We start from the raw sequence: 72089 nt of genomic DNA on the forward strand, positions 1-72089 counted from the left end.
TGAAATTCAGCACATTCTTTATACTCTAATAAAAGTTCATCTGAATACTGAGTTGCCCGACTAAGCATTTATCATGGGCTGGGTATAAAAAGATTCTCCTTAAACGTAAATAAGAATTGTCCCGGACTAAGATGCAGAGGTTTTGAGCGGCACCTTGTTTTTCTACTGTGGCTGAGCAGGAATTCTGTATGTATTCAAGTTTCTTGCCACTCTGTACTCTCTCATTTTCTCCTTTCAAAATTGAATCACTCACACCATTTTCACTCATCTGCACGCTGCTCATTGAAATGAAATCCAGGTTCAATAGAAGGAAGTGGCTTACGGACATGTCCTCCATACAATTTCCTTTACCGGAGCAGCTTAGGCCTTTAGATGGGCAGTAGGACACTATCTCATATGGCCCCCTATACCATACTGTTGGAGCCCCACAATCTTTAATGTATTTATCCTCAACACCCCTCTGAGGTAAGGAAATGCATTATCATCTCCCTTTACAGGTGGGGAACTGAAATACAATCAGGAGATCTGGGCTCAATTCCTGACTCTGACAATAATTTTGACAAGCAACCTCAGACAGCCATTTAATCTGTCTCTGCCTTGGTTTCCCAGCTGTATAGGATACTTCAATTGTCCCAGCCTGTAGGGCTTTAGATTTTAAGTTCATCAGGGCAGTGACTATCTCCTACCAAATTTATGTACAGAACATTGCCCAAGAGAGGTTAGGGGCTCTAGGTAAGTGATTTCTACACTGGCCAGGGAAAGTCCAGAGAACAGTGCTTGTTAAGAATGCTAGTGTCTTTAGTTTGTGTACATACGGCCTAACCATGCCAAATACCCCTGTACAAAACCACACTTTGACTAGTCAAAGCTTGGAGACTGTTTATTGCACAATCAGTCCCGGTCTACAAAGGCCAAGGCCTAACAGGATTTATGTTTAAATATAGTCCACAAAAGCCTGTTGCAGTATTGTGCACCTGCTCTTGCTCAACCCCTTTAAATGACTGCAATGAATGGGGGGCAGGGCAGAGGGAGGGTTACTGAAAAGGTTTTCCTCCCTGGCTGGCAAAATGGCTAGAGCCGATCCTGTACCCCACCCTAAGCACACAACTAAATGACCCTTGTGTAAAAAGAGGTAGAATCAAGGTAGGAGGAAAGGCATATACTCTGGGGGGATGGCCACATCAACTACAGTCAACAAGCCAAAGGCTGGAGGCCATGGCAGAGGTTCCTAGGCTTACGTTAAATGTTGCTACCTCTTTATTAAGAGTGAGCTAGTTTTCAAGGGTGTTAGGTTCACCCTTTCAAAACTCTGCTCCCTTTAAAATCAATGGGAGTTTGGGTAAGGCCAACACTGAGCTTTTAAAAATGCCACCATAAAACATCTTGTGCCTACACCAAACAAAAGAGCAACCCTCTGAAGAGTTCTTGAAACCAACGTTTTGGCAGCAAGATGCTGTCACGCTGCTGTTCAGCCGTGTAAGCAAGAGTACCGGGGAGGCAGATTCTAAATTGGAATGCAAAAAAAATAAGTCACACTATAAAGCTGTGAGAATATGTTCCTATACCACATATGTCTCTCTCTCTCTCTCTCTCTCTCTCTCCTTCCCCATCTTATAGGGACCTCATGTAGAGAGATGAATTTAGAAGCCAGTGGCAAACTGCACAGCTTGGTGAGTCAACACATACACAAGCAATTGTTCTGGCCCCACTGAAAAGGTCTTGCTTCCTCCTGTTTAAGCATACCTACCTCACAGAAAACAATCTGTGAATGGAGGGCTACCAAAAGGTAAAATAAAGAGGCTTTCATGTTTCTTGGGCAGACACATGCATGAACTGATAGAGACAATTGAACTCTGATGAGCAAACCAAGTTCTATATGTCAGACAGCCTGTATCCATGGACTATTTAGTGCTTTGAGGTTTAAAAGTACTACACAGATGCCAAATAGCAACCCACAATTTAGTTTCTGTAACAGGCAAAAAGGACAAAGTTCTTCTGACTCAAATGGCAGTACTCCACTTTCCCATTTGCTCTCACTACACATATGGACCTCCATTGGCATCAACTCTTGTCTCTGGCATACAAAAAGCAACTAAGTAGTAAAGCAAGCATGTGAAAAGAATATTGTCTTAGTTTACTGCCATAAATTTTCCCATTTAAAAAAAGTAAAAAGAGGCAATATGTCAGACATTAGATAGCTTTAAAGTGAACAATAGAAGAGAGAAATACCATCTCTAAACCAGCAAATTTGAAGAGACAGATGAGGGGGAGGAAAGGGGGAACCACAGAACTGCAGCCTTTTTGCACCAATTCTTTAATTAGGAATACAGATTAAAAGTTAGATATAAAACCACACCTGCTATGTGCATAAACCTCCATGAAGAGTAAAATGGTGTGTGTGACATGTATTATTTAGAGATAGACTACTGAGTCTCAGAGTTAAAATACTCAAACCAGATATATAATCTTAGGCCATGACAAAATCTCCATATATTTGTTGACTAGCAGAAATGCAAGGCTCTGTGCCTAATGAATTAAGATAACTGGAGTGCAATTGGGATCTGTGTGGCATTCAATTCTCAGTAACAATCAATGGAAATTAAATATTAATTTGCGTGTTTTAAGTGGAAAAGCATGCAAAAGGTGGGATAGGAAAGCAGGAAACAGCAATAAGTTTTCTACAGTTCTATTAACAGTGCAGATTACAGTAAGCAAAACAGAATGCTGACAAAAATCTATAAAGTTTTCCTTTTTCCTTGGCACCAACAACTAATTGCAGAAAACAGATTAAGGTATTCAATCACTACTTGATTGAGGTTGGAGCGAAGAGTGTTAAATAGTCAAACCCACATCAATTTTTCAACACGCTATGCATTTCATTTCTTGTTTTACATTGTGTTAAGCTATCTTCTGAAATTTTCTGCAGCCTAACATTGAGAATACTTGAGGATCCCTTTATCAGCCAGCTGTGTTATTTTACACCTTACAGGACTTCCAGGTCCTCGGTCTCCTTGCTAGTATTCCATTACACGCATTCTAAATTACAAAAAAGCAAATCTGTAGATCTTAAAGGACAACACGATAAAGAATGTTAAGTTACACCAGAAAGATGCTATAGCAGTTATGGGACTAAATTCTCACTCAGGCAGTCACTGCAAGTTTTTCTTCAAGTTAGGACCAAGTAAGAACTTGGGAGCTGACCCTGTGTCTTCCATTAACCTTGTGGAGCACAGAGGTGACTGCCTGGCAGGATTAGATCTGATATGCTTTGCCTTTGTTTTATTGATAAAAATTTCCATGGGCTGGAGAAAAAATTCCAGTTGAAAACTACATTTGTGATAATACTCCATTCCTTTCTAAGAGTATGGTCTGATGCCACAAGTAACAGGTTTTATTACTTAAAAAGCATTGTTACACATCTAAAAATATAACAAATACTTTAATTCCTTTTCATTTAGAAATTGTTGCAATTCAGAACACTACTATGGCTAAAGAAAAGGGTACACTGATTTTTAGCACTAGGCAGTACAAGTTACATGCACATACACATTGTTTTGAGCAATATAATTTCAGATGTTCAATAGGTTTCCTAATAAATCCTGTAACTATAATACTGGTAGCCCCCAATTTCTTAACAATAAATAAGTGATTGAGTAATACCCTAATTATAAAAAAGCCTTTATTAACATTCTAATGAAGTACCATGCCAGTATTAAATGGAAGTCAACCACTTCGGGCACGGTTAAGAAATAGCATGGAGGGAGCTATATCGCTGCAGCTGTTGTCCACCCTCCCCTCTGATGCCTAGGTTTTTTTTTTAAAAAGTGTTTTACATTTAGTAGTTAAATAAATACTATAATAAAAGTGAAGTACATGGCTGGTAAAGGAAGAGCTTGTGGATCAGCAATGTCCACGTTGGAGTTCTGTTTTCTACATTTGCTGCAAGGAAGCAACTTCACACGTGCAACATGCACACTGTTAAAAAGAATATTCTTGAATTTCATCACATTCTAGCACCATAATGGAAAGCAGATGAGTCCGATTAACTTCTCTGAAAGTAGCAGTGAACATAACAGCTTGGGCAAATCGTCTACATGAATGGCACTGCAAGTCAGGACAGTCAAAAGAGGAACGTGCCAAAACTTCCTTTCCCATTTCGTTTGAACTGATTGCCCACGATAGAAACAAACATTTCCTGAGACATTAAGTTGTCATCAGCCTCCGTGATTCCCAGTTCACTCAGCCTTTTCTTGTGCATCTGGCTCTTCTTTACAGAGGTAGCAACAAGTTCATTTGCAATTTCATAATTGCCTTCAGTTTGTTCAGAAATCTCAGCTCTCTCATGGAGCTCCAAGTCATCAGTTGCACATTCATGTAGCTCTTCATGTCCCAAATCTTCTACATTGTCTGTCTCGCCATTTGACTGGATAGTCTGTATATTTCCTAAATCCGAAAACAGTGATGAGGTTATTACAGACTGTGCAGATGCCTGGAGGAGCTGAAGTAATTAAAGTGTCAGACTTGGAATACTTTGAAATTTAGGGGTTTTCTTTAAGTCTTATTAAACAATGAAAATATTCCCCATATTGCAATAACTGTTTCAAGTATTACATAGTTCAGCTACATCAGCTATTGCCAATAAGAGCTAATTCTTCCGGTGCAAACACAAAGGTTCAGTACATATAGCACAAAGAACAAAGTCAAGTGGCAACTGGGATATCCAATGACAATCCAGCACGAAGAGTTAAAATGCAAGAATAAGCTTTCAAGGTGATTGCCACTGGAAACAGAAAAGCGGCAGTGAATATTTTATGAAAGGTTCAGGGGGAAAATTCATCAGCTTCCTCTTATCACCCCTTCCGGGTGCATTTTTAACGATCGCCCCATATATTCCAAGTATACGAGTGTGATGCTTAAGAAAGAATCTGGAGACTTAAATAAATTACTCAGAGACAGTCAAGTATTTTAGAGACAGCCAGCTGAGTGGGGATTAGACATTGCAACGGAGAGCTTAGTATCTTTCTTTGAAATAAAACATGGAAAGTACAGTTGTCAAGTGATATTTATGGTGGAGAACAACTACTCTGGGAGGAATAAGCTAGATCCAACAAGTCTCATTTCTGTTGCATGGTGGAACAGGAGAGCAGAGGATTAATATGGGTAGGAAAGGGTTGTGGGAGGAATATGCCCACTTTCTCCCTGACAACATGTCACTTTGTGTGTGTGTGACCAAGTAGTTAGTTCCAGTCCTGCAGGATCTGCATAGTGGAGCAGATGGGTCCAGTAGACAAGACTCAACTGGAAAGCTCCTTTTCCTCACTGAATAGCTACACACCATTTAAGATAGACTCAGACACACTGACCCAGCCACTCGTTTAGAGGGGAGCCAGATGGAAAGCCTCAAGCACAACTAGATGGAACAGAAATTAAAACTCCTTTTATTGCAGAAAGTGTCATATTTTAAATGGCTAAGTAGTCAGGATGTTCTGAAAGACCATCATGCCAGCTGCCTGATACGGGCTTCCAGTGCCCAGAATAAATTTTTACAAGTGCTTTGATGTCATTGGATAAAAAAGTGAAATTGAAGTGCAAGTAATTACACACATGCAACCTGCAGCTACTCCTAAACTTTCCTTTGCAGTAGCTGTGCTCTGGGAAATCTCAGTCCTCTGATAATTAGAGGGAAGTCAGACCTAGACTCATTTTTCTCCTTATTAGAATGTTTAAGACTTTCTTTCTGCCAAGTTATATGATGTGCATTTTCTAAATCAGGGGTAGGCAACCTGCGGCACGCGTGCCGAAGGCGGCACACGAACTGATTTTCAGTGGCGCTCACACTGCCCGGGTCCTGGCCACCGGTCCGGGGGGGGGGGGGGGGGGGGGGCTCTGCATTTTAATTTAATTTTAAATGAAGCTTCTTAAACATTTTAAAAACCTTATTTACTTTACATACAACAATAGTTTGGTTATATATTATAGACTTATAGAAAGAGACCTTCTAAAGATGTTAAATGTATTACTGGCACACGAAACCTTAAATTAGAGTGAATAAATAAAGACTCAGCGCACCACTTCTGAAAGGTTGCTGACCCCTGTTCTAAATATTTTAGAGAAACAGTAGATTCACCACTACATTTAGACTCCTATTAAGTCACTAGAGTTAAAAAAATACCTTCTGAATTTTTGGCAGCAATGTCTTTTACATCAGAGGAAACTGTAGGTTTAACCAGGACGACTCCATACCCTTCATTATTATGGATCACATTGTTCACCATGGTTATCTTGGGACTGTCATAATGGTCATCTAAGAAATCCTATAGCAGAAGACAAATGTAAAAAAAGATTTATGTAGCAAATTCTCAGAAAGGTAATTTCAACCCAGCTAGAGTGTCTTCTCTAAAAAACAAAAATACAAAAGAACTAGAACTATTTTTGTATTTAAGGGACATAATTAAATATAGTCACCATTTTCCTTGTTGCAGCCATGAAATAGAAGGAATATTTTGCTGTAATAGACAAGGATTTAAGTCCACTGCTATCAGTGTTATCATACCTTGTCTTTCAAACAAGTTAAAATCAAAAAGTAGTGACATCATGAGAGAACTAACTAGAATAGTTACTGGCAGGTACCAATCTGAAGAGGTATGATCTTGATAACTGATCAGAGCACATTCCATCTGGAACTCACTTTTATGAGGATTCCCTCCTTGCAGTGGTGTATGCCATTGCCCAGCAGGGTACATGTGCTACCCGGATATATTTCAACACCAGCACCCTGTAAATTAAAGAGACATATCATAAATGAGTCAGCAAGTTCCCAGTGTAACCCATTACCCCAAAGTGGATCTTTGTCTCTAGCTAGTGGCTACATGATAAGAGTCTTCTATTTCCTCCTGTTATAGGGCTTAGTAAACTAAGTCAGGCAGCAGATGCTCATGGTTCACTGGCAATGCTGCTATCATCAGACCACAAAAGTTCTGCTGGGAAGAGATTGCATGACACATGCACAGAGATGTAGTTGATCTTTAATACACCACACCCAGCCCTAGGAAAACCAGTGGGTTTTTTTGTGATGTAACAGTGTTAGATTTTGATCATCTCTTTGTAAGAATCAATAGGTAACATGTTCAAAAAAAAAAAAAAAAAAAAAAAAAAAAAAGGCAGTTCAGCTGGAGAAAGAATATTAGTTTAATGAGAGACAAGAACATTTAAGGGGCACAAAACAGAGGCTCATTTTAAGAACAGCCTTATCCCATGAATCAGCTCCAAGAATGCACCTGGAGTTATTTCATAACGGACTCTTGTTATTGTTTCATTTTCACAGTGTCACATGCAAGTCAACATGAGTTTCCCCCCCCCATAGAGACATACTACATAAGAGGTTAAGAGAATTCTCTGATTTCTTAAACACCAACTATATTTAGCCATCTAATGGAAAATACTGGTGGTTTTCTAAAGGATCAAGGAAGTCATCCTCTTTTCTGATTATGATTCCTTATTTGCCTGCAGGGAGCTTCATTTTATTCAAGTTGTAGTTTTGTTTCAAAAAAATATTTAAAAGTTAGTTCACACCTTAGCACCATACAGATCAGAGTTCTTCATTAATAGCTCTGCTGATGTCCGCACTGTAACACCTGTAGTTTCACACTGTAGCACACAGTTCTCCAGTGTGGTTTTCCCATGGTGAACACCTGCAATCAAAGATACCCAGTGTCGACATTAGAAATCATTCTAAAAGAGAGAGTATAATGGATGATCTATAACGAGAGGAATTTTCTGTTCATCAGGCCAGATAGATACTGTAATGAGGCCATATTAGATTAATATCTGTTAAGGAAACATTTTTTTCAGTAAGATTTCAGTGGAGCCCAAGGTAGACACTACCATTCAGCCTTTTTAAGGAGCATGCTCTTGAAAGTATTTATTTTCTGGGTAACAAACCAACAAAAGTTAAATGGAAACAATTTCCATACACATTCTGGGACACACTGTTGCAGTGCAGTACTTTCCAGCACATCAGCAGCATAATCTGAGTCCAAAACCAGGGAGGATCAAGGCAATGTATGAATGATCCTCCAGTGGCAGATATTCAATGAAAAGGCTCTTCTGCCTTATACACCTCCCCACCCCACTGCTTGTTTCCACTGGGGAAAGGTGGACAGCCAAAGCAAATGGGGCACAGCGAGGACCATGCAGATTCTCAGTTGTGTTTTCAGCCCCCGCCCCATGGCCAGTGCAGCCCAACCAAAAGTCTGAGTACTCATCAGGCTGCTCAGTCAGGGGACATAGGGACCAGGACCAGCCCCACACAGAGCTGCAGCAGGATCAGAAGCGTGCGAAACAGCTTTAAAGTTAACACTCTTGAGTCTGACAATGGATAGTGACAGTCGGTCTGGCGCACATATACTGTGATTGGGACCACAAGCATGTTTGCTGTATACCTAGCCTGCAAGGTCAACTGTCCTCCTGACATACTTCAGAAAGTCTGAAATAAAAAAGTGGCCGAGTATATGCCCAGTGGCCGAGTATATGCCCAGATGGCCAAACCATGGCTCGTGAGCCACATGTGACTCTTTTATCATTAAAGTGTGGTTCACGGAGAGACTGGGGAGGTGTGGAGAGCTCAGGACTTCTGCCTTGCAGCAGGGTGATGGGGTAGGGGGTTCTGCTCAGCAGAGAGGGGGGATCTCGGGGCTTCAGCAGGAGTGGGGCTGAAGCCTCGAGCCCTGGCAGGTGCGCCCTGGCTACTGAACTTCTGAAGACTGTCACATGTGGCTCGGAGGGTCAGTAAGTTTGGCCACCCCCGGTACATGCGCACACATACCCCTAGACATGCGACATGACCCAAATTATCAGACAAGCAAAAATGTGTTAAACTTTTGCCTTTACACCTTAGTGGATAATTTTCAAGTTTAGAGTTTCAGAAGATTAAAGCAAATTCAAATAGAATTAGAACTAACCTAAATTTAAAGGAAACAATGCAATAAAGTCAAATGTTTTGATCTACAGGGGGCTTAAAGCCAAAGAGTTCACTTTCTGCATAACTGTTGCCAAATAACTCCAAGTATGTGTGATAATGAGCATGTGGGATGGTCATGTTAATACAATTATTGTGAACATTTACAAGTAGGCCAATACTTGGGAACAACAGTTATCTGATAAAGTGATTTATAAATTTGGCTTGGGCACATTCTCAGTCCATAGGAGGAGCGCCCAATATTACTGCCCACAGCTGACAGAACTAGACACCTGTTGGAAAAATTGTGGTGAAAATACAGGAATAGTCATTTCTTCCAGTCCTGTGGCTTTAATATCCAGCTCTGCAACAAAAGGAGGACTGGCCCCTCATTTCTTCATGTGTTACCACCTTTTAAAGTGTTCATCTGCTGCCACCCAAGCAGAGCTTCGTCAACGAACACTTTCATATGTTTGCCAGCATTGGCCCAGGAAAAACTGTCATATCGTAAACTGATTTTGTTCAGTGGCTAACTTGGAAAAGAGGGCAACTGTCTAGCTTTGCTGGATTTCTCTCATTAATTGCATGGTTTTTATAAGAGAAAATAATTCAGAGTAATGCACTGCCTTGGCTTAATCCCACAAAGAAAGTCAGGGATGCATGGAACACAGCAAAACAGGATAAATAGAAGTTCTTTTGCAATAAATATAAATATATCTGAGACCAAAGCAATTACACACATGGATGTTCTCACATGCTGTACATGTTGTAACCCTCTGGATGTGATCTGGATTACACACTTATTTTTGTAACTAAATCAATTCAGTTACACTGATGCAAAAACCTAATGTAGAGGCACTTGAACGAATGCAAACTGTGCTTATACCAGTTGCTTAATTTCATAAATTTCTGAATTAAGCTAAATCAGTTTAAATTTGCCTACAATAGTGGTTTGCACTGATATAACTAAAAACAAATAGTTACACCAGTGCATGCTTTCAAACATAATCCAGGCCCTTTGTTGCAAAGGAACCATTAAAAAGGAACATTAGCCTCAGATCTACCCTTACGAGTTATGATTTTTTTTTTAATGACAGCAGTAACCTCTCCATATCAACGTTGATTCCTTTTCTTTGTGAAGATGTTTTACCTAAGTTGATAAAATATGAAATACCTACATGAAGGTGCTAAGCACTTTAAAGTGATATTTATTCCAATCCACCTCTATTTAGTGAAGTGTTAATTAGCATCTTCCCCAAAGGCAGAAGGGCAGGCCCCAATAAGTTTATCTTCAGATGGAACTAATTTTTCCTTAGATGATCAAAAGAATTGTCTGAGTGATACTATATTCCAAGGACTGATGAAAATAACAGCATGTAACGTAGCTTGGTTTTGCTTACAAAAAATGCAGATTCTCAACTGAAGGGTTTACAGCATGAGAAAAATCTTATTAACCTGAGTCCAGGGCAGGCAGCAGTGCTTTCTGGGGAAGCAAAGGGATCAGGTTCTTGATTGCTGGACAAGAACAGGAGAGGCCAAGTGATGTGAGGCACAATAGCACAAAGCTGGCAGTCAGAGGGTAGGGAACAAAAGGAAAAGGTAGACGGCTTAGAGCTATAGAACTGACCTGCCAGCACGAAGAGTGGGGGATGGGCCTACTTGATAGCCACATAAATATTGTTTGAGGGAAGGGACAAAAGAAGTATCCTGCTGAGCCTCAATTTGAATGTGCTGTCAGCAAGCAGAGGGGTTTGTGGTGACTAAGGAGAGGAAAGGTTGGTTCAGCAATAGTCAGGTATTTCCCAGACAGGTCTCTTTGCCAGTAAGGCAAGCAGGTTTCATTCTCCGGCCAAACTGGAGTAGGCTATGTAGCAATTTTTAGAGGCAGGTAGACTTAGCAGCTAAATTCCCTCTAAACAGCATGGCCGCACCCCTCCCCGCCGGCCCCAGTACGGACCTGCCCTGGACTTGCCGCGGCCAGGGGAGAGGAGCCCCTCCCTCAGCCCTGCCCAGCCGAGCCCCTCCCTGGGCCCCGAGCTGCTGCAGCAAGAGAGGGCTGGGGGGAGTCCTCTCTCTCCACTGCAGCTCCAGGGCAGCCTGCACCCCAAACCTCTCATCCCCAGCCCCACCCCAGAGCCCACACCTCAACCCTCTGCCCCAGCCCTGAGCCCCCTCCCACTCACCAAACCCCTTGGCCCCAACCCCACATTATGAATTTTGTCATGTGCACCAACATGAAGGTGAGTGTAATATTGAATGCAAATGTACAGAGTAGCAAAGCTTTAATTCCACAGTAATTATTGTCCATAAAAATGGACAAACACTTTATTACTTACTTAAGATCCCCTCTACTGCATCATGCTGAACCAGCTTCAAACTGGAGATTCTTATATTCGCCCCTGTACAGTCAACAAAGTTGTCTCCTTTGCCCCTCTTTTCTATCACAACATCATCTGGCAGGCCATACCCTGAAAGGAAAAGTTTAGATAAGGAAAAAAAAAAAAAATCTTAGTGTTACTGTGGTTCACAGGTGGACACAGATGCTCCGTACACATCACAAGATATCAAAATTAGAGTTAAAGGACTGCAACTTGAGTTCTATCATGCTAACAGGTTTTAGTTTTCCAGACATCACTCCCTGCTACATCAGCCTTCTCTAAACTGGGAGGAATCGCACCCCTGAAGCATACAAGCAAGGTTAAAGTCTCCAAATGGCTGCTTCACTCAAACCACTACTGCCTCACTGCAAAGGTTTTGAGGTGGAGGGCCACACAAAAACAACAAATTTCATTCATTGCACTACTGACTTCTGTATTTAAATGAAGTGGGTCAAAACCCTTGACTGCTGCAGTTTCCAGGAGAATTCAAGTAAAACCACAAACTTTAAAGCAAATGAGAATACTGATTCACTAAACCATCCACTGATGTATCAGCATGTAAAGCCTTTATTACTTGCATAATAAAAAGATAAAGCATATTGAAAAAGTTTGCACCAAGTTTTAAAGAAGTCAGATATAAACTAATTAGGTCTCAGCACCTCTGAGGGTAGATGAGAAATATAGAATCACTTCCCCCACCACTGGTGTACAGACCCCTCCGAGGTGCCAGCTGATTCACAGTGCATGGCAAGAATACACAATTTGGCACAGAAAAGGAATACTGTATCCAGCTGAAACATACAACACTACAGAAACTGAAAGGAGAATTATTACCCAAATGCAAGGATATCATGGTTAACATGCCTAGAAGTGGCCTAGAGATCTCTAATGACCAGTCAGGTCACCAGCCCCAGGACAGACCCTTGCTGGACCCCACTAGATACACCTATACAGTTTGATAGCGAACCATTGATAACTACTCTTTGAATACTGTCTTTTAACCAATTTTGCACCACCTTATAGTAATGTCATCTAGACAACATTTCCCTAGTATGCTTAAGAGAATGATAGGTGGGACTGTGTCAAAAGCCTTACTAAAATTAAGCTACATCATCTACAGCTTCCACCCTATCCACTAGGCCAATAATCTTGTCAAAGAAGAAAATTAGGGTGGCTTGGCCTGATTTTTTCTTGATAAATTCATGCTGGGTACTCCTAGGTACTCAAACTGATTGTCTAATATTTTATCCCAGTATCTTTCCAAAGTTCGAGTGACTGGTCTATAATACCCTGGGTCTTCTCTGTTCCTCTTTTTAAATATTTGCTCTTCTCCAGTCCTCTGGAACCTTACCCATCCTCCATGAGTTATCGAAGATAATTGCTTCAGCTAATTCCTTAAGCACCCTCTGATGAATTTCATCAGGCCCTGCCAACTTAAATACACTGAATTTATCTAAATATGCTTTAATAATATCTTTCCCCATTTCCCTCCTTCCCCCTTGTTGTTAATATTAATTTATCTCAAGTACCTGGTCACCTTTAACCTTTTCAGTGAAGTCTGAAGTAAAATAGGCATGAAACACCTCAGCCTTCTCAATGCCAATTATTTGCTCTCCTTCCGTGGTAAGTAGGGGACCTAACACTTTCCTTCATCTTCTCTTGTTCCTAGTTTATTTATAGAACCTCTTTTCTTATTCCTTTTATTTCCCTTGCTAGCTGTACCTTATTTTGTGCCTCAGCCATTCCGATTTGTCTCTACAGGCTTATGCTATTCTTTTGTACTCTTCCTTGGCAACTGATCCATGTTTCCACTTTTTGTAGGATTGCTTTTTGATTTGCAGGTCATTAGAGAGCTCCTAATGGAGCTAATTGGCTGCTTCCTAGTCTACTATTTTTCAGTATGCTGTTTGTCTAGTCAAGATTCTGTAAAGTATGTCTGCCTGTGGACTGTACAACAGCTGGAGTTATTCAACCACTGTACAATGAAGAATTAAACACTTAGTATCTCTGATGGAAGGAAGCTTATGGAAGGGTAAAGACCATCATTGCAGCAAAGGCAAATTTATCTGGGTGCTCGAACTAGGAGCTTCATCACAAGTGGTAGGGTTTCTTCTAAATTTAGTCTAAACTCAATTCCCTAGTGCTTACTTTACTGATAACTATACATTCTTGAAAGTTTTTATTTACCCATAAATCACAGATCTTCACTCTCATTGTGTCTTGGAATAAATAAAGGAAGGCACCTATACAATTAAGTCGTGTTATTCCTTTGACAAATTTTCCCATCCCCTTGTGCCAAGAAAGCTACCAAAACAGTATTAACTACTCAGATTAGAGCCAGTGTGATTTTACTTGATGCCCCTCTTTAGGACATTTTCAGCAACTCCTACTACTAAACTTTCCCCCAACACAAGTCCATATACAAAGATTACTCATCCTGACACTTGCTCATTCAAGGAGTAGTCCCTATTAAAGTAAACTTACTTATATATTTTGTTCCATAAAGCAGAAAGGCTATTTCTATTCTATGACTCTAATAGGCCTGCTACTTCACCCCTTGTATTACCATTTTCTCAAAGACAGGACAACATCTGTCATAAATACCACCCACCAGGATTTCAGAACAATACTATTCTCACTGATAAATAAAGCAATTTATTGAGGCCCTTTATCCTGCAGATGTATTGCATATGGGCATGTATATCTATATAAATCAAACACATACAAGAGAGAAAGAAAATTATAGTCATAAAACAAAAAGAGGCAAGAAAATATAGTAGGCAACAGCAGGAAATTAAACTCCCAGCCTTTTTTCCATTAAGAAGTTTTGACAAGATAAAGATAAAGAATGCAGCTTAAGCAGTTTCTGAACAGCCCACAATGATGTATCGGTTACTATATAACGAACTGTATTCCTAAAGTTGTTTGGTAAACTGCTAACAGGTGTACATGCCTGTAGCTCAGGCATTACTGGGAGAGATACAAGGATGCAATGTATCCTAGACAAGGCAGGAGCATTTAATTTTAAAGTCATTCTCAAAAGCACAGAACCATTTGTTGAGAAAATATAAACACGTATACATTGCCTATTTGGTTCCGCAAAATAAACACAGAGCTCTGCACCCATAGCCAGTGACTCCCTTCTCTATTCTGGTCTATATGGTATAGCATCACCATTCACACTGCTAATTTGTGCACTACACACATTAAGCTTCACATTTCTCAACAAATATTTGAATGCAACATGCTATAAGGTCTTGACTTGTCCCTTACTTCAATAAGATTACACACAATCTGTGCTGTACAATCTTCAGAATACCCTTCTCAAGCAGACTAATAATCCCTATTTTATAAACAGGGAAAATGAGGCATAGAAGTGAAGTGGCTTGCCAAAGGGCACACAACTGGCAGAGACAAGAATAGAATTGAGGTCTTCATAGCCACCAGTTTAGTCCACTAGACGGAATTACCACTTATTAACAAAAGCTATAAATATAAAATGCAGAATATTTACTAGCATAGGATCAAGGATCATACCATGTTAAATCACATGGACCAAGTACATTTTGCAGTGCTTTCTCCTGGCAATGAAGAGGGAAAACTAGCTTCCTTGATGATTCACAAAATTCAACTAATGCACAGTGAGTCTTCCTGGTGAGTGTAATTAAATGAGGTTCTACTGGGAGGATAAAGAACCGAAGGCTTAGGTCTACTGTATACTCTTTATATTTTAGAACCAATGCTCTGCAATTTAAATACAGAAGTTACCTCAAGTGACCTTTGTGCTCGTTAAATTAAGTCAATTCTTCCTTATATACTCCTGCCAGAGTCTGTCCGCTAGCTAAACAATCAAGCAGTGACTGAATGATTTCATCCAAACAAATAGCATGAGAACACACTGAATTGGGGATAAATGTACTCTTCTGAAGTCCTATCCTGGCCCATTTGCAGCTGTAGCACTCACATCCTTCACGGGCACAGACAGCCGCACACACCACTCAATAGGTTTGAAACATACTCCTGGCTCTAGCAGCAGGGCCTCTGCAGGAATGTGAAGGCATTTAAGAAAAAAGAAAAAAGTTAATCAACTCCCAGTCAACAGATCCCTCCTGAAGTTAACAAGTCCCTTTGCACGGTTCAGTTTACTTTAAGAAAATGGACCAGTTAACATTAATTTTAGGCTCTTCCACACTTACAAGAACCTTCTACCTTATCTTAAATCTTAACTGAATCAAATTGTACCAGAGAATCGCTATGGATAGAAATTCCATACTTACACAATAAGAGCACGGAAGTGGAAATAGATTATCAACCCGCTGACCAGGATGATCACTGTGATTGTGAAATACTCAGCAAGATTAGAGAGGCGACAAAAGCAGAAAATGCAATAATGGGGGACTTCAGCTACTCTCATATTGACTGGTGTGGCAGAGCTCTGACCTTGTCCCCGTGGGTCCTGCGCTTCTAGGCGGTATATGCTAGCCTCAGTGGCTATCTGTGACCCTCCACGTAGCCCTTCTCGCTCTAGGGCCAGGGTTACAGTCTACTGAGCCCTTTTCATCATAAGCCAGCAAGGAGGTTGGTGAGAGAATTCTCCCAGTCTCTGTTGTCCCTAGGGCTTGTTTTAGAACAGTTTAGCCTCCTGTCCTGACAGGGGCCTGACTTCCCCTCCCAGGAGGTGTTCCTGTAGTGGTGGGTTGGGGGGAACCCGGGCCCGCCCTCTACTCCGGGTTCCGGCACAGGGACCCTAATGGTAGCAGCTGTTGGCAGCCAACCTTTCACTGCCAGAGTTGCTACATTTCCCTGGGCCACTTCCCCACAGCTCTCTTGCTTCTCTCTTCTTCACCCTTACCTTAGGGCTCCTTTACTGATGGTTTGAGGGTGTCTTCATTAACCAGCCCTTCAGCCGCACTTCCTCTCCTCTGGCTCCCTGGCTCTCCTCTGCCTGACTGGAGTGAGCCCTTTTTATAGTATCAGCGGGGCCTTAATTAGTCAGGTGGTCACATTAGCTTAATGGCCTCACCTGACTCTTTGCAGGTTAATTGGAGTCAGGTGTTCTCATTAGCCTGGAGCAGCCCCTGCTCTGGTCAGTCAGGGAACAGAAAACTGTTAATCCAGTGGCCAGTATATCTGCCTTCTGCTATACCCAACTGGCCTGGGTCTATCACACTGGATACAGGTCACCTCAGGAAGGGATGCAAAGATAACATTTCTAGACACCATAAATGACTGCTGCTTGGAGCAGCTTGTACTGGTACCCACAAGGGAAGGGCAATTCTTGATCTAGTCCTAAGTGGAGCACAGGATCTAGTCCAAGAGGTGAATATAGCTGAACTGCTCGGCAATAGGACTATAATAGAGTTTAATTTAACAGCCTGGGGAGACGGGGGTGGAATACCAAAGAAACCTACTGCCTTAGCATTTAACTTTGAAAAGGGGAACTACACAAAAATGAAGAAGCTGGTTAAACAGAAATTAAAAGGAACAATCACAAAGGCGAAATGCCTGTAAAATGCATGGAGTCTATTTTAAATAGTCTAGTTTAGAGAGGCCCAATCTAAACGTATACTTCAAATTTAAGGGAAAAAACAGTAAGAGGATACAAAAAATGCCATAATGGCTAAACAGCAGAGTAAAAGAGGCAGTTAGAGGCAAAAAGGCATCCTTTAAAAATTGGAAGTCAAATCCTAGCAAGTAAAAATAGAAAGGAGCATAAACTCTGGCAACTATAAAAGTTTATGGTAGGCCAAGAAAGAATTTGAAGAGCCCCTAGCTAAAGATAAAAACAACAGCAAAAAAAATTAAGTACATCTGAAGCAATAAGTCTACCAAACAGTGGAGCCACTGAACAATCAAGGTACTAAAAAAGGATTCATGGAAGACAAGGCTGTTGCAGAGAAACTAAATGAATTATTTGCATCAATCTTCACTGCACAACAGATGTGGGGGAGATCCTCACACCCAAGCTATTCTTTTTATGTGACAAATCTGAGGAACTGTCCCAGGCTGAGGTGCAGAGGAGGTTTTGGAACAAATTAATGGATTCAACAGCAATAAGTCACCAGGACCAGATGTTGTTCACCCAAGAGTTCTGAAGGAACTCAAATATGAAACTGCAGAACAACTAACCGTGGTATGTAACCTATCGCTTAAATCAGCCTCCGTACCAGAAGGGTAGCTAATGTAATGCCTATTTTTTAAAAAGGCTGCAGAGGCAATCCTAGCAATTACAGGACAGTGAGCCTAACTTCAATACCAGGTAAACTGACTGAAACTATAGTTAACAATTAACAGACACAACACGATATATTGGGGAAGAGTCAACATGGGAAATCATGCCTTGCCAATCTTCTAGAATGTTTTGAGGGTGTCAAGAAGCATATGGACAAAGGTGATCGGATGATATAGTGTACTTGTACTTTCAAAAAGCCTGTGACAAGGTCCCTCACCAAAGGCTCTTGAGCAAAGTAAGGAGTCATGGGATAAGAGGGAAGGTCTTCTCATGGATCAGTAACTGATTACAAGATGGGAAACAAAGGATAGGAATAAATGATCAGTTTTCACAATGGAGAGAGAGTAAATAGCAGGGTCCCTCAAGGAGACAAAAATAGTGAGGTAACAAAATTTGCAGATGATACCAAGTTACTCAAGACTGTTAAGTCCCAAGCAGACAGCAAAGAGTTACAAAGGGATCTCACTAAACTGGGTGATGGGGCAACAAAATGGCAGTTGAAATTCAATTTTGATAAGTGCAAATTAATGCACATTGGAAAAAATAACCACAGCTCTACTTACAAAATGATAGGGTCTGAATTAACTATTTTTTTTTTTTTTTGGAATGGTAAAAGCTCTTGGAGACACTGCAGATAGTTCTCTGAAAACATTTGCTCAATATGTGGCAGCAGTCAACAAAGGTAACAGAATGTTAGGAACTATTAGGAAAGGGAGAGATAATAAAACAGAAAATATCAAACATCTGTGGTACGCCGACACCTAGAATACCGTGTGCCATTCTGGTCACCCCCATCTCAAAAAAATGTATATTAGAATCGGAAAAGATGCAGAGAAGAGCAACAAAAATGATTAAGGGTATGGAACAGCTTCCATATGAGAAGAACTTAAAAGAATAAGGATCCTTCAGCTCAGACGAGAGACAACTAAGGGCGGGGGGACTTAGAAGTCTATAAAATCATGAATGATATGGAGAAAGCAAATAAGGAATTGTTATTTACCCCTTCATATAACACAAGAACTAGTGGTCACCCTATGAAGTAAACAGGCAGCAGGTTTAAAACAAACGAAAGCAGAGTGGCTATAAATCAATACTTTCTTTTTAAATCTAAAATATCAGATTTTTTATTTAAATTGGATTTTTTTATTTTGTTATTTTTTCTTTTAAAAATAACCCTGTTTAAAAGGAAATTTGAATTTACTACAAAATACTTTAAGGATCAAAATTATAATTTCTTAAAATATTTAAATAAAAAATATGATGAATACATGAGCCTCTAATCAAAAAACTGAGTTAAAGGCTGCTTTTCTAAATACAGAAAGAATAGAGGGCAAACATCTAACTTTTGAGTTCAAGCTTTATAAATATGACATAATACATCATGTACTAAGGGCTTGTTTTGCTTAATAAAAAAAATAAATTTTATATGCTATTTTGTGTGTTTAATTTAATTCCAGTTACCATCCTAATGCAGATTGACACAAATATCATTCACCATTCAACCTACTAAAAACGTACAATTAATAAGAATCTGAAAATATTAAGCTATATAATTGTTTAAATAAATGTAAATAGTTATAGTGTACCGCCCTAGGTAGCAAAGAGATGTACCAAATCTAAAGTAAAGGCTCTAATTAGCTGTAAATCAACATGTTTTAATGGTTATATCAGCCAATAAGAATACACCTGTCTTTAGAAAGTAACTGACATACAAATGGAAAAGTTGATTAAAATCAATTATTTAAATCGAGGCTTTCCACTTTGATTTAAATCGCTGATTTAAATCAGTCCACCCTGAAAGAAAATACTTCACCACAATGCACGATCAACATGTGGAACTCGTTGCAATGGGTTGTTTAGAAGGCCAAAAGTATTACTGAATTATATACGTTTATGAAGGACGCCCATCAATTGCTATTAGCCAAGATGGTCAGGGATGCATTGCCATGATCCAGATGTCCCTAAACTAGAGCCCTGCAGTGCACCTGGGATCCTGAGGGTCCTGCAGGACCCATTGCCATAATAGTGCATTTTACCTGGTCCTGCTATGTTGCGGGAGGAATTGGATGGGCAAAAAAAAAAAAAAAAAAAAAAAATATACCAGACTGCTGTAATTTGTAGGAAAACACTCTTATTTTTAAATAAAAGTTTAAATACTTAAATTTAAGCGAGGGATAGAAAGATTTAATGTCTATTATAACAGGAATTCAAGTACTTTTTTATGTGGTTTAAGCAAGATATGTTTTATTAACCAGCCTTCTGTTTTTTTTAAATAGTCTGGGGGGGGGAAATCTGTCTCTCTTGCAGGATCTAAGTTTTTGTGAGTGGGGGGGGGGGGGATCGTGCAAGAAACAATGTGGGAATGGGTGGGAGTGGGTATTGTGGTGCAGAACAGGAGCGGGATTAAATAAATCGTTCCGCATAGAGCTCTACCCTAAACCTCCAACTGCCAGAAGCTTGGACTGGACTCACTCAAAGTTGTCCTGTCCTGTTCATTTCCTTTGAAGCAACAGGCACGGATCATTGTCAGAAGATCGGGTACTGGGCTAGATGAACCACTGGTCTGACCCCATCTAGCTGGTCTTATGTACCTTCTAGTTCAATTGAGTCAGCAATGCAGAACATGCCATCTACAACATAATGGCCAGGACAGATGATGACAGTATCTCCTTCATAGCAGGCACTGACAGCTGTCAGTGGATCACTGTGGAACTGTAAAAGAGAAATAAACACTTAATCAGCTTCAGAAAATGCAAGAGAATAGCTTGAGTTTATACCAACAGAATTCCCTTTTCATTTGAATGTTGCTACATAGTCGAAATGCTACTGCTTCTGCTTAAAGGAAATCCATTTTAGTGGCATCTATAGAATACAATACTTTGTGTTCAAATAGTGCTTTGCATGCAAGTATCTCCACGTACTTTTAGAACAGTGAATCAGCCTCAAGATATCCCTGAGAGAACAGATGGGTAACTGAGGCAGGTAAAGATTAGTACCATGTTTTAAAGAGCCTAAATGCAAACCCCAATTTGCCTGTAAATGCAGTGTTGGAAGTTCTGCCTTAAGTGATTTACCCTAGGTCAGTGGTTCTCAACCAGGGGTACATGTACTCCTGGGGATACTCAGAGGTCTTCCAGGGGGTACATCAATTCATCTAGATATTTGCATACTTTTACAACAGACTACATAAAAAGCCCTAGCGAAGTCAGTACAAACTAAAATTTCATACAATTACTTACACACACACACACAGAGAAATGTAAATACAATATTTATATTTCAATTTATTTATTTTAGAATTATATGGTAAAAAATGAGGAAGTAAGCAATTTTTCAGTGAGTGTGCTGTGATGCTTACAAAATCAAACAAGAATTCAAAGGTAAGTAGTTTTTAAGTAAGATGAAACTTGGGGGTATGCAAGACAAATCAGACTCTTGAAAGGGGTACTGTCGTCTGGAAAGGTTGAGAGCCACCACTTAGGTCACAAAGGAAATATGAGGCAGAGACAGTAACAGCCAAGGGAACTAGGTAGGAGCTAGTCTAGACACTATCCTCTCACTCCTGGAGATCTCTTTTTTGATCCCTCCAAAAAAGAATTCAAGGACACTGCTGTTGCAGTGTGGGATCTGTCTGGCAGACATTTTGTGTTAGTCTCCAAAGTGGGCAGGCTGACACCTATCACAAGCATGACAACAGGATTCTACTCTGAACTGTGACTGAAAACGGCGTAATGGAATTCCACGGTTATTGCCTCAGTGACTTCCAGATTAAGCATGCTCAGTTTACAAGTATTAAAATCCTCTTCCAACTGCTCACCCTGCACACTCAACCCAGGATCTGAGAGTTAAACCCGGTTCTTTCCTTTTTGCACAACACCAGTAATAGCTGTTCTGAAGGCCAAATTAAGCTCTCAGGTATCTGGGCAATTAAATGACATATATATAACTACACCTCTACCTCGATATAACGCTGTCCTCGGGAGCCAAAAAATCTTACTGCGTTATAGGTGAAACCGCGTTATATTGAACTTGCTTTGATCCACCGGAGTGTGCAGCCCCGCCCCCCTGGAGCACTGCTTTACCACGTTATATCTGAATTCGTGTTATATCGGGTCGCGTTATATCGAGGTAGCAGTGTATATAGAAAGAGATAGATAAAATTATCAATTTTTACACAGCTGTAACTGGAATTGAGTAAATAATTCAGTTTATTCACAAGGAACAGAATGCAGATGACAACTCCTAACTGGCTTTAAAAGGCATGGAGAGCCAAAGCAGTAAAATCATATATCTGTCACTGAATTAAGGCAGGACTCAAACTCGAAAGGAACAGATGTGTTGAGACAGGTTCCCCTTCCTCCTGCCCTCCCCCTGACTATTTATCGGTAGAACCAGACCTGCTCAAAATTTAAAAGAAATACCTTTAAAAAGCATGCATCCAGGTACATTAAAACTCAAAGTAAATCTCATGCCTTACTTAGAATACTTCATTATGAAATTGTTACAGGAGTGCAGAGAGGAAAGTGCTTGTAAAGGAGTATTTAGCAGTTACAAGTTAGTTAGATACATTTACTGTTTCTTCCACCCTTATTACTCGCTATTTATATTACAGTTGTGGGATTACGGTCCCCTCATGGTAAGCTCTGTACATACAGAAGTGAATACTGTGAAAGAAGAAATTAATCTATTGAGGGAAGTTAGAAAATGGAGGACAGAGAATGAAGACAACTACTATTTTACCTGTATTTCTAGTTCTTCATCACAGGTCTCAGGACAAAGCTTCTCCCTGAGCAGAGACTGCAACAGACTTGCCATTATAGTAGAAGATACAACATGAGTGATCTTCGTACCCATTGGACGGGAGCCTTTGGCTTGGAGACCAGTGTGCTTCTGGTAACCAAATACATACCTGAAACATGAGCAATAAACCATCAGTTCTGTCCTGATGGAGAGCATTTCCTAGCTGGTTTTTACACACACACACACACACACACACACACACACACACACACACACTACCTCAAGAGAGGATTCTCAATGAGCTTTAGCTTTTGCTTCAGATGCTCTATCTCATCATACAGCTTTAAGCCTTCCACCATGGAGACATTTTCTGCCTCGGAGTCAGAGTCACTGCTTGATATGCCGCTCCTCAGGTTTATGAACTTTCTGTAGAGCGCCTCACATTGAGACAGCAGATTGTGATAATCAGCAATGAGTCCAGAAGGGACACGATCCTCAAGTATGTCATAATGCCTACAATTCAAAGGGTAGAAGAGTTAGTGTTCTTCACCTTTCCAAAGCAGAGAGAACCTGACCCAAAGCCTATTTTAATCCAGGGGAATCTTTCCACTGACTTAAATGGGCTTTGAGTCAGAAGTGCTGAGCTCCCTGCATCTATGACACCTCAATTCAAAGAGGCATGGCTGACAAAAAGCACATCTGTCTAAATATGCCCCCCCCCCCCCCCTTGTTACAATGCACACCCAAGATTATTAGAGTTTAAAGAGTACACACAGAAAAAGGGAGAGAAATATGTTTAAAAAAATACAAAGATATACTTTTAAAAAACACAAGAATTATCAGGAGGCTTCAGAGGCACGTATATTCCCAAGAACTATTTTTAAGTCACAACTTAAATACTGACTAGATGGTGTCCTTTTAAGGCACCATGAAAAGGTTGGCTTTGAAATAGCAAAAGCAGAAATTTGTCGAGCAAGAGAAAAAGAAACATAACTCAGGGAAAAGAGAGAGAGAGGGGCAACAATTAGAACTGGATGATAGATTTACTAGAAAATAAAATGTACCATCAGGGAGTCTCACACACAAGAGATGGAAACACTCCTGCAAAGTGGCTCTGCCTAAGTCAGACAGAGTCACATATCTGCCAGATAGAAGATGGCTTGCTGAAAATTCCAGAGTGGTGGTTCTACAGTGATCACTCCAGAAAAAGGTCAGACAGCAATGAAAAGATACTGAAAGCAAAAAGAAGAATCCTCTTTTGTCTTCAGTACAGTTGAAGGGGAAGGAAGTTAACCCAGTGTAAATAACTCCATGCCCAGTCACTGAGGAGGGTCTTACTGGGAAGAAGAAAACATCCAAGGAAACTAAGGGCCAAGACAATTCCCTAGAGCCAAGTTTCAATCATTCAGCTGTTCGCTAAAGGGCACTCAAGAATGTGCCATAAAGAACAAACAACTGGAGGCAGAATAATAAATATCTACTTGATTGCAACAGACAGACAGTAAAGTGGTACAAAAACCTCACAGCTAAAACAACTGTGTGGAGATAGTGTTATAAGATGCAGTATGCCTGGCGACAACACGTGAATATACTTTAGAGTAGGTGAGGAACTAAAGATAGTTGATTTTTTAATGTAATATAGAAAGGTACACTACTTAAAGAAAACAATGGAAACTGTACCTAAGTTGACCCTAAAATGTGTACTCTCAATTTTAAAACTGACCACTCTGTAGATTTACACAGTAGAACCTCAGAGTTACGAACACCAGATTTACGAACTGACTAGTCAATCACACACCTCATTGGGACCCAGAAGTATGCAGTCAGGCAGCAGAGACCAAAAAAAAGGAAAATACATTACAATACTGCGTTAAACATAAACTACTAAAAAAATAAAGGGAAAGTTAAAAGCAGCATTTTTCTTCTGCCATAGTAAAGTTTCAAAACTGTATTAAGTCTATGTTCAGTTGTAAACTTTTGAAAGAACCAACATAACATTTTGTTACGAACATTTCAGAGTTACGAACAACCTCAATTCCTGAGGTGTTTGTAACTCTGAGGTTTTGCTGTAAAACTAAATGATTTTTACCAAGCTTCAATAAAATACTTTACATAGAATTATTTACCTGTTTTACAAGACCAGAACTTATATTTAAAAATGAAATAAAATCATAGATAAAATTTGCAGTGCGAGGACTGTCTGCTTCAATTAATTTAAGCTCATGGAAAACCTTCTGAATAAGAATGTAAAAAATTGCTTGTCTACAGAGATAGAAGGATATGTTACTGCTACTTATCAATTGACACATCGGTGCTTATATCAGAGCAGAAGAGCATATAAACTTCAATGTGGCTCAGAGTACAGGCTTTGCTTCAAGCATGGTGTTGGGAATGAAAAAGGAAAATATTTACTCTTCATTGCAATACAAAGCTGAAACATTATGGTTCCCTTTTGGGTCCTCTCTAAAAATGCTTCTACTCCCATCTCAGCCCATTAGCTACCCTTAAAAAAAAGTCTGATTGCATGTGATTACATTCCAGTTTCATTTGATGCAAAGTTTTTTTCCTCCAAGGAAAAAAAAAAAAACTCCTTCCATCTGCCTCCCCATCTGCTGGCAATGTAGAAGCAGAAACACATAAGAAATATTTATTTCCACATGTAACATTTCCAGACCTCAAAACATTTCCTCCCAGTTTGTATGAGCTCAACATGGCCCAGGTATAACATGGAACTGAACTGTCATAATCAATTCCATTTCAAAGAATCACCATTTCAGAGTCATCATTGTATCAAAACCGAATTGGCATGCAATATGCATTCCTGACTTCCTATTCTAAATAATTATATACAGAAAAAAAGGGATCGAGCAAAACAGGCATGAAAATAATTGACGGACGTATCATCAAATATGAGGAAAAAGCCCTAGAGAATTTGTAAAGCTACTTTCCAGCGATTCATTTCAGGTATTTAAAAAATGAGTTTCTAATATATTTCCAGAACGTGCCCTTGTGCGCTGTTGAAGTTCCATATGGCTGGATGGTATTAAAAAGCCACATTCAGAAAAATCTAATACAAAGTGATCCCACTGGGGAAAGAATACACGTCTCCTTCAGCGTCACTAGGGGTTCTCTCTTTAAGTTTTCCTCTATATTCTGTTCTATTTGGGTTCTTATTCCACACCCAGAGGTATCTGAGCGTGTCACACTAGTCTTAATTAGGATTACACTTACACACTTGAAGTCAAACTAGTCTTATGTTTGAAAGAGGCTATACCTGGTTTTGGAACGCCATCTAATGGAAGGCAGAGGGTTGTGCCAAAAAAAGGCTAAGAAGAAAATAACTGGCAATGAAGTTGCTTGTTTCCCCTGGATCTTTCCAAATACAAGATTTCTAGCGACTGATTGTAAGCTGAAGCTGCAATGGCCTTGCTTTGCCAACTAAGAGTTTTGTCTGAATTTTGTTTTGTCGGTCACTACTCCCATGCTTCTCCTGCCAGCATTTTTTAAACTAAAAGTTAAATAAAGTCACTTACAGTCTCAGTCGAGGTTCAACACATCTGACAAAATAATCGAAGTCATCCTCGTCCTCTTCATCCCAACTCCTCCAGATGTGCTGGTAGAAAAACCTTTTGAAATAAAGCAAGTAGTTAAGAGTGCACTGTCCATTGATGAATCCAGAGTCACTTTAACAAAAGTTAGGACTGAAAATAGAAATGCAATAAATTGAGGAAGACATCTCAAAATATCACACCTCTCTAATTCGCATATCACCCTCCTCCAGGCTATTCAGTACACAGAATTTCCTGATATTCCTTGTCCGCTGCAAACACCGTGGGTAAAGTTTTCAAAAATGCCCTGAATGACTTAAGAGCATAAGTCCCATTGATTTTGACTAAACTTATGCTAAGCACCTAAGTTACTTTTTGAAAATAGGACTTACATTGCTATGTGACTTAGACATTTTTGAAAATTTTGCCATCCGTCGCTCCAATTCAAATTCTTCCACTGACCTCCTCTCACCTTCCACATGAAGTTTAGCATCCTCACCCTTCAAATGCTCCTTCTGGGCTTTGAGTTTATCAGACATCTATTAGCCATTACAGGAGCAGCATCCAGGGTCTTGGATTTTCACTGGGACATTGTCCTGGCGAGTGGGGCCTCTCACCTTAGTTTTAGTCTTCAAGTTCAGTCCTTGTGGCTATTACTAATCAATTTCTCTAAACCTTACAAAGTGTGTGTGTGTGTGTGTGTGTATATCGGGGGGCGGGGAAAGAGGAGAAGTACAGGAGAAAGAAAGGAAAAGCGATCTTAAAGGAAGAGCTAGAAAATAAGTAGGGTATGTAGAGATGCATCAGAGAAACTGCAAATAAGGGAGATGTAGTGTGCACACGGCAGGGAAAGAAAGAATGAGATCAGGGAGAGAAAAGAAAAAACTAAAAACACTGCAGGGAAAGATACACCACAATGAATTATAGGGGGGAAAAGGCAGAAAAAGTGCAGTGAACGGAGGAGGTGAGAAGAAGGTCTAGTAAAAGCAAGAACAGAGCGAGTTACATCTTTTAAACTTCGTAGAAAATTATTTGGTAATGCGCTACAATGAAACCCAGCATGCACATTTGATTCCTTGTGACATAGCAACACTGGTGTTTTTCTTCTGGTCAGTCAGCTTAGCTGTTGGGCTAGCAGCCATCAGGTTTACTTCTAAAGCCTAGGTCAACGTAGCCCCAGGAATGGTCTCAAGAATTCACAAAGATGGGAGTATACCAAAAGCTCTTTCTGACTGGACACTAACAACATCTTTTACTATAGATTCATGTATGAAACCCATATACATTATTTATTGTAGCTCAGATGTGATGCCTAAACTATCTGACTCTTTTAAAATTAAAGAAATAATAGTTCAGGAGACAATTAGCCGTTCATGAACATTTTCCTACCTGACATGCTCTATGGCCAGGGCTGTCTGGTCAAACTCTCCAGATTCATCAAACACAACCCACAGCTCCTGCACTGGTAACTGATGCTTCTTCAGCTCCAAGAGCTCTTGCATGCACTCCAAGGTAAAGGTGCTAACATGGGAGTCACACAGGAAAGGTTCACTGAGCCGAACCACTGCTTTCAGAGTGGAGTACTCCACATCCACAACCTGATATGAACAACACAGCTATTAGGGTGCTTTAGACAGAACAGTATGTACAACCGGAAAAGCCAAAACAACACACATTCAGTCTTATTATAGAAGCCAATCAGCAACTTTGTTAAAGCATGAAGTTTTTTTAAACACGACATGGCATTTTATTCCAGAGATGTCTGAGCATGCATATTTGAAATTATAACCCCAAAACAAGCTTCATTGCTCAGCAAATATATACATATACATACACTGCTTTCCCTCTTCAAAGGACTGTACAAACACAGCCTCATAATGTCCCTGGGAGGACAGGAAGTTACTATCTTCTTTTTACACAGGCAAGGGTTAAGGGCCTGATTTTTGGATATGCCAAGTACCTGGCAGCTCCCATTGACTTTACTTGGAGCTGAGGGTGCTCTGAAAAAAATCAGGACCCAAGTGCCTTGCAGCAGCCCACACAGTGGCAGAGCCAGGAATAGCAAGAATTCCTGTGCACTAATCCCATATTTAGCCCAGTAGGCTGCCATGCCCTTTGGCTGGAAAGTGCTTCAACAGGCACCAAATGTGTCATGGAGAATCCTAAAGCATGTCAATCCTTGCCCTCTAATTTAGGGAGAGGACAAAGCTGATCAAATGCAGGTCTATGTTGCTGGAAAACACAAACAACTTGGGCTCCTTTATAAAGACAAACCACCAATATGTTTGCATGCTTCTACATATTTTAAGATCATAGTTTACTTGCAAGTGTTTTAAGTGTGGGATGGGGATAGCATTTCCCTTTTTTAAATGAGAGTTAAAAGTTTAAAATCAGGTTCATGTAGAAGGTTCACACAAAGACAACATGGCTCTGACAGGCCTTATGAGGCCCAGCAAAGCAGGGTTCCCCTCTTGCAGACTTTAGCATGGCCATAAGCAGCAGGAGTGCACACGTGAGGGGCAGTGAGGAATTATACCTGGCTGAGACAGGGGGATTAGAGGTGAAAACCTTAATACGTAGAAAACTGGTTTAGGTTTAACATTCAGATAATAAGGCTGAATTTCTACATCCTGCTCTAGGCTTGCCTCCCTGTGTCCCAGCTTCCATTCCTCTCTGTACACCTCCATCATAGAATCGCAGAAAGGCTGAGCTGGAAGGGGCCTCAAGAGGTCACCAAGTCCATACCCCTGTGCTGAGGCAGGACAAACAATATCAGGACCAACCACGTCTGACAGATTTGTCTAACCTGTTCTTAAAAAACTCCAATTTTCCCATTCCAGTTCTCAACTATTCTTATAGCTAGGAAGTTTTTCCTAGTAGCTCACCCGAATCTCCCTTCTGCAAGCTAAGCAGATTACTTTTGTCCTACCCTCAGTGGACACAGAACAATTGATCACGGTCCTCTTTATAACAACCTTCTACAAACTTATGCCCCCATGCCCAGCCCTCTCTTCTGTAGACTAAACACGTCCAGTGCTTTCATTCTTTCCTCACAGGTCACGTTTTCCAAACCTCTCCTCTGGACTCTCTCTGGTTTGTCCACATCTTTAATAAAAGTGTAGTGTCCAGAACTGGACACAGGATGTCTTAGGTCATGTCAACACTACAGGCACTATAGCGGCATAGCTCTGCCGCTGTCACCTTGTAGTATAAACAGACTATAGCGACAGAAGGGTTTGTATCATGGTAGGCACTCCACCTTCCAGAGCAATGAGAGTTAGGTTGACAGAAGCGTTCGTCCATCCACCTAACTGCATCTACACCAGGGGTTAGGTCGGCAGAGCTACGGCACTCGGGGGTGCAGATTTTTCACAGCCCTGAGCGCTGCAGCTGTCGACCCAAGTTTTAAGCATAGACCAGGTCTCACAGACACTTCTGCTAATAGACCACAGAATGACACTTGCCTTTTTTGCCACAGCATCTCACTGTTGACCCATTCAACTTGTGATCCACTGTAGCCCCCAGATACTTTTCTGCAGTACTGCTGCCTAGCCAGTTTTCTCCCCATTTTGTAGTTGTGCATTTGATTTTTCCTTCTTAGGTGTCGTACTTTGCACTTGGTCTTTATTAAAATTCGTCTGGTTGATTTCAGACCAATTCTCCAAGGTGTCAAAATTATTCTGAATTCTAATCCTGTCCTCCAACGTGCTTTCAACCCCTCCCAGCATTACTCATATAAAATTTGCAGATGAGACAATCTGTACTCCATCATTCAAGTCATTAATGAAAACAGAGAACAATACCAGACCCAAGACACATCCCTGCAAGTCTTGATAAGTCCTCCTACTTTGACAGCAAGGCATTGATAGCTCCTCTTTGGGTATGTCTACCCCTGCGGCTGACCCATTCCAGCCAACTCAGGCTCGCAGGGCTCAGGCACCTTGGGACCCTCCCATCTCACAGCGGAAGTCTACACAGCAATGAAACAGCCCCATAGTCCGAGCCCTGTGAGCGCAAATCGGCTAGCATGGATTAGCTGCGGGTGTCTAGTTGCTGTGTAGACATACCCTTTGAGTACAAAGCAACAGAGGGTCCTGTGGCACCTTTAAGACTAACAGAAGTATTGGGAGCATAAGCTTTCGTGGGTAAGAACCTCACTTCTTCAGATGCAAGAAGAACCTCACTGTCTTGCATCTGAAGAAGTGAGGTTCTTACCCACGAAAGCTTATGCTCCCAATACTTCTGTTAGTCTTAAAGGTGCCACAGGACCCTCTGTAGCTTTTTACAGATTCAGACTAACACGGCTACCCCTCTGACCTTTGAGTACAGTTTTTCTAACCATTGTGCAGTAATTTCATCTAGACCAAATTTCCCTAGTTTGCTTATGAGTGCGTCATGTGGAAATGCGTCAAAAACCTTAATAAAAATCAAGATGTATCATATCTACTCCTTCCACCCTATCCAGTGACACTGTCAAAGAAGGAAACGAGATGGATTTGTCAAGAGCAAATCACGCCAAACCAATGTTGGCTATTTCTTATCCTCTGGGTTTGAACAAACTGATTGTATAATAATTTGTTTCAGTATTTTTCTGGGTATCAAAGTTGGGTGACTGGTCTCCAATTCCCCGGGTCCTCCTTTTTCCTCTTTTTGAAGACCGGTACTAGTTTGACCTTCTGGGACTTCACCCATTGTCCATGAGTCAGCCCTTAGATGTCCCACATCTTCTCTTGATTTACTTCCTCCTCTGATCTCCAAAAGAGATCCCATTTTTAGACCAGAAACTACAGCTCCGTGTCACCCAGTTACAGTCCTTCAGTCCCCTGCCTCTCTGCACGAACCCCCTCCTCCATGTAACCCAGACGCTGTTAAACACTGGGGTATTCCAAAGGGGTTAGCAACCACGGGACATCTTTGCCAGTTAATCTCAGTGTAGAGAAGACCACATTGTCATTTGGGAAGGCTGGTAGTTGCTTCACCCACATTGGGAGAAACCCAACTGAGGACCACATCATTAGGCATCTGCCCCAACACCAGGAAAACCCATTTCCTGACCAGAAAATGTGAAGTGCCACATCAGCAAATCCTGAACTACCCAAACCATGACAAAGTCTCATATGGACAGCACACAGCAGCTTGTGCTCTCAAGCCCTGTTTTGCATACCTCTGCATACCTCCAGTGGTTCAAATGTCTGCATGTCCCTAAAGCAGGTGTCAGCAACCTTCGGCACGCAGCCCATCAGGGTAATCCGCTGGCGGGTCGTGAGATGTTTTGTTTACATTGATCGTCCGTAGGCACGGCCCCCCCCTCAGTTCCCAGTGGCTACGGTTCGCTGCTCCTGGCCAATGGGAGCTGCGGGAAGTGGCACAGGCCACAGGGACACGCTGGCCGCTGCTTCCCGCAGCTCCCATTGGCTGGGAACGGTGAACCGCGGCCAATGGGTGCTGCGGCGGGCCACGCCTGCGGATGGTCAATGTAAACAAAATCTCTCACGGCGCACCAGCAGATTACCCTGACGGGCCGTGTGCCGAAGGTTGCCAACCCCTGCCCTAAAGTCACATCCTTGAAGGACTGATACTATCGTTGAAGCAGATCTAGCTCATTACAAAAGACCACAATGCCATGCATTTGTTTATGTAAGAGAATACTAAAAAAAAAATTCAACTCAATACCATCCTTACTAGTATAATATAAAAAGTAACATTCAAACAGAAGATAAGCAATTTCTAAGACCAAGGAAACAGAGAAGGAAAATTCCATGTTGACACCATCTTTTCTGGTCTTAGAAACTGCAAAGAGTGCCTAGGAGGTGAAATCTATTTAAATTCAGGCTTTTATAGGTTCAACAGTTCTTTGTTCAGTAGAACCAGGTGCAAAACTGACAGATAGAACCAGAGTGCAAATTGTTTTCACAAAGGCCCAGCCAGTAAAATAAAAATGCAGCCCGTACAGCTGCAGCTCTGTAAAGCAAGAGAGGCAGTCCTGTGGATAATTATTTATAGTACAGCAGCCTAGCAGACCCAATCAGTGCCCCATTGTGCTAGGCAGTGGACGCACAATAAGACAGTCCTGGCCCCAAACAACTTACAATCTGCACAAAATGCGTTACAATCATGAGGGCTAACAATTAACTGCATCTCATCTGACTGTCAATGGTAAGTTTCTACATGTCACAAGTTGTTCTCCTGCATTCTCATGTCCAAGAGACACTAGGACTGAAGTCACTGCAAGCAGTTAAATAGCTTCTCGCCTAATGCTCTATCCTCCACACTGAGAATTAGATGTGAAAAATATGCTATTTTCTATCAGCTCATAAACTTTAATTAAAAGGAAGTGATTTGCCTGTTAACAGTGGAGTAAAGTGATGTTAATTGGAGACAAATGTCTAGCAACTGAATTACATTTACCTCGACCAGCACCTCAAACACATTAGTGCGCCAGATTGCTTGCCATCCAGATGGTTCAAGGACCTTCTCTAAGTACTCAGCTGTGAATTCTTTTACCTCAGAGGCCTTGCAGTCAGCTAAAATTAAATTAAAATCACTTACAATATGTATTTATGCAATAAAAGGACAAAAGGAATCAAGTTCATACATGAGCAATTAAAGGGAAGCTGAACAGAATGGGGTTTTAGTGTTCCTTCATTATGTCAGAAGTTGTCTTCAACTTTGTTCTGCTCAGTCTTTTTATTATTTGTATTGCTGAAATGCCTGAGATTCCTAATCACAAACCAGGACCCCCCGGTGCTGGGTGCTGTATAAACAGCGAACAAAAAGACAGCCCCTGCCCCCAAACAGCTTAGACCAGAGGACTGGAGAACTACCAAAAGGTGCCCTCTCAGCCCCCCAAAAGCTTCACAAAAAGAGCAACTGCCCACTTGACCGCCCACGTCTCTCAATTATGCCACTGGAGTTAAATACGTGGCGGGGAGAGGAAGACACTGTTTTAATTAGTCTTATCAAAAATCCTTCCCCCTTTCAATTGTTCAGACTTCAGTCTCTTGGGATGTCAAAATCCACCAGGTCTAGTCCTCCAGCTAAAAGCGTTTGTTATGTCATGATATTTTTAATGTAAAAGTAAAAGTTTAAGGATGTTTAGAGTCTCAACTCCATCATTAATTGACCTCTCCTGCATCTCTGCCACTAGTCTAGATCCTCTATAGTTACCACGCTATGAATGAAGGATGGTGCAATTTAAAAGGAGGACAAATATATACAGCGTAAAACTGAATCATCAGGAAAAGTCAGCACTACAGAGATCATGACAAGAGGGAATTTTAGAAGCGGAAAGGTCACTCACCCAAGATGTAATCCTGATAGGCTTTAAATCGCTCATAAAACAAAAGATGATTTGTTTGGAACGTGTCTGGGAAAAGCACATTCCCATCTGGCACAATCCTTCCTAAAATGGTCCCTGATTTGTCACGACTCCCATAATCACTGCAGCTGTCATCATCATCATCTTGGAACAACTCTGAAGGGAAAAAAAAGTCACAACCTCAACTCAAGTACAGTTCACTCTTTCATTCCTATCCCAGGGATCTACTGCTAAGTGCAAAATCCATGCATGCCTCCTCTCTAGACCATATGTTAATTTACTATTGGAATGGTGGTTAAATAGCTAATTAGCTTTTCCATTTTTCAGGGATACACACACTTGCCAAAACAGGGTCTCCCTATCTATTGGATACAGACCCAAACAGGATTTTTAAAACTGAGATTATGCCTTTTTTTTCCCACTAGGTGTAGTATAGAGAAGGTCTGAAAGGCTTTTGCTAATAGAATGGATTTCCCCCACTACTTTTTAGGTTGGGAATATCAGGACTGGCAAGCCTGGTTTGGCTGGATGACCTCTTGGGACAAGGTCCACCTCTTGGAAGGGTGCACAATCCACTTCGTAACTGAAAGGCAGAGATGTTAAATTACATACACATGACTGTCGACCCCACCCCACAGCATTCACTAGTCACTGAATAAGCTTTAATAAGACATACAAAATCAAACCTAGCTGAAAGTATCTTCCCCTCAATAGTTCAGTTTTCAGTCTCTAGTGCATGTCAGTTTCACCAGTTCACTTGTCACCCCAGGCTTTCTACACTAGAGACTAGAATGGTTTCTAACAACCAATTCAAGCACAAATACACCTCTACCCCGATAGAATGTGGTCCTCGAGAGCCAAAAAAATCTTCCCGCGTTACAGGTGAAACCACATTATATCGAACTTGCTTTGATCCGCCGGAGTGCGCAGCCCCGCCCCCCGGAGCACTGCTTTACCACGTTATATCCAAATTCGTGTTATATCGGGGTAGAGGTGTAGTTCAGTGTGCCCATGCTAGTGATGCTGACTTCTGAGCCAGTGCAGTTTTGTCCAAGGTCCACTGCTCAGCCATTTCAACTGCAATGCCTTCTAGCCAGCTATCGCACAGTTCCCCACAAGTCTGCCACAAACAGAGGATTCTGTGAAACTCGAAAAAGCTACCATGATCTGTGAGACCGGGTTTATCTGAACCATGCTAGTACCATCCACACAAGCACAGACTGAACATGTGCTCATTCTGCTGTAAGCAATGAGGCACAGTGGATAGGGCACCGGACTGGGAGTCAGGAGCCCAGGGTTCCATCCCCAATTTGGCAGCTATGTGACCTTGGGCAATCACTTCATCTCTGTGCCTGTTTCTCCTCCCATTCTTTTTCTATCTGCCTTGTTTTGACTGTACGCTTATGAGGGCAGGTATTGCAGCTTCCCATGTATTAGTACAGTGCCTGGCTTAGTGGGTCCCCGATCTATTAGAACTTCTAGAATGCTGACACATGTAACCCATCCGGATCACTTGTGTGTGGACGCAAATCTTTTACAAGTGTTCCATGGGGACCAAACATTCATAGTAAATTGCTATAGTGTAGACAAGATCTGAACTTCTGATGTAAAAACACAAAAAACTGACTAAGGCCTTTCAGGCCTTTATACATCACAAAGTAGAAGAAAGGGCATTGCCCTTTTTAAAAAACACAGCTTCTGTACGTGGATTATCCACACATGGAGTTAATGGGGAACAACTTCATGTGTAAATAACCTTTAAAGGTTCCTAGCTGCACTGGTGGCCTCAAGCCTATTTAGGACCTTCCAGAATGCTACCCCCACTCAGCACCCCACCCACATCAATGAGGTGTTAATGTTAGAGCCATATAAACAATTACAGTTTGGACAGGCCCAAACTGCACAGCTGTACGCCAGGTCTTTCCTAGCCAGGAGCAGCATAGGCTATACATGGTTAAATCATCAGCACATGAGCAACCTGCAATTACAGATGCCATGGACACAGCAGAAAGGAACATTTCATAGCCTTTGGGGGGAAAGCAGGAGAAGAGAATCCCCCCTTTCCCTACCCACTAGGATCAAAAATACAAAGGTCCTACCACCACCTGCCGGGTTTTGATGGGCATAGTGAATGGACACAGAGGCTAATGTCCTGGGAAGGTGTTTCAGGCAGACACCCACTGATACTGAAGAAGAGCTGTGTGTAATCTCAAAACTTGCCTCTCTCACAAACAGAAGTTGGTCCTCACTACCTTACCACCTTGTCTCTCTGATATCCTAGGCCCGACAAGCTACACCACCACAGCATACACTCATTGAGACTGTCCCTTAAACTTCAAAAATCTTCCTACAGTTTATCACGCTGACAACAACCGTTTGTAACTGAACTGGAGAGCTGGGCGGGGACAGAAAAGAAACGCAGGAGGAAACCCCTAGGACTGGAAAGTAAATTGCAGACCAGGGGCTGAAGGGCAGGTTGCAGGGAAACTACATTCCAGGGGTCGGGGGAAGTAGATCTAGGGTGGGGGAGTCCGAGGAAGTATTGAAGCACAGGGTGCAAATTCCGGGGGGAAGTACAAGGGAGGGCGAGTGTGGGGAGCCGGGGGAAATATGCTCCCGAGGAGTACAAACGGGGGCGGGGGAATATACCTTGCTTCAGGCCCTGCACGTTCTCCTGCAGCCCGACACCGCCAGCCGCCGGGGCCAGCTCCGGCCCTTCCCCACCCTCCTTCTTCTCTTCCTCCTCGCCGTGCACCGCCAGCACCGGCTCAGGCTCCCCCTGCGCCATGACGAACGGCTGCTCCGCGCTCCCCAGCCTCACCCAGTCTCGGAAATTTCAAACTTTCCCGGCAGCGAGCCCGTCCCCGATGTAAGCACGGTGGAGGATTCTGATTGGTCGCAAGGCGCAGCGGGCGTTGTGGGAGCCAATCGGCAGCGGGCAGATACCCCTGTGGAACGTTGACCTGTGGAAAGTGTCTCAGGATTCCAATCCCCGGGAAGGCGGAAGGCGTCGGATGGCCGGGGCGGCCAGGGGCCTGCTCGGGGACGGGGCGAGGTGAGGTGGGGGTGAGCTGCGTGAAGCTGCAGCCACGCACGCTGTGTGGGCTGGGGCTGGCAGCGCGGTACCGTGCTTTGCACCCACCACAGGGCCTGTTTCCCTTTCCTTCTAATTCCGCGGTTACCCCACGTTTACCAGACCGGTTATAATGGCAGTTAACAAAAATGAAATATTAACTTGGATCAAGCAACTTTCATCCCAAAGTGTTGCACAAACACATGCCAGGCAGCCAATTCTGGACTGGGGGCAAAACCCGAAGGGAGCACAGCAGGCTGTGATCTAGCCTCACTGGGTAGGAATGAAATCATATATTTAAGATGTGGTGGGTGAGGAAATATCCTTTATTGCAGGGGTTCGCAACCTTTTTCTCTCTGAGGCTCCCCTCGATGTGCTATAAAAATTCCAGGGCCCAGCGAGAGGGGCCTTGGGCATAGGTGTAGATTGATTTCTATACATGGGGGGGAGGGGCAGGAACAGGTAGGGTTACCATACGTCCAGATTTCCCTGGACATGTCCAGCTTTTTGGTCCTCAAATCCCCGTCCGGGAGGAATTTCCAAAAAGCCGAATATGTCCGGGAAAATAGGGAGGCATGGTAAGGGGACCCCGAGTGCGAATGGCTGCAGCAAAACTTACAACTCCCGCGATCTGCAGGGGCACAGAGGCAGCGGGTGACATCCAAGCACACAGCCGCCTCCTACCCGGGCTCCAACTTTCCTGGCTCCCGCCGCTCTCCACCGCATCTGGGGCCGAAGCAACTGCCCCAGCGCAGCAGTAGCCGGAGCCCGGGGGGCAGGAGGGGGGAGGGGGAATGCGGGGTGCTCAGGGGAGGGGTTGGAATGGGGGCAGGGAAGGGGCAGAGTTGGGGCGGGGCCGGGACCCCCGTGGAGTGTCCTCTTTTTTCAGTGTTGAAATATGGTAACCCTAGGGCAGGGGCCTGTGGTCTAGGGAGGGAGTGCCACCTCCACCCCCTGACTCACCTCAGCAGGCCACCCACCTGTCTGGGTTGGGGGAGCAACCAAAAATTATAACTCAAAGTGGGGGGCTTAGCTCAAAAAGTTTGAAAACAGCGTAGGGCCCTGGGCTGAGTGCAGGCAGGGGGGTAGCTCAGGTTAGAGGGAAGAGGTTGCTAGGGGCTGTGTGCAGACAGGGGGTAGCTCAAGGAGCTGAGCCCAGGCCACTCTTACCAGCAGCTTCTGCAGGAGCAAAGGAGGCTGGGACTCAGGAGCTGAGGACCAGCATCAACCCGGGGCACCAGCAGGAGAGGAGGGAATGCTGCGGCTGCCTGCTCTATGGCACTAGAGAGAGCAGCAGCTGCCCCACACTGCCCAGTGTAACGGCACAAACAGCAGCATGCACATTTCCCCACCAATAGCAGTTACCTACTGAGCCTGCTCAGTTCTGGTGAGAGTGCTCAGTAGAACCTAGATAGGAAATTCTGCCAGGGAGCTGTTTGTGCCACTACACCGGCAGGGATCGGAGCTTCAGTCCTGCACCTCCCGGGCGCCAGGGATCGGGGCTTCAGCCCTGCCCCTCCCAGCTTCAGCCCCGTGGGGGGCGCCTGCGGGGATCAGGGTTTCAGCCCTGCGCCTCTCAGCTAGAGTCCCACTGGGGGCGCTAGGGCTCGGGATCTGGGTTTCAGCTGCGGGGCCCCACGGCCCCCTTGAAAGGGCTCGCGGACCTCCAGTTGAGAACCGCTGCTTTATTGGACCAACTTCTGTTGGTGAGACAGACAAGCTTTTGAGCTATACAGAGCACTTATGGAGGACCCATGGATCTTGAAAGGTATGTTCTGGTGGGGTATTGATCATTGTAGCAGTGGAGAGGGGGACCACAACCCTCCCCCCCCCCCCTTCTGGCCTTCAAACAAGCTCCCAACCTCTCCAAGCTCATCCTCAGAGCCAAACTTCCCACAGACCAGGACTCACCAACTCAAAGCAGCACCACATTCTGTCAGAACAACAGATGCAAAACCTGCACACACATCTCCATTGCTACAATGATCAATACTCCCCACAACACACGTTTCAAGATCCATGGGTCCTACACATGCCTATCAAAATATCCACTGAAATCAGATCTTCAGCAAATCCAAGACAATTGAGAGACATGGATAAAATTGATACTAAGAGCCCAGACCAGGAGGCTCTTGTAGGGAAATAACACTGTTAGATTACTGACAAAAATGAGTAAATCAGGGTGAAATTCACACCTGTGCAGAGGTCCTATGTACCCTACAAATCCCACTTACGCCCAATGCTGAGATCGTTACAGGGATTTAAGGGATGCACGGGCATTGTGCTGGTCCTCTGCACTGGGGTGAATTTCACCCTCAGTGCAGAAATGTCAGACTCATAAGACGACACATTCCTGTCAATAAAATGTTCATGCTTCTTTCTATTATATCCAGGCAGTAGAGTTTTGCACAAGATGTAATCAGTCTGCTTGGCAGATTAACAAGCAAAGCATTACAGTATTTTAGTCTGGAGGAGAAGAAAACATAAGGATTTATCAGAATCAGCCAACAGCTAGACAACCTCAATCTAGCCTTTCCTTTTTAGGTGAAAGTGGGAAGCGTTTATAATGTGCAGAACATAATGTTCCAAGAGCAATCAGAATCAAAAATTCCAGAGATTTTTACTGATGGTTCCAATTTAAATGTACAGCTGATTGAACAATTTTGTTATTGCTATAAAAGACCCTCATGGTTAGGGTTCCTCATATAAGTTTTATCCAAATATCTAAATTGTTCCAATTTTTACAGTCCATCTCTGACTTCACTAGGTTTAAGCATTCTTCTTTCAAATATTTTAATGGGTAGTCTTCTTCTTTCCTATGTTATGTTACTTTCTACCTGCCACAAAAAAAAAATCATTTTATACACAAAGGAATTAATGCATTTTGTTGGTTGAATCAAATTCATCCTCAAAATAGGGCTTTAGTGGAATTTAACTTGTGCATAAACCTTGAGTTGACTTCCATGCTCAGGAGTGAATTTCACCCCAAACTCAAAAGCCCTGTATGCCCTTTCTTGATGTGGGCTCCTTGTAGAACCTTGGAAAGATCATTTGGGGGCAGATTCTTTGATTGTTCCAAAGGACTGGTCAAGAGTCTAGAGTGAATATCTCCGACATTAACAAAGGTTAAATTCAAAACAAGGTGGACAAAGGTAGAGTTAAACAGGCAGAGTCCAGTTATCGAATCCTGTGGATAAAAGGAGGTGACTAGCGCTAGTTATAGCAAGAGACCTTTTGGACAGGTAGAAACAAAAAGTGGAGAAAAAGGTACCTGAGATAAGAACATTAGAACGGCCATACTGGGTCATACCAAAGGTCCATCCAGCTCAGTATCCTGTCTTCCAACAGTGGTCAATGCCAGGTGTTTCAGAAGGAATGAACAGAACAAGTAATCATCCAAGTGATCCATCCCCCGTTGCCCATTCCCAGCTACTGGCAAACAGAGGCTACGGACACCATCCCTGCTCATCCTGGCTAATAGCCATTGAAGGACCTATCCTCCATGAATTTATCTAGTTCTTTTTTGAACCCTGGTATAGTCTCTAGCAAAGAGTTCCACAGATTGACTGTGTGAAGAAATATTTCCCTTTGTTTGTTTTAACCTGCTGCCTGTTAATTTCATTTGGTGACCCCTAGTTCTTGTGTTATGAGAAGGAGTAAATATCACTTCCTTTTTTACTTTCTCCACACCAGTCATGATTTTATAGACCTCCATCATATCCCCCCTTAGTCGTCTCTTTTCCAAGCTGAAAAGCCCCAGTCTTATTACAGTGGGAAAATGTGCTAGCCAACCAAGAAAAATACTTTCAGATAGTATCATATGCAGCATTAAAGGTAACAAAAATAAGGGTATCAATGTCCAGTGGAGCAAACCATTGATCACACAGAAAGTTGGTACCTCAGCACAGTTTAATACTGGATGGGACAGTTTTGCTTACAAAATAGTTTTGTAACTGTGCTACAGCTGTGTTTGCAGGACTGTTTTCCAAATCAGTGTAGCATTCTGCTAATGTGGGCTGGGTTCTAGAAGAGTTATTTCTGGAAATGAAGGTATCTCAAGTCAGTTACATACAAACTAAATAACAATGGGCCCAAAACAAACCTCTGGAGCAACAACTGAGTTTAGGTGAGTGGAGCTATTTTTAGGTTAATGGAGATATATGATTTACACTACACTATTTTGCCAGTGCCTCCTTAAATAACAATTTAAGATTATTTGCAGACTGGGGCCTAAATTTCCCTTTCCTTGCACTCTGCGTCATCCTTTACATCAATGCAAAATGAGTGTAGTGGGTGTGAAATGCTACCAGATCCAAAAGGTAGCATTAGGGGGAAAGCGGGAGATATAATATACTTAGACTTCAGCAAGGCTTTTGACACTGTCCCACATGACATTCTGATAAGTAAGCTGTAGAAATGTGGGCTTGACAGAACTACCATTAAGTGGATACATAATTGGTTAAACAACTGCAAACAAAGAGTAGGTGTTAATGGAATGATGTCAGATTGGAGGGAGATCTCAAGTGGGGTTCCACAGGGATCTGTCCTGGGTCCAGTGTTGTTTAACATCTTTATTGCAGAGGACACAAAGCTGGATGGGGGGAGGGTGCCAACACTTTGGAAGATAAAGCTAAAATTCAATGGGATCGTGATAAGTTGGAGAACTGGGCTATAGACAACAAAATGAAATTTAACAAAGACAAATGTAAGGTGCTACACTTACGGAAGAAAAACCAATGCACAAATACAAAATGGGGGGAAACTGCCTGGCAGCAGCACTGCTGCGAAGGATCTGGGAGTTGTGGTGGATCATAACCTGAACATGAGTCAGCACTGCAATGCTGTTGCAAAAAAAGCAAATGCGGTTTTAGGTTGCATTAACAGAGGCATAGCATGCAAGACATGGAAGGTAATAGTACTGCTCTACTTGGCGCTGGTTTGCCCTCAGTTGGATTTTGGTCATCTATGTATAGAAAGGATGGAAAGGATCCAGAGGCGAGTAACAAAGATGAACAAAGGGATGCAATGCAAGCCATATGAGCAAAGGCTGAAGGAACTGGGTATGTTTGGTTTGGAAAAGAGGAGGCAGTTGCTGTGCTGCACGGAACAGCGACCCACAGCAGCCGGCATGAGAAGCAGCTGGTCCCACCCTCTCTGCTCCCCGCCCAGGCCCAGCTGCCAGGAATAGGAGCCGAGCATGCCGGGGGGCAGCTGCAGCAGGAGGACAGAGCCCCTCTCCAGTCCCCCTGGCAGGACAATCTGGGGAGGCACTTTACCCCGCACGCCCCCCCCCCACTAGGGATGTAAAAGTTTAACCGGCTAACGGATAAGCATCAGTCTTATCAGTTTTGGTTAACTATTAAACTCCGCTGCTGCCCTGTACCCGGGATCCTGGCAGCCAGGACCCTGGGCGCAGGGCCGGCAGAACTCCTTAACGATTAACTGTTTAACTGATAGAATGTTAATAGGTTAAACGGTTACTATTTTAAAACCCTATTTACATCCCTACCCCCTATGCGTCACCTCTGCCTGAGGGTATGTCTACACTTAAAACTTTGCAAGTGGTGCAGCTGCACCACTGTAGCACTTCAGAGTAGATACTATGTACACCGATGAAAGGTTTCTCCTGTCGGCATAGGTACTCCATCTAGGTCAACAGAAGTATTCTTCCATTGAACTAGTGCTGTCTACACGTGGGATTAGGTCAGTACAGCTACATCGCTCAGGGGCATGGATTTTTCTATACTGATGTAAATTTCTAGTATAGATCAGGCCTGGATATCTATATGTTTATTACTACCATATATGTGTTTTCTCAAACTCATTGTTTAATTGATATCACCAAGACCATGGTCCCGATCCTACAAACACTTGCACACATGCTTAGCTTTAAGTGTATGCATAGTAGTCCTATTGAGTCCAATAATTGACCAAGGCCACAATAAGAAAAAGACCAAAGCTGCAATGCCTATTTATTGTAAATCTCTACCATAAACCTATAATAAAATAAATATTATGAGAACTAAATATATCTGGTTCTGATCCTGCAAAGACTTAAGCATGTGAATAATTTTACACACCCAGTCCTGATGTCAATGGGACTAATCAGATCTGCAGTCACGCATATGTGCTTAAATTTTTGTAGTATTGGGGCCTTAGAAATTAACAATAAATACATCCTTTTAAAATAATGCCATTGTTGTAGTATAAAGAGGATACAGGAGTACTTTTTTACAATGAATAATTATTTATGCAAATATTTTCCAACATGACATCTTTAACAAGTGTAATGACACAACACATATATCAAAATCTTATAATCAAAAACAATGGATCTTTTCAAATGGTTTTACAGAGTCAGGGATTTGTTTGGGGAAGGAGGGTTCGCTTTAATTTAAATGGCCACACGGGGGCCACCTAGCATTTCTAATCGTAGTTCAAAAATGTATTTAGATACTAGTCTGTTTTTTCACATTCACTTTCAAAATGTCAGGTATTTGTGCAACAGCAGCACAACCTTGCCAGCAATGTACGTGTTCAGAACAGAATGAGGACCTGATTCATCACAGCATTACATCACTTTTATGCTAAAGCAGATCCACTGAAATCAAGAGTTGCTCCAGTGTAAGACTGAAAGAAAACAATAATGGTTCAGGCTCTGAGTCTTTTCTACAGTATATAATCTGTAACCCTTTATACTACATTCTGTGCATATCCACCTTGATTTTAACTATGAAATTTTGCTCTCTCAATCAATTATAAAATTAAAATTAACATATTTAAATCCTCAAAAGAAGACATATGAAACAGGAAGTCCAGGAGTGAAATCCCTGGCTCCACAGTCAATGGTAAAACTCTCATTGACTTCATTTGGACCAGGATTTCACTCCAAATTTCAGACACAGGCTCCTTAACAGGGCAGCCTGCACTTGGACGATCAAATTGACTGAAGAAGCCTGCAGTATTGTTTAACCTACCTGGAAGCAGCAGCTCCATCTAGAGGTTGCAAAGCCCTAACCCTCCCTTTGAAACTGGCACCAGGCTGCACGGTCAAGTTCACTCATATTTATATCAGGACCATCACTGAATGTGCCACAATAACCACAATTGTCCCTTTCTGTCTTAGAATTAGGAGAGCGATGATGCATGGTAATTTAAATCTCAGAATCTTTTTGAGAGGAGAGTGGGGAAGAATTTGCATTTTAGACAGTTTACCTATATGAAGGGGTCAGGCAGGGATTTTTCAATAAATATTGGCAGATAATTCACATGTAACTTGGAAAATGCTACAGGAAGGAGTAGATGAGGCAAAGGAAACACAAGGTGTGCTGGCAAAACTCCCCAGTCACTGTTCCCTTCAGGCTCCTGTCTGGGAAGTTGAGAGTCACGGTTAACAAAGTGTATTTCAAATAGCTGCTTAAATGTATTTAAAATTGTTCAGCTGCCTTAGCTCTGTACATCTGAAATTCCACTTATGTGTTTCCATTAGGGCTTTTCCATGTTGGAGCTCTCAGAAGTGGTTAAATCCTGCTCCACCTCCAAAAAGCTGCGAGGTACTGTTCTGTGCTCTATGGTACGAAAATAGCCCCCAGCTATGCCATGTCATGCTCACAGTCAACAAACTATAACTACACGGGCCTTGTCTTTACTAGACAAAAGCCATTGCTAAAAGAATATTGGCCTTGACCTTGCAACACGCATGCAATGCCTTCTCTCTACACACTGCCCTTTCCCCGTTTACCCACTGCCAGCTTCTTCCCCTCATAACCACTTTATGTCCCTGCACTAGTTTCCTTGCGTCATGTAGACAGACACATAGTGGGGTGGGATTTAAAACAAATAGGGCTAAATTCTGCCCTCAAATATACAAGTGACTTATACTGAAATCAACTGTGTGACTGTAAGGGCAGAATTTCACACTTCTGGCAAACATTTCTTCATAAGATCAGCCTTTAAAAGGAACTGTATTTGCAAATTATGAGTGTCTGAAGTGACAATAAATCTTAATTACTATTTGGGAGCTTGTCCATCCATTTATGACAACACATCATTTCTGAGCATGATGTGAGATTTGATCAATATTTCCCTTGTTTAAACAGTAAAGTGACATTTATTCACATAATTTCTTTACTATAAATCAACTGCATTGAAATGTTGTGTCAGACACTAGTCTCCTGTTTCACAAATAATAATGTCTCTCGTGGGAAGGAAGCTTTACTGACTGAATGGGGGTTTTTAACTCAATCTCCACAGTACATACTGAGCAAAACTCTATTCATGTGTTATACACAGAGTGACGGGGGAGTGAAGTAAGGGACAGAGAGAAAACAAGGTAGGGGGCTTGGAGAATCAAATGAAGGTGAGAGTAGAAATGAACTGAAGGAGGAATACACAAATGGAGGAACATAGATGGAGAGGATCCTACAAAATAGAGATGGGAAGTAGGATAGTATTGAGGAAGGATGAAAGTGGGAGAGGGGAATTCAACTGAGATGGGAAAGGTTTATTCACAAGCATGGTCAACATGGTTTCTGTAAAGGGAAATCGTGTCTTACTAATCTATTAGAATTCTTTGAAGGGGTCAACAAACATGTGGACAAGGGGGATCCAGTGGACATAGTGTACTTAGATTTCCAGAAAGCCTTTGACAAGGTCCCTCACCAAAGGCTCTTATGTAAATTAAGCTGCCATGGGATAAAAGGGAAGGTCCTTCCATGGATTGAGAACTGGTTAAAAGACAGGGAACAAAGGGTAGGAATTAATGGTAAATTCTCAGAATGGAGAGGGGTAACTAGTGGTGTTCCCCAAGGGTCAGTCCTCGGACCGATCCTATTCAACTTATTCATAAATGATCTGGAGAAAGGGGTAAACAGTGAGGTGGCAAAGTTTGCAGATGATACTAAACTGCTAAAGATAGTTAAGTCCAAAGCAGACTGTGAAGAACTTCAAAAAGATCTCACAAAACTAAGTGATTGGGCAACAAAATGGCAAATGAAATTTAATGTGGATAAATGTAAAGTAATGCACATTGGAAAAAATAACCCCAACTATACATACAATATGATGGGGGCTAATTTAGCTACAACAAGTCAGGAAAAAGATCTTGGAGTCATCGTGGATAGTTCTCTGAAAACGTCCACGCAGTGTGCAGAGGCGGTCAAAAAAGCAAACAGGATGTTAGGAATCATTAAAAAGGGGATAGAGAATAAGACTGAGAATATATTATTGCCCTTATATAAATCGATGGTACGCCCTCATCTCGAATACTGCGTACAGATGTGGTCTCCTCATCTCAAAAAAGATATACTGGCACTAGAAAAGGTTCAGAAAAGGGCAACTAAAATGATTAAGGGTTTGGAACGGGTCCCATATGAGGAGAGATTAAAGAGGCTAGGACTCTTCAGCTTGGAAAAGAGGAGACTAAGGGGGGATATGATAGAGGTATATAAAATCGTGAGTGATGTGGAGAAAGTGGATAAGGAAAAGTTATTTACTTATTCCCATAATACAAGAACTAGGGGTCATCAAATGAAATTAATAGGCAGCAGGTTTAAAACAAATAAAAGGAAGTTCTTCTTCACGCAGCGCACAGTCAACTTGTGGAACTCCTTACCTGAGGAGATTGTGAAGGCTAGGACTATAACAGAGTTTAAAAGAGAACTGGATAAATTCATGGTGGTTAAGTCCATTAATGGCTATTAGCCAGGACGGGTAAGGAATGGTGTCCCTAGCCTCTGTCTGTCAGAGGGTGGAGATGGATGGCAGGAGAGAGATCACTTGATCATTGCCTGTTAGGTTCACTCCCTCTGGGGCACCTGGCATTGGCCACTGTCGGAAGACAGGATACTGGGCTAGATGGACCTTTGGTCTGACCCGGAACGGCCTTTCTTATGTTCTTATGTTCTAGCATGAGAAAAGATAACCAACATGAAACTGAAAAAGGAAAAAGTTTAGAAAGAGGAAAGAAGCCCAGCTTGGACTAAGAAAAAAATTCAGAAAATCCCTTTTTTTTTAGGCTGTATTAAAGGAAAAACTAGTCTGCAGAAAAATACAGGATCTACAGCAGTAGCTCTCAATCTTTTCAGACTACTGTATCCCTTTCAGGAGTCTGATTTGCCTTGCATACCCACAAGTTTCACTGCACTTAAAAACTACTTGGTTACAAAATCAGAAGTAAAAATAAAGTGTCACAGCACACTATTACTGAAACATTGCTTCCTTTCTCATTTTTACCATATAATTGTAATCAATTGGAATATAAATATTGTACTTACATTTCAGTGTATAGTATATAGAGCAGTATAAACAAGTCATTGTATGAAATTTTAGTTTGTTCTGACTTCCCTCATGCTTTTTATGTAGCCTGTTGCAAACCTAGGCAAATATCTAGATGAGCTGATGTACCCCCTGGAAGACCTCCGCATACCCCCAGTGATACACATACCCCTGGTTGAGAACCACTTATCTAGAGGACTAAAGGGAAAGAGGGACCATATATAAAAGAAAAGGAAGCAAATGAACAAAACACAAAGTATAGATAGAATGATTATATTTTACATATTTGCTGTCAAAAAGGTCACTATTACACATAAGCTCCAATCCTGCAGACTTTCGCCTGGGTATAACTTTATGCACTGTGAAGTCAATGGTACTTAGACTCCTAAATTATTTGATGCTTTTGAAAATTATACCCTGTAATTAGTTGCACTGAAATCAGTGGAGCTACTCAGAGTGCTCAGAATTCTGCAAGTAATTAAGCCTTGGCAGGATTAGGGCTATAACACTAAAGCCGATATGTAAATTCAGAACATTTCAAATTCAAGATCTCGTGATTTCCCGGGAATTGCTTTGTTTTTACAGTGTAGTTGGAAGCAGAATTTGTCCCATTATTTAAAAACATACACATTTTCCTAATATTCTCTAATTAATCATCTCTGACCCCTGGAATGAAGCTGATCTATGTCTGCGGGTGTCAGGTTTGCAACCCTCATTGATCTGATCTATTGCTTCAGTAATTTCAAACTCCCTCCAAAATATAAAGCCAGATCCACCACCCTGGGACAAGAATGGAGGTGAGAAGGCTGAACTCTCCAAAAGGAAAGCTAGGCCTCCAAGCCAGTGGAGGGTCAGTGGCACTAACAAGTCTAGATGGAGAAGCAGAGCTCTCTGAAAAGGAAGTCAGGGCAGGTAGGCAACAAATGGTGGGGGAAATGGGTCTACAGTCGATCTCTCTGCCACTCTGAGGCATCATGTCTGGTGTGCAGCTTCATTACAAACTGGGATCTTTACGGAAAGCTGGATCAAGTTTCAGTTGCACCTGTGCTGAGTTACGGGATGAATGATAGATTTGTGTGGAAACCATGTAAAACAGCGTGACTTTTCACTTCATGTCAGACTAAACACAGCTATTTTGATAGCATTTCATTTTTATTTTTTAACCTGGAGCTCTTGGCAAAATTCAGCAGGTGCAAAACTCATGTGACATACCACCAGGAAAAATGTAAACACAAACCCCTGCCAACCAAAAGTGGTTACCCAGTTCTAGTCACTGCCTAGCACTACAGAAGCTTGTTTGTCTTCATGTGTGGGTATGTGAAGATCTGAGAGTCCTTATCTGGTTTTCAGACCTACCACTAAGGACACACACCTAATCTTTGATGTAAGAACTTCCACTCACCAATACATTAAAGCTTTCCAAAATGCTAACATGCCCAATGCCAAATTCTTCTAGAAACAAACCCTGCAGAATATAATCTGCTGAAAACTGTCTCCTAAAATGTCTATTAAGCTGACACCATAGTAAAAGATGATGAACTTAATTATAATGTGTTTCAGATGCTGAAAATACTAGTCATCCTAGTAAAAATAACAGGAGTACTTGTAGTTCACAGGCCTGTCAAATGTGTCACAATGCTCCCCTGCCATGGAGAAATCACCAAGCATGAGGCAAAAACTACTGCAAAAAACTACTACGGCTCACCTTGCAGACTTGGGACCATGTGCTCCTCAGAGGAGAAATATGTCCCTATAAAAGGGGGAAGGTATGCAGCCTCTAGACCTCAGAAAAGCCCAAAAGTTGACAGAGAACTAGTTCCCAACCTTCCTGTTGACAAAGAATTAATGCCAGTAATAGATCCCTCCCCATGGCTCCCTCAGGAGCAATGTTGCCCCCTCTCTGGGTTACACATTAACAGTTCACTTCCCTCCTGCTCCCTGTAAATGAGTGCAGGTGTACACTAGAAATGTAAGTTGACTTATGTTAGGTTGACTTATAGCCACTGCAGTAATTACTGTGGTGGTTCATGTCCACACTACCCTCCTTCTGTCAGTGGTGCACATCCTCCCTAGGAGCGCTTCCACTGACTTAAGAGGGGCAGTGGGCGGGACTGAGAGCGTGGGTTCTCAGCTCCACATGGAGCTCCCCTCTGGGAGCCTGGCTGCCCCCCAGGGTCTTGGCTCCCTGGTCCTCGCTGCAGCCAGTGTCCTGGCTGTGAGCTCCACGCACGGAGTCCAGACGGCTCCCAGGAGCCTCTGTGCAACCGATGGGCTCCCCGCAGGGAGTGGGGAGCCAGAAACCTACGGGCAGCTGCAGGTTGTGCCCATCCAGCTCCCTGCTCTGAGCTGGGCTGTGCCCACCAAGCTCCACAGCTGAGGATCTGACCACAAAATTGCAAGCCGCCTCTAAAATAATCAAATGGTTCTCAAATGTTCCTACCTGAACAAACCAAACAAGTTTTGCTTAATTTTATCTGTAATTCTAAGAGAATCCAGGAAACATTAATGCTTTTTTTCCTGATATATTATTAGACAGCTCAGTGGAGAGCATGTCCTATTTTGCATACAGCTGCCCTAACACAATGTCCTCTCTTTCTCCTTCCTTATGTGATGAGACAACCTTAAAGCATAAAAAAGGATTAAAAGACTGAATAGTTTTATCAACTAACAGCTTTTACTCCTAAATGTAAAATAAGGCTTGGTGAGCTGAAGAACTCTATCTACAACAAGTATGTTTGAAGGGAGAGCCAAGACAAGCAGGAAGAGATGTAGTATCTATCCAGGGAGAAGAAACAATACAAATGCAGGGATGACAAAGAAACAACTAAAGAGAGAATGACTTTGGGGCTAAAGCATGAGTGTTCTGTTCCTGGCTCTGCCACCAACTTAATTTGTGACCGTGGGGCAAGTCATTTAACTGCTTCCTGCCTCAGTTTCCCCATCTCTAAAATGAGGATAATAATACTTATCTACTTCACAAGTGTCATTAATTTGTTTGCAAAGCACTTTAAGGTCTGTGGATAAAAGGTTTCATATAACTTCAGATTATGGTTAATTAATGTGTTAAACATAACCAACATTCCTCATGGCTGGCCTTTCATCTGTCTTTTGCAGCTGTACAAAACTTAAGTCATCATAAGCCCAAGTAAATTGAATTTAGTGAAGAAACACAATTAAACCCTTGTGAACCTGTATAATTTCATTCTCTCTAAAGGTCAAAGTCAATTATTTTTAATGAAACATTGTGGAGATTCACATTTGAGACTTCTCTAGACCAGTTTCCCCTCATCCAAGTGTGTGTGTGCACACATACGTATATACCAAAGATGGAGTCATACTCATGGGTGGCACGTAATGGAGGCTGGGGGAGGCTAAGCCTCCCCAAACCTCATGCCACCAGGATGGGGGGTAGTGGTGGATTTGGGGGGCCCGGAAAAAAACTCCCCCAGCCATAGCCCTGGGGCTGGAGGAGCACCGGGAGCACAAAGATTTTCTGCTCTTGGGGCTGCAGCGGGGGGAGAGAGAGGGGAGTAGCAAGCAGGGGGCATGGCTACAGGGGAAGGGGTGGAATGGGGAAGAGGCTCCGGGCTCGGAGGTCCAGCCAGCGCCGAGAACTCTGTCACAGTCCCTCCCACCCCCGTGGCCTAGGCTCATGCTAAGCATTCTTAAGCCTATGTCCTAGTATGGCCAAGCTAAAATCTTACAGGTCTCAGTCTCGGACTGTAGGCCTTGCATTTCAGCCATGCTTTACTTATATACCTACTACACTCATCACTCTGAAATATTTATCAATGTTATACTTCTATAATCCTACAATTTAAATCCATTTAGCATACCTTGATTATATATAAAATAGCATATACATTGACCATAACATCACATCATATACAATGATAAATGGATGAAAAAAATAAATGAATTGGTCACAACTCCCACATCTTTACGGCACCCTAAATAGCTTAAAAGATTCTTACTCCTTTACCTGCTGGGTGTTTAATTCCCACACATCACATACACAGCTGGTATTGCTAAATCCCTACATTCTCAAAAGTACAAGTTTCATTTTATCAACCTTTGTAGATTGCCCTCAAGGTAAATCAACCTGTGACAAGTTCCAGTCTTTGTGCTCCCAAAAGTTAACACAAGGATTCTGTTTCCAGTCACTTCTCCAGACATGTTTTGGATTCCTACCTAACAGGCCCTGTCCTTTTCCCAGTGAAGACAGTGTGTAAGTAGAAGCAGAATCAAGCCCAATACATGGATTTTTCATTTAATGTATTCATTATTATACATATATTGGGCCAAATCCTCAGCCATGTTTTATCTCAGGTTAATGGGAACTCTTTAAATCAAGGATATACTGTACTGAGACTCAATAGTGAGGTACATAACTGCACAGGAATGAATTTCATGCAAAGGACCTGATCAAGGTCTACGCACCGCATAAGCCTTATTTTGAGATCTAAAGTGGGACTTATGCACAAGATCTATGAACCCATAAGTGTTCTCAAAATACTACACCTCCCAACCACTATCACTAAGCCGGGGTAAAACTTCAGAAGGGTTATCTGGGGACAGTCTCTGCTTCAGATGCTCCAGAGTCCTGGTCAGTAATCTAGGGGGAATATACCCATGACATTACCAATGGCAACCTGATTGTCTTCAATGCTATTGTAGTAATGTAAGTGAGAGCATACTTTTTGGTCTGTCTACGTTGAGAGAAGCAGTGTAACAGACAAAATGGCAGACAGGCGGATTTTCAAACAGATGGTACAATTTACATTGAATACACACCACACAGACGGATAGGAATAAGTAGACTTTGCGTAAACATGAAAGTTATAAACACAGACCCAGCTTTCTAATTAACACCAAGGTTTACTTAACAGAGGTGTAACACTGTATCGCGTATTGAGCACTGCGTTTCACCTTATTACATTTTGCCCCTTTCAGAATTTTCACTGCTATTGATGGGAGCAGCCATTATTGCATCTGCTGCCACCCTGGCTTCCTGTCCCTGTGGAGCTGCTGGCCATACCTTCAAAAGAATACCCAAAATGGCTTGGTTTGCAATGATTAAAGACAAGGATGAAGTCATGATTACTGCAGATGCAGAACACAACAATTCATTAGACATCATTATGCGAGGAAGAAGGCGTGCTTGGAGAGAAAGAAAATTGCTTGCATTGATGATTTTGAATGATAATGGCACCTATTCACACACTGTAAACAAAACAAAATTAAATTTACTAATGATGCAGAAGAATGCAGCTGTTGGTGGTGGTGTGTGTTGCTTTGATAAATGTTTCCCTTTGTTTCAGTTAAAATTTTGGACATGCTGTTTAAAAATGATTCCTCCTATAATTGTATGATAGCTCAAATGCTTTAGGTTCCTTTTCAAACGTCAGCTGTGTTGTTATCTTGAGGACCAAAGTGGTGGAAATTGCAGTCCTGACTCCTAAAACAGAGCTGCTAAAGGCTGTCAGAAAAAAGATCAATTAGCACAAAGTGATTTCTAACAAACACTTGTCAAAACAGTGTATCACAGCATCTTTACAGACTGTAAATGATGAGATGGGTCTGAAGCATCTGAACTCTGTGGCTTGGATTGATAACGGTGTGTAACAGGTAATCAGTTCATTTTGGATATTGTGGGCCAGACGGGAGATTATGCCAATTTACATCAAAAAAGGCTCTGCCCCTTGCTGAATGTATAGTTTTATGCTACTGCTGTGGATGAATTGGTTAAGAAAATCTACCAAAAATCCTTATTTGCTCTATAAATCTGGTGATTAATTTGTGCATAATTTAAAAAGACATACTTGAAAACACAAACACACACACACACACACACACACACACACACACAAACTAGAAATAAGATACACATTTTTAACAGTGAGGGCAATTAACCATTACAACAAACTACCAAGAGAAATGGTGGATTTTTCATCTATTGAAGTCTTCACATGAAAACTGAATTCCTGTCTGGAAGTTATGCTTTAGTGAAACATAATTTATTGGGCTCAACTCAGGAGTAACTATATTACATTCTGTGGCCAGCATTATTCAGGAGGTCGGTTTAGATGACCTAGGGTACGTCTACACTGAAAAGAAAAAAAAACCAACAACTCAGCAGTGAGTCTCAGAGCCTGGGTCAACTGACTCGAGCTTGAGAGGCTCTCACTATGGGACTAAAAATAGCAGTATTGACTTTTCCACTAGCGTTGGAGCCCAGGCTCTCCGACTTTCCATGGGTATCAGAGCCTGGGCTCCAGCCTGAGCCCCAACGTCTACAATGCTATTTTTAGCCCTGTAGCTTGAGCCCCATGAACCTGAGTCAGTTGATTCGGGCTCTGAGCCTTGCTGCCATGGGGTCTTTATTTTTTATTTGGCTGTGTAGACATACTTTAAAAATTTATGAATTGATACAAAATTGATACAAAATTCAGATTAAAAACTTACTAACCTTCTAGATCAATGTATTTCATCTGCCACTGTACTTGCCATTCACCTAGGGCCCCAACTGTATGAGCTGTTTTCCTCATCTTCATTGTTTAAATTACTATATGTTTTATAAAAGCAAATAGACAATCTAGTCAGTCACTGGATTTCTAGGACATTCTTGTACTTCTCATTCACTTTGTACTTTTAAAGCTTCCTCAAGGAAGCTGCTAATACCCAGAAATATCTGTCACTGCATGACTACATAGCTTTTAAAAATTTATTACAGGCCCTTTATACCAAAGTAGCTGAAAAACTCACCATCCAAAAACATATTCTTCAGTAATTTCAAAAATATCTTTAATTCTAAAATCAAGTGTCTTTGTAACATTTCCTATTCCTTTTTTGCACTAGATATTAGTGCCTGCAAGATACAGTTTTTCATTTTAGTCAAATGCAATCTTATCTCTTGTCTAGCTTTTAAAATGTCTATACTCTTCATGTTGTTTGTAAGCTTTTGTGTGGCACAGCTCATTATTTTGTAGCAATGCAGAACACTATGTGCCTGCTTAGATATTGTTTCTATTTCTGTACAGTCAGGGAGCAGAAAAGCAGAAGCACACATGAATCTCTTATTTCCAGATCATCAGTATTGGCTTGTTGACAAAGTAGCCAAAGATTATCCTTCAAGAGAGATAATTGCTAATAAATTGTCTCCTCTTCGCTAACTTTATTTCTGAATACTAAAAAAAAACAAAAAAACAAAACAAAAATAAACTACATTCATCATACGCATTACAATTATAGTTCATCAAAATAGCCATCAACAAAGCAATCATTGCAGCTAGATGTGTATGAAAAATCTTCCCTGCTGCCAAACCAGGGGGGGGAAATGGGATGATGCCAAATTTGTTAAAGTCAAACATCTGGCACATTTTCCTAAAAGTCTGTGCATTTTTCATTATGTTGAAAACTTGGCTTTTCACAGCTTTATAGTCAACAAGCACAATGGAAACAAGAACAAGCACCATTATACAGATGGGGACTGAGGCACACAGAGGTAAGTGACTTGCCCAAGGTCACACAGGAAATCCATTGCAAAGCAGAGAATCAAACCCAGGTCTCCAAGACCAAACTAGTGACCCAACCACTGTCCAGTTTGGCCAATGTACATAGCAGAGGGGCATTGCTGGCACATGATCTTATTACCCAAGATCCACAAACCTGGAAATCCTGGACGCCCCATCATCTCGGGCATTGGCACTCTCACTGAAGGACTGTCTGGATATGTGGACTCCCTACTCAGACCCTACGCCACCAGCACTCCCAGCTATCTCCGTGACACCACAGATTTCCTGAGAAAACTACAGTGCATTGGTGACCTCCCAGAAAACACCATCCTAGCCACCATGGATGTAGAGGCTCTCTACACAAACATCCCACACACAGATGGAATACAAGCTGTCAGGAACAGTATCCCTGATGATGACACAGCACAACTTATTGCTGAGCTCTGTGACTTTATCCTCACGCACAATTATTTCAAATTTGGTGACAATATATACCTCCAGACCAGTGGCACCGCTATGGGCACCCGCATGGCCCCACAATATGCCAACATTTTTATGGCTGACCTGGAACAACGCTTCCTCAGCTCTCGTCCACTCACGCCCCTTCTCTACCTACGCTACATTGATGACATCTTCATCATCTGGACCCATGGGAAGGAGACCCTGGAAGAATTCCACCATGATTTCAACAGCTTCCACCCCACCATCAACCTCAGCCTGGACCAATCTACACGGGAGGTCCACTTCCTAGACACCACCGTACAAATAAGCGATGGCCACGTTAACACCACCCTATACCGAAAACCCACCGACCGCTACGCCTACCTTCATGCCTCCAGCTTCCACCCCGGACACACCACACGATCCATCGTCTACAGCCAAGCACTGAAGTACAATCGCATCTGCTCCAACCCCTCAGACAGAGACCAACGCCTACAAGATCTTCACCAAGCATTCTCAAAACTACGATACCCACACAAGGAAATAAAGAAACAAATCAACAGAGCCAGACGTGTACCCAGAAGCCTCCTGCTATAAGACAGGCCCAAAAAAGAAACCAACAGAACTCCACTGGCCATCACCTACAGTCCTCAGCTTAAACCTCTCCAACGCATCATCAGTGATCTACAACCCATCCTGGACAATGATCCCTCACTTTCACAGACCTTGGGAGGCAAGCCAGTCCTCGCCCACAGACAACCCGCCAACCTTAAGCATATTCTCACCAGCAACCATGCACCGCACCATAACAACTCTAACTCAGGAACCAACCCATGCAACAAACCTCGATGCCAACTCTGCCCACATATCTACACCAGCAACACCATCACAGGACCGAACCAGATCAGCTACAACATCACCGGCTCATTCACCTGCACGTCCACCAATGTTATATATGCCATCATGTGCCAGCAATGCCCCTCTGCTATATACATTGGCCAAACTGGACAGTCACTACGCAAGAGGATAAATGGACACAAGTCAGATATCAGGAATGGCAATATACAAAAACCTGTAGGAGAACACTTCAACCTCCCTGGACACACAATAGCAGATGTAAAGGTAGCCATCTTACTGCAAAAAAACTTCAGGACCAGACTCCAAAGAGAAACTGCTGAGCTCCAGTTCATTTGCAAATTTGACACCATCAGATCAGGATTAAACAAAGACTGTGAATGGCTATCCAACTACAGAAGCAGTTTCTCCTCCCTTGGTGTTCACACCTCAACTGCTAGCAGAGCACCTCACCCTCCCTGACTGAACTAACCTCGTTATCTCCATACTGATTTATACCTGCCTCTGGAGATTTCCATTACTTGCATCTGAAGAAGTGAGGTTCTTACCCACGAAAGCTTATGCTCCCAATACTTCTGTTAGTCTTAAAGGTGCCACAGGACCCAATGTTAGGGTATGTAAGAAATGGGATAAAAATACCATCAAACATGTTATTTGGTCATTATACAAAATGATGAGACACTCTGACCTGGAAAACTGTGTTTGAGTCTGGTCACTCTGTTTCAATAAAAGATATAGCAGAAAGGGATTCAGAGATATGTGGTGAAAATGATCTGAGGTCTGGAAAGACTTTGTACCGTGGCAAACTGAAAATATTGGAACTGTTTAATTTAGGCTACATCTGCACTACAAGCTCTGAGTATGATTCCCAGCTCACGTATACATACTCACACTAGCTCAATGAGAGTAGCATTAGCATAAATAAGTGTAGCCGGGCAACACAGGCAGTGGCAGCATGGCTTTGCTGTGCTGAGTAAGTACCCACGTGGTTCAGTGGGTTTGTACTCAGTGCTGCTAAGCCATGTCACCACTGTTGCTGCCTGTGCTACCATGGCTACACTACTGTTTATATTCACACTACTCTCATCGCACTAGTACAAGTATGTGTACACAAACTGGGAATCACACCCCTGGCTCATAGTGCAGACAGACCCTTAGAGAATAGCCAAAAAAAGAGTAAATAGGGTGCTCTTATTAACCTTTTTTCATGATACAAGATACACATTTAAAACTGATCAAAGGAAATACATTTTTACACAATGCAAAATTAATCCATACAAGTTATTATCACCAGGTATCACTGAGGGCAAGAGCTTGGTAGGATTCCAAAAAAGGATTGGGGATGAAATCCTGACCCCAGTGAAGTCAATGGCAAAACTCCCATTGACTTCAGTAGGGTCAGGATTTCACCCTAGATTTTTATGTAGATAGTGAGAACATCCAGAGTTCTATTAAATATTTTTTTAATCCTATCAGGGGATATAAACTTTCATGCTTTACATTATAAAAACCCAACCACTAACTAATATGGATTAGAAAGAAACTTCCCCTATGGACAGATGGTTCTTAATTGTCATTTATGGCAGTGGTTCTCAACCAGGAATATGTGTACCCCTAGGTGTACACAGAGGTCTTCCAGGGGGTACATCAACTCATCTAGATATTTGCCTAGTTTTACAACAGGCTACATAAAAAAAGCACTAGCAAAGTCAGTACAAACTAAAATTTTATATAGAGAATGACTTGTTTATACTGCTCTATACACTATCTACTGAAATGTAAGTACAATATTTATATTCCAATTGATTTTATAATTATATGATAAAAATGAGAAAATAAGCAATTTTTCAGTAACAGTGTGCTGTGATGCTTTTGTATTATTAGATCTGATTTTGTAAGCAAGTAGTTTTTAAGTGAAGTGAAACTAGGGTGACCAGACAGCAAGTGTGAAAAATCGGGGCAGGGGGTAATAGGAGCCTATATAAGAAAAAGACCCAAAAAATCGGGACTGTCTCTATAAAATCAGGACATCTGGTCACCCTAAGTGAAACTTGGGATACACAAGACAAATCAGATTCCTGAAAGAGGTACAGTAGTTTGGAAAGGTTGAGCGCCACTGCTCTACAGGTCATATTGCACCTTCCTCTGCAGCATCTGTAAGCTGCTGTGCCTGTCAGAGACAGGCTATTGGATTAGATGGAGCACTGGTCTAAACTGGTATGTCAGTTCCTATGTTCTTATACATAAGTAGCATATTGGGTGTACCCAAAGGCTTCAGAGTCCTTATTGGACTTTCTTTCTTGGTCCACCTTTAGTCTTCATTTGTTGTTCTAAATTATATGAAGTGTGATAAATGTTCAAGTAGGAAATACTGTGCAACCAGGAAGACTGTATCAAAGAAACAATTTCACAAGTAACAAGAGAACAGCAAAGAGATTGATTGTGCTCATTTGGTTGCCCAGGATGTGTTTCCTCTTCTTCCAAGAGATAAAGTTTCTCAGAAAAATACAAAGGTGAAATGTGCAGGGCCTGATGCTCCTTTCCCTTACACCAGTGCTACATTTGTGTAACTCTGTTGATTTCAGTGGTTTCCCCTGATTCACGCTGACTAAAAAGAGAATCGAGCCCCTCTCTCCTTTCCAGGATTTTTATGCTGACTTTAAAATTATGTTTTTCAGCTGTAAATTGTTTTCATGGTTTTATTACACCTGTAAGTTAGGTTGTGATTCACCACGCCAGGAATTTGAAAGGAAAATATAGTTTCTTAATGTGCTCTGAGGAGCACTATAACGCAGCACTAGTATTTGCAAAGGCACATCAAAAGATTACAGCAGTCTCATGAGACAGAACTGAAAGCATCTTTTGCCTTGAGGCAGGGCCGGTGCAAGGAAGTTTCGTGCCCTAGGCGAAACTTCCACCTTGTGCTCCCCGCCCCCCCTCCACCCTGAGGTGCCCCCCCCCGCGGCAGCTCCCCCCCCCCCAGGGAGCCATGCGGCAGCTCCCCACCCCAGCTCACTTCTGCTCCGCCTCCTCCCCGAGCATGCTGCCCCCGCTCTAATTCTCCTCCCCTCCCAGGCTTGCGGTGCCAAACAGCTGATTGGCACCGCAAGCTGGGAGGCGGGAGAAGTGGAGCAGTGATGGTATGCTCGAGGAGGGAGTGTAGCAGAGGTGAGCTGGGGTGGGGAGCCCTGCGGCTGCTCCCCACTCCTGCCCTGAGGCACCCCCACGGCAGCTCCCGGCACCCCCACGGCAGCTCCCCAACCCCCAGCCCGGGGAGCTGTGCGGCAGCTCCCCACCCCAGCTCACCTCTGCTCCGCCTCCTCCCCGAGCATGCTGCCCCCGCTCTAATTCTCCTCCCCTCCCAGGCTTGCGGCGCCAAACAGCTGATTGGCGCTGCAAGCCTGGGAGGCAGGAGAAGTGGAGCAACGACCGCGCGCTCGGGGAGGGGGCGTAGGAACGCTGTAAAAAAAAAATTGGGGGCACCGCTTTTTGGCACCCCAGGCAACCGCCTAGTTTGCCTAAATGGTAGCACCAGCCCTGCCTTGAGGTACATGGCAAGTTTAGCCATGAGGAAACAGTAATAAATGAAAATAGTGGCAACAGTTTTTTCTTCGAGTAGATGCAGCCATGTATTCCATGTGGGTGACTGGCAAGCAGTACTTGCAGGAAGTGGGGCTTAAAGTCTATTTAAAGAAGGACTCCAGGATTGCCATCCCAAAGTTTGCATCCCTCTGGATGCAGACGTAATAGCATAATGGTTTACAGAAGTATGCAAAGAGGCTGCTCTGCAAATGTCCAATATAAAAATTGGATTTAGAAATGCCATTGATGTCATCTGAGCTCTTGTGGAATGAGTTCGTACCAGTTGAGGCAGCATAGCCTGGACTAGTTCATATGCTGTCATGATTCAGGAAGTTATCCACCTGGAGATTGTTCCATATGCAGACCGAATGAAGGGTCAAGTGGTCTCTGCACAGACAAGGTGAGGAATGGAAAGGTTTAGTTCTATCCAGATAAAAAGCTAGACATTGTCTGACATCCAGTGTGTGAAGACGCTGCTCTTCTGGCATTGAATGCAGTTTAGGGAAGAACACTTTAATAGATATGTAACTTGGTGCAAGTGAAACTGAGAAACCACCTTTGATAAAAACTTAGGGTATGGCTGAAGGGTTAAATTGTCTTGGGAAAATTGAATGTAAGGATCAATGCCTGCAACTCACAAACTCTCCTTGTAGACAACACCAGAGTTTTCTGGAACAAAATGGGGAAAGAAGAGGTTGCCAGAGGCTCAAATGGAGGTCCAATAAGAGAGACTAAAACAGTATTAAGGTTCCACAAAAGAACCAGCTCTTTAACTGGTGATGGAGATGAATGACTTCTTTCAAGAACCTCACTGCATGGAGTTTGAGAACACCAACTTTCCATGGATAGGTGCATGAAATGCAGAAACTGCCGCCAAGTGGTCTCTCAGTGAACTAAGTGCAAGACCAGAAGATTGAAGGTATAACAGGTACTCCAAGATGTCCTGGATGCAAGCCAGTGTCGGTTGAACTCCCTGGGCTAATTACCATGCCGAGACTCATTCCCATTTGGCTAAATAGGCTGCCCTGGTGGAGAACTTCCTGCTATTAAGCCAGACCAGCTCTGAACATCATGCCTCTTCTTCATCTAGCCATGCAGCATGCACACTGTGAGATGCAGGGAGCCAAGTGCTGGATGCAAAACCTGACTATTGCTGAATCAGGAGGTTGGGGGTGAAGAGGATGGAATATGGGAGGCTGACTTGATAATGCCTCAGCCACACTAGAGCAATAAGAATAAGTTTGGCACGATCCAATTTCAGCTTGAAAATGACCTGAGGGAATCGGAATTGGAAGAAAGTCATACCAGAGGAAGATTCCCAGCTCGCTTTCTCTTCAGGCGAACAGGTCAATGGTCAGGATGCCCCAAACCACAAAGATGGGCCACAGGATTCAGGACTTCAGAGATCACTTGTGAGTCAGGGAGAAATTCCTGCAGAGGTGATCTACCAGGTGGCTATGGGTCCCAGGTTAGTGACTGGCCACAGGGATAATGTTTTCCCTGATGCAAGACTGCCAGAGCCTGACTGCCTCCTGACAAAGCATGTTGGAGTGTGCTCCCCCTGCCTGTTGACATAATACAGCACAGTGATATTGTCGGTGAGTATGAGAACTGCTGAGCCACTGATGTGATCCTGAAAGGTGTGACAGGCACTGTAGATGTCATGAAGCTGCAGGATATTGATATGTGGAGAAGCTTCTCATTCTGACCACAGACCCTGAACTTTCATCGAGTTCAACTGCACTCCCCAACCTATTAAGGAGACATTGGTGACTACAGTCCTAGGTGGTACAGGCCCCAGCATACATTATCCTGAATTGTCCAACACGGTAAGAAGTCCAGAATTGGTGGGGGAAGTCACACTAGCGTGTCCAAGGGATAGCAATTCGGACAATAGACCAACTTTAGACACATCTGAAGAGGACACAGGCACAGCCTGGCATATTGAACTACCTCTGTTCACATGGCCAAGCAAACTTAGGTATATGTCGGCTTTGTTTGATGGTTGAGACTGTAGCTCTAGTCATAGGGTGTGGATTGCCTGGAATCGCTCAGTCAGTAATAATGCTCTCCAACTTGTAGAATCTATCCAGACCCCAATGAACTCAAATCTTTGAGTTGGAACCAATGTGGACTTCCCACTGTTTAGGATGAGATCAAGATGATTGAGTAGGCCTACTGTGAAGTGAACATGAGAGAGGACTTCCTCTCTGGACTTGCCCCTCAGTAACCAACTGTCCAAACACAGGAATATATGAATTCCCTTCTCCCTTAGGTATGCTGTAACCACAATCATACACTTGGTAAAACCCAGGGAGCAGAAGACAGGCCGAAAGGGAGCCTGGTGTACTGGTAGTGCTGGCCAGCCATGACAATTCTGAGGAAACTCTTGTGACTCAGGAAGATTGCCATGTGGAAATAAGTGTCCTGAAGGTCCAGGGCAGTGAACCAATCATGATTCAAGATGGGGAAGACAGTTGTCAGGGTCACCATATGGAATCTCACATATTTGATGTATCTGTTCAGATCGTGGCAGTCAAGGATAGGTCTCATCCATCCCTTGGGCTTGGGGACCAGGAAATATGAGTAGAACCCCTTCCCCAGTGCTGTGGGAGGACCTCCTCTATGGTCCTCAGAGCCAGTAAAGACTGAACCTGCTCAAGAAGCAGTGTCTGTTCAAGAGGCAGTGTCTCATTAGAGGGGTCCCTGAAGAGGGATGGGGCAGAGGAATGGGAATGAGGGTTGGAGCAAAACTGTACCGTATAACCCAATCTGACAGTGCTAAGGACCTAGTTGTCTGTGGTAATTGAGTCCCAAACTCTATAAACACAGGTCAGCCTGTCCCCAAACAGAGGGGACAGAGAAGGAGAGGTTGCCATTGGATTGCTGTCCTCGACACATGAGTTGAAACAGGCACTTGCTAGGTGCTGGGGGGTGGGGGGATCGGTCACTGGTTAAACCCAGAACCAGAAGACCTTCTCCTTTGGGATCTGTGGCTCTTTCTGGAGTAGTTCCACTGCCACGCAGGAAGGGAGGAATGAATTCATAGTCTGCAGCCCAGACAACGTAAGTGACATAGCCCAAGAGCACAACTAAGGATGAGCTGTAGAAGCCATAGGACTGGAAAACTCATGGGCTAGTGAAGAGTCCAGGATTGATTTGACTTGTCTATGGATGCTGATCTCAGCTGTGACCCACAGCCTGTCCCCAAACCACAGTTTCAGCACTGCCCTTGGCCTGGTCCCAAGTCTACAGCCAGCTTTGGCCCTTGGTAACTGTTCTCGACCATGGCTTCAACCACCAGACCTGACCAACTAGAACCCAGAGCCTGACAGCGTCCACAGCATCTTTCTTGTCCTGAGCCTGCTAACTATGCAGCTTCCTATAAGACAGACAAGATATCCAGCACTCCAGGGCCTTGTCTACACTAGACTCCTTTTCCTAAAATTTTCCAATGTTGATACCACCAATGCAATGTCACTGGCAGTAGCTATGACGGGAGCACTAACATGCACTGTTCACTGACATTTTGATCATCCTGTCACCTAACACTGTTCAAAGAAGGACTTGACAGCATGGTGGTTAAAATGCTGGTAGCCAGCAGTGGCCTATTTTTCCCAGTGCTCCCAGCGATGGCATGCTGGATGCACTACTTTCATGATGCACTTTTCCTAGTGAAGTTCTGCACACTTGTTGGGATGATAGGAACCTCCCATTCCAAGGTCACACTTAGAGGTGTCGTCAGTACACTTCTAGTAAGTTTGGCAATGATAAATCAATACTTCTGACACTGTTGGAACTAGAATTCTCTCCAAGGTTTCCTCGAAACCACTTTATCTCAATTCCTCTTTTGTGGCTGGATAATAATGCCTAGATCATATATGGCCCTTTACATCAGTAGATCTCAAAGTGTTTTGTTTTTTAAAGCAGAACAACAAAGATACTTAAAAAGCTATTTCACCTCTGAGAAGGTTTATTACATAGAAAGATATTGTTGCTGGTCAGAGACACCAAATACCGACAGCAAGACGAGTATTTCTTTCACTGCATCAAAAGATAGAATTTATTTTTCCTGGCCCCAGATGAACCTGGCACACAGCTGAAGAATATCCAGTATTTACAGACATTTACGGTCTTCAAGTCACAGTTCAGCACGCAAGAGGCAATTTCTATAAGCCAATCAAATACTGAAAAATATGGCTCTCTGCAGAATACCATGTTACAACAAAGAATTTCAAGGGTTTCAAAAAGATTGTACCAAAATGAAACATTCCACACATGCCTACCTACATGTAGAATTTATGTAAATGTACTTTAGTCACCAATGTACATGCTAATCAGAGCTCATATTACAAGGTCAAGAGTTAAAGTGGTTTTGCCATTAACAACCTGGAACTAAGGGCATGTCTACACTGGCAGAGTTACAGCATCAGGAGTTACAGCGCCACTCAGAGTGCTGACGGGAAACCGCTGTTGTGTGCTCACACTGTCAGCTGCCTGTGCAATAGCGTGTTCACACTTGTGGCACTTGCACTGGTATTCAGAGCTGCACTCTGGGCAGCTATCCCACAGAGCACTTCTTTCTCTTATGCCGTTAAGAGTTGTGGGAAGGCGGAGGGCGTTGAGGGGCATCCTGGGTCCTGTCCCAGTGCCCCATGATGCATTGCTTCACATCCCAGCAATCCCTGTGCTTCTGTTAGCATTTAGCACCATCTTTCAATGGTTTGGGTATTGCGTGCCCTGCCTCTTCTGGCTGCAGGAATGGATCCCAAACTGTTGACAGTATGCTGCTCGCTCTTACTAACACACCACAAGTGGCAGTGAAGTTATTCCTTAAACTACAAAGGCAAGAGGAGTGCGACATTGATCTCGCGATGCGTACTAGCCCCAACGCAAGATTGCTTGTCTATACTGGCGCCGTGGCGCTGTAGCCCCGGCACAGAAAGCTCTATGCCTCTCGTTGGGGTGGTTTTTTTATAGTGCTGCAACTGCGCAGTTTCTGCGCACTAAGTGGCTTGGCAATGTGTACACCTCGGGAGTTACAATGCAGAAGGCTGCTTTACTGCGCAGAAACTTGCCAGTGTAGACAGGGCCTAACACCTACATAGTGCCACAGAAGTTCATGTAGCCTAATAAACATAAAATGAGACAGGGCCCTGTCCAGGGAACTTACAGGTACAACACAAATAACTTAAAGATGAGGAAGGAGAGGGAGAGCACAATGGAAGGGTAGGCAAAAGCAGTAGGTATAAAGAAGAGAGTGGAAGAAGGATGTGAACAAGGTGCTTTGTGCACAGGCAAGCAGAGACTGTTCCAAATGCAGGAACCATTGTGAAAAAAGTCATGAAGCCGAGATTGTCAGGAGCCAGTTGTACAGGAGCATGAAAGTGGAGACAGGACAGGTTGTCTAACCACTTTTTCCGTGTATCAGAAAGGAATGGATAGCAGAACACATCAGTGTTTGGAAGTGAAGTGCTCTGGAAAAATTAGATTGGCCCAGACATTCTAAGTACGTGCTATATTTATATGTGATATTATTTATCTAATCCTCCTGTGGCAAGATTACTCCACAATTAAAATCTGTCAGAAATAATTTGATACAATAGCTACATCTCTCACCCCTCCACCCTACAACTACATTTATCTTCATAGCACACAGTTACCATGGTTTCTAGGTGCTAAAGATAGCATTGGGCATAAAATCCAGGTATTATTTCAGAGCCACTTTTAATTTTGAAAATCACTAATGACTTGGAAGTGCAAATAGCATACACAGACACAGGAAACCACTGTCAAAATCATTGCATTGTGTAGATTTAGCTATCTAAACAATTTCTAATCAGTCAGATACTTTGCCTGTGATTCAAATTTTTTCAATCAATTTAACACATATCTAGTAATGACTCATAGGCTTGATTTTGGGCTAGTCTACGCTGGCAATGCTAAAACGCTGCCGCAGCAGTGCTTTAACGTGGCTTGCGTGGTTGCGGCACAGCGCTGGGAGAGAGCTCTCCCAGCGTTCTAAAAAAGCCACCTCCACGAGGGGCGTGGCTCCCAGCGCTGTGCACTGTCTACACTGACGCTTTACAGTGCTGAAACTTGCTGCGCTCAGGGGGGTGTTTTTTTCACTCCCCTGAACGAGAAAGTTGCAGTGCTGTAAATTGCCAGTGTAGACAAGCCCTTTGGGTGATATACCATGATATTTTTAAACTATACTAACAACCTGCCAATTTACTAAGGGTATGTCTACACTGGAAACTTCAAAGCGCTGCTTCGGGAACGCTCCCACGGCAGCGCTTTGAAGTGCGAGTGTGGTCGCACATGAGCGCTGGAAGAGAGCTCTCTCAGCGCTCCTGGTAATCCACCTCCACTAGGGGATTAGCTCTGGTCCGAGCGCTCAGAGCCTGTCTACACTAGCGCTTTAAAGTGCTCAGCCTTGCTGCACCCCCCTGAGCCAGCAAGTTAGAGTGTTATAAAATGTAAGTGTAGACAAGCCCTTTCTATCAGGTATGTCTGGTGATTGGCATTAGACTAGCTATATGCAGTGTAATTATAACCAGGTCGGTCCAGGATATTAGAGAGACAAGGTGGGTGAGGCAATATCTTTTATTGAACCAACTTCTGTTGGTGAGAGAGACAAGCTTTCAAAGTCCCACAGAGCTCTTCTTTAGGTCTATAACCCACTAATCCCCTCTTTTTGTCCTAGGACTGCAGAGGTGTTAATGGGCCACTAACTTGAATGGTCCCTTACAGCATGTGGTCACTACTTATGCTTAAAAATAACAGGAGTACTTGTGGCACCTTAGAGACTAACAAATTTATTAGAGCATAAGCTTTCGTGGGCTACAACCCACTTCTTCGGATGCATATAGAGTGAACCATATATTTATTATGCTCTAATAAATTTGTTAGTCTCTAAGGTGCCACAAGTACTCCTGTTATTTTTGCGGATACAGACTAACACGGCTGCTACTCTGAAACCTGTACTTATGCTTAATGATCTGTTCCACCTTGCATTTTGCTGTGATGCTGGGAGTTCCTTTCCCAGACCTGACAAAGAGCTCTCTGTGGATCAAAAGCAGGTCTTTCTCACCACCAGAAGTTGGTCCAATAAAAGATATTACCTCACCCAACTTGTCAGACTAGATTTATGTTAAGGTCAAAGATTGCATCAATTCATTCCTGACTAAAACAAGGGACTTAATGTTGCCATAACTATATAACCTGTCCTATTTCTGTCTTGTGAGCCAAAATAGCTCTCATAACTGCTCCAAGCATTACATCATAGTCAACAATTCCTGAATTACTAGAGGAAACTGCATTTCTTCAGTGCTAATTCATGGTAATGTTTAATTAATCACAAGACATTAAACACCAGAACTTTTAAAATCCCCAATATATCAAACAATTAATGATCAATCTGACTAAATAATTAATTGTAATAGTTTTCATATGCCATTTTAAAACATTACAGCTAGAGTTACATTGCCTGGGTGTTGACTTCCTCACTGACCTTTAGATGTTCAATGTATAAATCACAAATTAGCACATATCTGGTCCTATGTTGGCACCTTGTATAATTACAATTTACAAACAGCACTCAAATAAGTTTAAAAAATATTGTAGCGGGTTTTTCTTTAAGTTCTGGTGCATCTAAAAGGGTAGATTTTACCCTGAAAGTTGAACACTTCTCTCTGAAAATTTCAGTTCACATTCTATATACACTTCATGTATTATAACACAATACTTGGGAGCCAAGAATTTTGTTGTGAAAAACAAATTGATGCCATGAACACCCTCTCTTTTCCACTGTGGAGTAAACCCTAGGACATGACATGACATAAACACAAAATTCCTGTTTTTTCATGCACTCTCCCAATGACCTTTCCAAACATCAGGTACTCTAGGCATTATTTTTAGAGTAGATCTGAGAAAGAGGTTTGGTTTTGGTTTAAGTCCACCCTTTGACACCTTCCCCTTTATTTACAGTATAGTGTGTGAATCTTTCCCTTTCCTCCACCCCCCATGTATTGTTAATCTTGTACATAAAGAGACAATACAACCACCTCTGATTTATGGTGTATATGAAGCAAAGACAGATAAGTTCCAAAATACAAGGAAGAGTCCATAGGGCAAAGGATGTGAATGAGGATGGTGCATTTTATTACATTTAGTATGAGATTTTTCCATTTGCCTAATTCCACTCCCATAAAGTCAGGGGCATTTTAGCATTGATTTCAATAGGAGCAGAGTTAAGCTAATCCTGAACACTTTTGAAAATCTCATCCATAATGATTTAAAAGACAGGGTGTCTGTCACTGCCTGATATTTTTCTCTTTCTTCAGCCCTCTATGCTCCAGGTACCATAGGTGGACACAGAGGGCTACTGATTAGGGTGACCAGATGTCCCCTTTTGAACAGGACAGTCCGGTATTTAAGGCCTCCTGCAGGTGTCCCCATGTGACCCCTAAAGCCTTAAAGGTAAGGTAAATAAAAAGAATCCAACTACGCAGTATTTCTTTTTAACAGGGGCTCAGTCAACTTGATGTTAATTTAAATGTTTGTACTGCATAGTTCTGATTGATTGCCGTTGAACTCGCTTGAATATGAGTAATTTTACCAGGTGTCCCATATTCAGCATAGGGAAATATGGTCACTCTACTACTGACCATACCCTCTATGGAAACATTTGCTCTTAATTTACATGAAAATTGGAAACTGGCTGGTTATTAAGAGACATTCTCAACACTAAATAACACTGAGATGCTTATTTCTGCTAGAAACGGGACTAAGACTCTACAGCAAAGCTAACTCTCTTCTCTGCTTCAGGCTTTGGAGAAATTAAAATCTGAATCTAAACTCCATGACTTAGTCCCATCTTTCCACTAAGGAATGCGCTATCATTTAAAAATACCTGGAATACATCGACTTTGTGTCTGATGCAGTACAAATTTGACAGTAGGTATCACTGGACATCAGTCAAAGGCAGCTGAACCACAGGGAGGAGTGTGGCTAAGGAACCAGAGCCAGTCCCCACATCCATTTGTTTTGTAGCTAGATGCCCTTGCAAATGGTTTGCTTTGTAAGGAACACCAATATCAGTTCCCAAATGAAAAGAGTTCTGCTGCCAATGACACAAACTGTTTACCTTTGTTATAGGTCATTCCACATGTTGAGAATATTGATGACTATGAGAATTGATGACTATGTTGGGCAGTTGCATGAGATGTGGGACTATCCTGAGGACAAAGCATGTTGCTGATGTAGAACAGTGTAAGGGTGCCCCTGTATATTGTAGGTCTTTTTCTCCAAACCTTCTTGCTTATGTGTCAGACACAGTGTGAAAAGGTTTCAGCTGAGTAGGTTCCTCAGGCCATATCCTCAAGGATAGTGAGGATATTTTTATAATACCTTGACTTGCAACAGTAGCACACAGCCTCTTGACCATGAGACTTAGTATAATAATAATAATAATAATCTTTTATAGTAGATTCCAGCCGGGCTATGCCTCTGCTTGCATCTTGTGCAGAATACCTGATCACTTGTAATCGTTTAACACCTACGCTGTCTTCTTTATTCTTTCCTCTGGCTCCCCATAAAGTGGTGCATTGATTTTTAGCTGGTCCCAGTGATTTACATTCCTTAAAAAAACCTCACTATATTTGATCCTCATGCCCTCATAGGTATTTGCATTCTGACACCAAACAACCTATGGTGCAATGATGGCACCTCAGAAAGATTCCTGGTGACTGAGTCATTATCATGTTGGTCCTAGGGTGTGCAATTCACCACTTCAGTCTCAGCCCATCCCACCCCACTTTCAAGATCTAGTTCTGCAAATTGCACTGCAGAGTAACAGGGTTCACCCACATGGTGAATTTGCACCATAATTTGCAGCACTGGAGCCTTTAAATAATTTATTGAAAAACTTCTTTTCCAGCAGTTTATGTTTTAAAGCATTCTCTGTTCCACTGAGACAGCCCCTATATAATGATACCACTTTGCCTTTTACAGATTGGATTGGATTTTTACATTATAGGCCAGATTCTGAACACAGTTTTTATAAAAGTAACTTTCATTGGCAGGACTCTGAATTCACACTGGTGTAACTGAGATCAGAATCTGGGCTCAAGTATTTTCCAAAGTTTTATTTTGCTAATCTTATATTCATCCATTTGATTAGAGCCTAAGGTAGGGGGGTGTATCTTTATAAATGAGAATGTCACTATAGCTGTTGTATGCAAGGCCGGCTCCAGGCACCAGCTTACCAAGCAGGTGCTTGGGGCGGCCACTTCGGAGAGGGGCGGCACGTCCAGCTGTTCGGCGGCAATTCGGCGGACGGTCCCTCACTCCTGCTTGGAGCGAAGGACCTCCTGCCAAATTGCCGCCGCAGAGCGCGACTTTTGTTTGTTTGTTTGTTTTTGTTTGGCTGCTTGGGGCATCCAAAACCCTGGAGCCAGCCCTGGTTGTATGTGTATTATAGCTAAAATATATATATATATATAAATATAAAAAAAAAAAAAAACATTAGGGTCCAGTTCTAACTCTATCTTCAGTTAGGGACAGATTCTGATACTGTTATCCCTGTTGAGTAGCACCTTACTTCACAATTAGCCCCACTGACTTCAGCAGGACTAGTCATGAAGTAAGGTGCTGTTGGAATTATTGATAATTTAGGATACTACTAGACAATAATTTAACCCTACATTCTTTTATACACAATTGCTGTAAACGTGGCTAAAAGTCTAAACAACAAGCCATTTACTACATCCAAACAGTGACAAAAAAACATTTATAAGTAAGGCCCTACTTAACGTGCACTATTGCAGATTCCGCAATATTAGGCTTCCACCGCAGTTTTACAGTGGGAGCCCTGGCCACCCTGTGGCTGAGAGCAAGAGCCTCCACTGTCAGCCCTAGGCCCCTGCTCTCAGCCTCAGGCTGTCAACAGCAGGAAATTTTGGAAAATTAATAATGCATTTGCTTACAGCAAATAAGGCCCCTTACTACTTTTCTGTAGTTTTCCATGGCTTGTGTCCAACTCAGCTGCAATTTTTTGACAATCATGCCGAAATTCAAGTAGGGCCTTATTTAAAAGCATTTGATCAAAATACTCAAATGGACTAGACGCAGGAGTGCTTAGACCCATGTTGGTCAGCTCCAACTTGGTCAGGCAGTTATTAGCAATGAACCCCTCAAGAGTTTACACTTCATACCCTTTAACAAACAAGTGATGTAATTTTTTTTTAGCTAAGTTAGCAACAGACACAGGTTTTGACCAATTTGGGGTCCTTGCCGATTAAACATGCACAATCCTCTCTCATTAACTATGCCTGATATTTGGGGCTTCTTCTTCTTCTTCTATCTTACCAGTTACCTTTCAGGTTCAGCTTTTCCAATTAAGTCATTCTTTCAAGGCTTTCCTAAAACTTTAACAAAACCTGCACTTAACATAAAGTGCAAAGCATTTTTGCATTAAACTGAGCGTGAGGAAAGGGATCGGAATCTGGCCGTACAGCCCTATCTTAGCAAGAATTATAGGATGAGGTAGGGTTTCTGTACCCATGAGAAGCCAACCACCGCTAGGAATAATCCATTATTAAAAAAGGGGGAGCCTTTTCAAATTTATACTTAAAATAAAAGGCTACAAGTAAGTATATATAAATATTAACTTACTGTAGCCATTACACTCCAGATCATGCAAAGCAGGGAAGAAGTGGAGGAAGGGATGGGAACCCAACAATGAACCAGCAGACACTTACATTGTAGTTGGGTTCTTTAGTTACAAGATTTAGTCATTGCTTTTTTCTTTCCCTTTGCTTTTCTCAATTTTTTTTTTCCATTTCAACCCCAGGCACTTTTCACTCAGTGATTTGTACAGATCAATGGCACAAGATACAACACTTCATATAAAAAACCAAAGGGCCTGATCCTATTCCCATTGAAATCAATAGGAATTGTCCCATTAGTTTGTGTTAAATTTTATTAGAGCCAAAACAAAATGTGCAAGGCAAGCTGGTGAGAAGGCAGCCTGAAGCAGCTGGAATAAGCAGTCTGTCTGGTTTTAAGGAGCTTTGTCAGTGTAATGAGAGCTGAAATAGTGATTTTACGCAGAGTGACCTACACTGTTGTCTGTATGGCTGTGAAGCCTGCTGACCACCTGGGAAGGGTACACCAACTGAGACTAGCTCAGGAAGCAAAAAACAATGTTACATTTTGAATGAGATAAATATAAATGAACTAACATCAACATATCAAATGAGAGGAACAAAGAAAACAAAAGAGTGCAAGTCCAGAAGGACCCAGCAGTATCTGTTTTTCTTATTTTCAAGCTGCCTGGAGATTAAGTGAAAAGACCTGTGGTGAGGCCCTCATGCTGGTATTACTGTCATTATCCTGCTGAGCTTAAGTACCAGACAGGCCAAGCCATGCCACCAAGTATTTCTCTTTATTATGCAAAGGTCACATCTGCATGATCATAGTCTATGCAGCTAGATAGAAGAATCCAGAGGGAAAGTTGCACCTGACAACCTGGACTTCCACACCCGCTGATCTACTTCAGAGGAATGCTGTAAGAGCTGCTAATTCATAAGGGATAGATTCTGAATCCTTTATTTTTGTTGGACAACCTCTTACTCCCTGATTAGTCCTAGTAAGGTCAGTGGAACTTCTTGTGGAGTAAGGCTTTATGCAACCCAACCTAAACAGGTATATCAGATTCTGGTCCTAACTGTTTGTAAAACACTTTAAGAACAATCTGAACTGCTACAGAAATAATGTAATAAGATTAATGAAGTATCATAAACCATTTACCATATTTTCTCATCTCACATAATCCAGTGCAGTCTGAATTGACCTCTATGCTTTAAAGATATCAGTAATCAAGGATCAAAATCTTCAGTCTTTCTTCAGACCCAGTGAACTCAGGTTATAGAAGGTTGACTAAGATGAGAAAGCAGACATGATCACTGGAAATCTGTGAGGGCCTAAAAAAAAAAAAGGGGGGGGGTGCGGGGTGGCTTTTAAGGAATGACTTGGGAGAGGGAAGGAGAACAATTGAAGGAGAATTTGACATGTTTTAACCTTTGCCTCTTGCAACTTGACAGAAAGCCATTTTATCTGTGTAATGATCCTCACTCAGGGGTTGGTCAGGAAGCATGGCCTAGTGATCACAGCC

General features: G+C 42.4%; 1 protein-coding gene across 1 annotated transcript; it reads right to left on the reverse strand.

Moving 5' to 3' along the window:
- Positions 1–4120: 4120 nt before the first annotated feature.
- Positions 4121–35960, reverse strand: SHCBP1 (SHC binding and spindle associated 1). Its single transcript, XM_065416686.1, has 13 exons — positions 35822–35960; positions 33155–33328; positions 32263–32378; positions 27244–27452; positions 25840–25932; positions 22586–22819; positions 22307–22475; positions 20158–20278; positions 11293–11424; positions 7573–7691; positions 6689–6775; positions 6173–6314; positions 4121–4443 (listed from the first exon to the last, which is right to left on the reverse strand). The coding sequence occupies exons 1-13, from the start codon at positions 35958–35960 to the stop codon at positions 4121–4123; spliced, it is 2058 nt and encodes a 685-aa protein (XP_065272758.1).
- Positions 35961–72089: the final 36129 nt, after the last annotated feature.

Source organism: Emys orbicularis, chromosome 14 (genome assembly GCF_028017835.1).
Source record: "Emys orbicularis isolate rEmyOrb1 chromosome 14, rEmyOrb1.hap1, whole genome shotgun sequence".
NCBI classification, from domain to species: domain Eukaryota; kingdom Metazoa; phylum Chordata; order Testudines; family Emydidae; genus Emys; species Emys orbicularis.

Bases quoted from the DNA above. Each gene is read 5' to 3' on its own strand.
- SHCBP1 (XM_065416686.1), bottom strand. From the start codon at position 35,960: ATGGCGCAGGGGGAGCCTGAGCCGGTGCTGGCGGTGCACGGCGAGGAG. The intron at 27,453-32,262 runs GTAAATGTAATT...TGTTCATATCAG, and splicing joins TGTTTGAGGTGCTGGTCGAG to GTTGTGGATGTGGAGTACTC. The intron at 11,425-20,157 runs GTACATAAGACC...TTTTCCTTTCAG, and splicing joins TGACTCAATTGAACTAGAAG to GGTATGGCCTGCCAGATGAT.